We start from the raw sequence: 72,089 nt of genomic DNA, 5'->3' as shown, positions 1-72,089 counted from the left end.
TGGTTTCATAACACAGACATTATCACTCAACCCAGATCAACATGAGGACATCATTGACAGGCAATAGAGATACAACAGCACTGATCTGTTTGATCAATCATTTGTGAGAAAAAAACCCCTCTTTTATATACGTGACTTTGAAGAAGCGAAACTGTGCGTACACGTGACTTCACCGAGACCAACTTGCGTATAGATCTGCAAATTTTGACCTAAAATTGCCCATGTAGTCCCCATATTGTTATTATTGTGCCCTTACATTATTATTGTTATGTCAACTCTGATTATATTATGACCCCTTAGACTGCTATATATAGAAAGGAGGTCTTGTCATTTGTATCATCCAAGAATTGTTCATTTGTGTAATGTAAAGGAGGTAGCCCCCTCGAAGAGGCTGATTTATAAGGCATTCATCTATCTTTTCTATCTTTTTGTGAGCTGGTTTCATAACACAGACATTATCACTCAACCTAGATCAACATGAGGACATCATTGACAGACAATAGAGATACAACAGCACTGATTTGTTTGATCAGTCATTTATGGAGAAAAAGCCCATCCTTTATATACGTGACTTTGAAGAAGTGAACTTGTGCGTACACATGAATTCATTGAGACCAACATGCGTATAGATCTGAAAATTATGACCTAAAATTGCGTAGATCTTCATAACTTTAGAAAGACCCATATCATAATATTCAGATATAAAAACGCGCATCAATATTTAGATCTAGTCAATCCGTGAGCATATCATACAATGGAAAGTCATTTCAGGTCTCATGATCCTGATCCATCATTGTATTGATCAATGCATAATTATTTCATATCTATGTGTCAACTATGGCCCTTACAATGCAAATATACTCGAGATTGAAGTATTCATCAAAAACCCTTTTACATGCACACTTAGCACTTTGATCTTCACCTCCTTATATAGTTTAGCCTTTTTCAATACCACAGGTCAAAACCATACTCTAGCTGATGGTTTTCTTAGACGGGATCAAAATAATTGTTGTTGGGCTCAATACCATAGGGAAATACCATGGTAAGTACCCTTGGTATTCAGAATACCATGGTGTGAAAACTATATGCGCATTTGCTTGTTTAAACTCGTGTGTATACACGACTTGGCCTTGACGAATTCGCGTTTAGTTCTTGAAATTCAAACTTTATCATTCCTTTGCCTCTGAATTGCCATGCATTTTTCAAAACACTCTCTCACATATGTAAATACATCCTGTTTATTCCTTTAACAAGTATATTTTCATCAAGAGACAACTTATCAAGAAGGTTTCCATTCATTAAGTAGGTTTCCATCAAGCACAACACCTAATTCATAATGCCAACTATATCCTGCTTTGGACTTGATGATAACCACTTTGGTGTTTGGTCACCACAACCTGTAAATACATCAAGCCAAGCTACTCTCCAAATACCAACCCAAACACCAAGCTACTCTCCCCCTTTGACATCAAGGGAAAAGGGCTGACCAATGATGAATGAAGACTTCCATATCTGAACTTCTGAATATGAATACTAACCATGCTCCCCCTAAGCACGTGTTGAGTTCTCTGATCATGCTCCCCCTGAGCACATGCCGAAATCTCTGATGGATGTACAATGAAGTACATGACTTTATGACTCATAGAACTAGTCCTATCACCAAAAACTTACACCAATTACCCAATCACAGTGGGTTTGCATATTTGACTCAACCACCCAACCAAGTGGGATTACATTTTTGACACTACCACTCAAACATGTGGGATTACAAATTTGACATGACCTTAAAAGTGCGTACATGATTGAATATGATAAGTATTACAACATAGGTCTCTACATGACCTTTACATCAATTGGCAGATATTACATTAATAATTGAGACCAAAAGATCTTAATAGTAGCATAATTCAACAACCATAATGCCAACAATGCATTATATTTTGCAAGGCTAATGCCCCCCTTGAACCTGTGCTACATATTCATTGTCAACAACTCATTCATCAAAGCATCTTCATCATTCATATAAATATCAATGAGAAAAACATAACTCAATACCGTATCAGCAAGTTGTACCCATCAACACCAAACCAAGAAAAATCAAATCATAGCTGTTAGTAGCATGTTAGAGGTTGATCTTGAGTATGTCCCATTGTTTTTCTATTAGAGAAAAACATACGCGACTGTCTGCAAAGAAACTCACGTATATACGTGACTATACTTCATGAAACCCACGTATAGAAAGAAACCTTCTGAATTTTCACATGTAGACTGAGTAGACTGGATTAACAACAAAATGAGGCAGAGACAACTCCCAATTTCTGTTTGAGATATTCAAATGCTTCTCTGGGAAGAGGTTTAGTAAATATATCAACAACTTGTTCTTTGGAGGGAACATACTCCAATTTAACCTTTTTCTCAAGCACTTGTTCTCATAGAAAGTGATACTTAATAGGAATATGCTTGGTCTTGGAGTGCATAACAAGATTTTTCGAAATACTAATAGCACTTGTATTATCACATAGGATGGAGATGGGTGGAGAACATTTGATTTGTATATCTTGTAATGTTTGCATCATCCAGAAAAGTTGTGTGCAATAAGATGCAATAGCCACATATTCTACTTCCATTGTAGATAAGGATATGGAAATTTGTTTCTTGCTGAATCAAGATACCAATTGGGGCCCCATGTAAATTTCACTTCCATTAGTGCTTTTCTGATCATCAACATTTCCAGCCCAATCCACATCTGTGTATGCATGAAGGGTAAGATATGCATATTTAGGATACCATAGACTAAAGTCTTGGGTTCCTTGTAGATATTTGAATATTATCTTTACCACCTGAAGATGTGATTCCTTTGGATTGGCTTGGAAATGTCCAACTATCCCAATTTCATGCATGATATCTAGTCCGGTACCTGTTAGATAAAGCAAACTTCCAATCATAGACTTGTACTTTGGTTGGTTTACTACGGGAGAATCATCATTAGAACTGAGGCTACATCTTGTCATCATGGGAGTACATACATGTTTGCAATCTTGCATCCCATACTTCTTCAAAATCTGCTTGAGATATTTTTTTTGTGAGAGAAAGATGCCATCTTTTGCTTGGTGCACTTGTAGACCAAGAAAATAGGTTAGTTCCCTAAGTAAAGACATTTCAAATTCTTGCTGCATAACAGAAGCAAAGTTTTGACTCATAGATCTTCATTACTGCCAAAGATGATGTCATCAACATTAAAAACAATAATTAGCAATTTATCACCCTCAATTTTTGTTTACAAGTTGTTGTCTGCGGATCCTTTTGTGAAACCATGTCGTTGAAGATATTTTTCAAGATGAGAATACCATGCCCGCGGAGCTTTTTTTAGCCCATATAAAGCCTTTTTGAGTTTTCATACAAGGTTTTCATCATTCCCCAAAATGAATCCTTCTGGTTGTTCAATATATACTTCTTCTTCTAGCTCTCCATTAAGGAAAGCAGATTTTACATCCATTTGATAAACTTAGAAATTTTGAAAACTTGAAAATGCAAGAAACATTCTTATGGCTTCAAGTCTGCCTACTGGTGCAAATGTTTCTTCAAAGTCTATACCTTCTTGTCGAGCAAAACCTTTACAAACAAGTCTATCTTTTTTCCTAATGACCTCTCCATTTCATTCAACTTATTTTTGAATATCCATTTTGTGCCGATAACATTTTTATCATGAGGCCTTGGAACCAATTCGCAAGTATCATTCTTTTCAATTTGATCAAGTTCTTCATTCATGGCCTTAACCCAACATTCATCTTTACTAGCTTGATTTACATTTTGTGGTTCAATGGTGGATAATAAAGCTAGATAACTAGAAGATCCTACAAGGGTTCTTCTTGTTTGTACCCCAGATTCCTTTTCTCCTAGAATTTGAGTTTCTGGATGATTCTTTTGAACATACCTGGATGGAGCCTTTTCTTTGTCTGATGTGTCTTCTTCTGCTGCTTCATTAGTTTCTTCTTCTATATCATTGCGATTTGATGTGGGAAAGCATTCATCATCATCATCCTCTTTTGTTGATGTTACCTTTTTGGGACTTGTGCATGCTTCATCAATCACAACATCAATGCATTCAACAATTTTCCGAAGTCTCTTATTGTAACATTTGTATCCTTTGCTTCTAGATGAGTAACCAAGAAGTATTCCTTCATCTGCTCTAGCTTCAAACTTACCAAGTTTTTCATCATTATTTTTTATGAAACATTTTCTTCCAAAAACTCTAAAATGCTTTACAATGGGAGGCTTACCATACCAAAGTTCATACGAAGTTTTATCACTATTCACACGAACATGAGCCTTGTTGAGAATATTTATTGCAGTATGTGTAGCTTCACCCCAGAAGGTGTCAAGAGTTCCAGACTCATCAAGCATAGCACGAGCCATTTGTTGAACAATTTTATTCATTCTTTTTGCCATGCCATTTTGTTGAGGAGTTTTAGCTACAAAAAATTGTATTTTTATGCCATGTTGTTCACAGAAATCAAAGAATTCATCTGATATGTATTATGCTCCTCGGTCGGATCTTAGACATTTGATTTTTAGATCTAATTCATTTTAAAGTAGTTCTTTGAGGACTTTAAATTTATCAAATGCTTCATCTTTTTGTTTCAATAAAACATTCCAACACATTCTAGAAAAGTCATCAATGAATAAGATATAGTATTGTTCTCCACGAGGTGACTTTTTCCTTACTAGTCCACACAAATCAGTATGTATAAGTTCAAGAGGCTTACTTGTTGATCCTTCTTTGGCATTGAATTGAACTTTGGTTTTCTTTCGAATTGACATGACTTACATATGGTACTTTCTGGTACAGTGATGTTGGGTAGATCACGAACAACTTTGAGCCTGCTTGATTTGCTTATTTGAGAGAAGCTTAGATGTCCCAACCTTTTGTGCCATAACCAGTTTTCCTCTACCTTGCCTAGGTAACATTTTTCTTGGCCACCTTTCAATATATACAGATTGCTCGGGGTTCTTGTTCCTTTTATTATGGTCTTTCCTATGTCAAGTTCACGAACCACACATTCTTTTGATCGGAATACCACCTCATTTCCTTGGTCACACATTTGGCTAACACTCAACAAGTTATGCTTTAATCCATCAACATACATAACATTACCAACTTTAACCTTTTCTTTTATAAAAACAGAACCTTTACCCTTAATGACAACAAGTGAGTCATTTCCAAAAGTGACATTCTTTTCTTTCTCTAAAGCATTGTATGAAATAAGTTTATCTTTATCACCTATCATGTGTTTTGAGCATCCGCTATCAATGTACCATTGATTTTCTTGTCCTTTTGCAAACAATGTTATGCCACAACTTTCAGATTGTAACTCCTTCCTTTTCCATACCTTAGAATTTGTTGATATTTTCTCCTTTTGAGATGTTGGCTGTAATTTTCTCCTACATTTAGATTCTTCATGTCCAAAGTTATTGCAAAATGAGCATTCAATTTCATCTATAAGAGGTGATAAGTTATTATAAGTGTTCTTCTTGACTCTTGTCTCATTCCTTTGTTTTCTTGCTTCTCTAGTCATGATGGTTTTGTATGCAACACATTGAGCAGCCTTATGACCAAAATTATGACATGAGAAACATTGTCCATTAAAGAAGAAATTTATGTGATCATAGAATCTTCTGGTGTTGTTTACCTTTTGATTGGTGCTTTTGTTGTTGTTCATCCTTGGATTGGAGTGAACATGATTTACCTGTGGAATGCCTTTATTCTTTTGCTAAGGACTGAAGCTTTGCTGATTGGTTTTTGCTGCATTACTGAAGCTTTGCTAATTGGTTTTTGTTGCATTACTGAAGCTTTGTTGATTGGTTTTTGCTGCATTTAGATAGCTTTTGGTGGTGGCTGAAGACTTTTCTGTTTGAGATGTTTCTCTAGTGTATCCAAGACCTGTCTTCATAAGAGGAGAGTGTTGTACCTTGATAATTTCATCTAAGGTTTCAGATCCTTTAGCAAATCTAAGATTCATAGTTTTTATTTTCTCAAGTTCCTTTCTTAGACTTACTACTTCACATTCTAACTTCTCATTATGCTTTTCCTTTTCTATGAGTTGATGCTTTAATGTATCTATGACTACTTTGTTTTCTTCCAAGTAAATTTTGAGTTGCGTAATTTCTTCAAAGAAATCTTTTTCCTCTAAAGCATCCACAAATTTATCATTAGACTCATTAGTATTTTTCTCAAAATCCATGAGTAATTTAAGATCTTGATTAGATTCGTCTTCTTCATTATTTGACAAGCCATCACTATCTTCATGAGTATAGTAACTTATTTTATTGTCAAACTGTCTCCTATTACCTTTAGCAGTATCCTTCCCTTTGTCATGATTGTCTCTATGATGACATTTGGTAGCATAATGACCAACTCTACCACAAGAAAAACATTTGAAGGTAAAATTACCTTTGAACCTTTTGGTGCCCAGTTGAAGTTTCTTTACGAAGTTCACCTCACCTTCTTCTGATATATATCTTATTCCTTTTGTTCTTCATTTTCTTTTCCTTTTGCAGATGCTTTAAATGCAACTTCTCTAACTTCTGAGGAAACTCATTTTCTCATTTCAAAAGCAGTCAGGATCCCTTGAAATTGAACAACAGTAAGAGTCTACAGATCCTGCTTCTCTTCAATGGCAGACACTTTTGACTCAAATTTAGGAGTTAGAGATCTTAAGATTTTCTCTACTAAAGTGGTGTCCTTTATTTCTTCACCCTAATTTTCATGTGATTTACAATCTCATCTATACGAAGAAAGGAACTAGTAATACTTTCAACATTATGCATTCTGAGAGTTTCATATTGAATTCTGAGATTCTGGAGTTTAGCACTTTTTACCTTGGTATCACCTTCATAGCTTTGAATGATTCCATCCCATATTTCTTATGTTGTGTTAAACTGCATAACTTTGACAAACTATGATTCTGTCAGAATTCCCAATAATGCATTGACAGCTTTGGCATTGGTTTCATACGTCTTCTTTTCTGTTGCATCTGTGGGAACTATGGCTGGATATTGGTAACCTCCTTCCACAATTGCCCAAACATTTTCTCCAAGGGACTGAAGATAGGACCTGGTTCTTGTCTTCCAATAAATTAAATTATTTTCGTTGAAGAGTGGTGGTCTGAAAGATGCCATTCCATCTTGATTTCTCATCTTGGGAGATCTTCAAGCGATCAAGCTTCTTTTGAAGGACCTGCTCTGATACCAATTGTTGGGAAAAATACTGAGAGGGGCGGGATGTGAATCAGTGTTTTAAAAACTCACAATAAAATTTTTATTTTCTGAAATGTATATGCGACTTTACTGAACCCAACTCACGTACATACGTGATTGTTGTAAAATAAACTAGTGTATGCCTAGTAAACTTGTAAAACATCTAATTCTTTATCTGTTAAACTTAAACCAGAATGTAAGAGATTTATTAGGCATTTGATAAGCAGTAAGCAAGTGTAGTACGAACAGAATAAAGTATCAGACATAAGCAACGCACATGAACACCAATATTTAAGGTGGAAACCCAATGTGGGAGAAAACCACCGTTGTTGTCGTCCCAATGTTCAAACTTATTAATATCAAAAACTTCTTACATTCTTGTACTGGGGTAGACTCATACTAGTACACAGACACCCGCCTATTGAAGGCTACAACCTTCACTCGTTCTCTAGCTCCTATTGGAAGGGAGCTCCAACCCCCTAGTCTGATTACCAACTACTACTGGCAAGAATATCTGTGGACCCTCAGTAACATCTGTGGACCACAGTGGATCCACCTGCTTTAATACATCACAACTTGTAGACCAATTGAAGCAAACATCAACTTAACTCAAACAGAACAGTGAGATCATTGTAACAAGAACACAGTATTGAACCCAAAATATTGCAACAACACACATAGTCAACTGCAACCCTGATCATTCATATGAAAAAATGTATACACTACTTCACTTAAGGCAACCCACGTGTATACACGCTTTTCTGTAGAGCAACCTGCGTACAAATCTTAATATACTGAAAATTGAAAACTTGTAATTCTGAATTAGACACATAGTTGACCAGAGATATTCTGAAATACTCTGTTAGCTTATAAAACCCTCATACAGTTAGCAACATCATTAATCTTTTCAACTAATCAACATGTAACCAAATTGAACTTCATCATTCAATCAGTTCTACTTCAGACATTATCACTCAACCCAGATCAACATGAGGACATCATGGACATACAACAGAGATACAATAGCATTGATCTGGTTGATCAATCATTTATGAGCAGAAACCCCTCCTTTATATATGTGACTTTGAAGAAGTCAACCCGCATGTATACACGACTTTACTAAGACCAACCTGCGTATAGATCTGCAAATTTTGACCTAAAATTGTGCAACCCTTCAGAACTTCAAAAAGACCTAGATCATAATATTTAGAGATAAAAACATGCATCAATACTTAAATCTATTCAATCCATGAGAATATCATACAATGGAAAGTCATTTCAGGTCTCATGATCCTGATCCATCATTGTATTCATTGGTGCATAATTATTTTAGATCTATGTGTCAACTATGGCCCTTACAATGCAAATATACTTCAGATTGAGTATTCATCAAAAACCCTTTTACATGCACACTTAGCACTTTGATCTTCACCTCCTTATTATGTTTATCCTTTAACAATACCATAGGTCAAAACCATACTCTAGCCAATGGTTTTATTAGATGGGATCAAAACAACCATTGTTGGGCTCAATACCACAGGGCAATACCATGGTAAGTACCCTTGGCATTTAGAATACAATGATGTGAAAACTATATGCGCCTTTGCTTGTTTAAACTCGACTTGTATACACGACTTGGCCTTGACGAACTCGCGTATAGTTCTTGAATTACCAACTTTATCATTCCTCTACCTTTGAACTGCCATGCAATTTTCAAAACACTTTGTCACATCTGTAAATACATCCTATTTATTCCTTTAACAAGTAGATTTTCATCAAGAGACAAATTATCAAGAAGGTTTCCATTCATCAAGTAGGTTTCCATCAAGGACAACACCTAACTCATAATGCCAACAAAAACATCCAATATAACCAATCAAAAAGTTGATCCAATACCTGGGATCCTTGACTGTGTTTATGAAGAATCAAAACTAGAGCCGATAAGGGCACTGGAAACTAATTGTAAGCTTGATCTTCACCACATAAACATAATTGGAACTTTGTAGTGAACAATTCCTCCATATAGACAACTATGGGATCATGAAAGACATGAATTGTTGTTTGATTTTCTTAGTATTCTACAAATTTATCGTCATGCTTGGGTAGTTTATATATGATTTCTTTATCATCATACACTTTCAGTTGTGAGTCATCAAACCTATTCTAAAAACAATCCTTAACCTCAATATCAAAATGCAACACTACCATTTCTTGTTTTGGCTGACAAAGGTTCTCAAAGAAATGATTTTGACATTGTAAATTGTGGCCCTGAATTTGAACTTCTAAGGCTTGAAGATCCTTCTCAATTTGTTCAGCAAACTCTGCTAAAAATATAGTCTTGGATTGAGAGCTACGTTTTCATTTCTTTAGATAAATATGCAAAAAATACGAGAAAGCATCATCAATTTGATCATCATCAAAATTATCCCAATATTCCTCGAAACCTTCAATAGAGACAGGGTTTGCCACATACCCTGTCATCTTGTTTAGCAAGCAACATGATTAGCATGTAGTGGAGTCGACATGAGTGTTCTGCAATCTAGATTCTTTGACAATGGAGTCTTTGGATCAAGTTAAAACTTGATTGGAGTCACCAAGTGAATGGTTCAACCTTCTTGTGTCTAATCATTGTCCACCATCAGCAATCATATCTGAAACTTGATACTCTTTCCTGAGGATCATGAAACCTGGTTGTTAGGTCCCTATAATACTAGTGATTACCCCATTACTATTGTAGTTGTATCCCTTATTAATATTGTTGTGCCCATATTGTTATTATTGTGCCCCATAGAATCCCTATAGTGTTATTTTTGTGGCTTTATATTATTATTGTTAGGTCAGCTGGGTTATATTGTGACTCCTTTGACTCCTATATATAGAAAGGAGGTTTTGTCATTTGAATCATCCAAGAATTGTTCATTTATTTAATGTAAAGGAGGTTGCCCCTTCGAAGAGGTTGAATTCTAAGGCATTGATCTATCTTTTCTATCTTTTTGTGAGCTGGTTTCATAACATTCGGTATCAGAGCTTTGGATTATAGGGTTTCGTTGCTCCAAATAGGTCATCGTGGCATTTTCGCTATAACTTTTTTTTTTTGCGACGTTTCAAAAGCTAAAAAAAAGACCCATTTGAGACGAAATCGCACTGAACCTCGGGTACAAATTTCAGAGCTTTTTCGCACTATATTTGCAGAGATATGATCTGAGGAAGTTGGTTTTTTTGTAGACTCCTAAATTACATTCCAAACAGGTGACTTGGGGAAAATCGTCATAACTTTCTCTTTGAGCATCGGATTGAAATTTCGTAAGAAGCTACAGAAAGAGGACAGACTGTAGTTTCTTGTATATATTTTTCAGAGCCAAAGGTCTAAATAGTGACTCGTGGCACGTCGTACAAGTTCGCTCTACTGAACTAGTCTATATTCAGGTCACTATGGGAGATTTGGCATAACTCTTCCCTAGAGAATCCAATTTGGATAAGACTGGTGGCATTGGAAAGAGGACACAGAGGGCTACTATAGGTCACAATTTCAGAACTGGGTGATTTGAAATTATAGAGATACATCAGATTCAATATCAAGCTCCTACAAAGTGGAAAATGGTGTGTAGTTTTTTTAAATTTTTGCATAAGCTTGGTTTGAAAAGTTAGTTTGAAGGAATTCAAAGGGAATAGTAAAGAATTATTATCGGTAATTGATGCCCTGAGGAAAGAAAATGCAAACACTTATTAAGCAACCTGAAAGCTCTTGCATGACTCATGAAGAAGAGGAAGAAATGCGATATGATATATCAAAATTACGAGACCAAGTGCAATAAGTGTCACTTGCACAAAAATTAACAGAATCTAAGATGGATGGTTTAAAGAAAGATGTAGAAGCTAAGATGGATGGTTTAAAGAAAGGAGTAGAAGCTAAGATGGATTTTTTAAAGAAAGGCATAGAAGCTAAGATGAATGACGTACAAGCTAATTTGAAGACAGGTATGGAAGATTTGAAGACAGATTTGACAAAGTTTCTACAAGAAATGCTTACTAATGGTGAAAGGGTAGTAAAGGAAACTCATGATGAGAACAAAAGAAATGTTAATCATGATTTCATAGACTCTAATGTTGGATCGAAGACCCACCATATTCCAAAAATTGATATGAGGAAGTTTGATGTCAAGGATCCTACAACATGGATATTACAAATGGAGCAATTTTTCGATCTCAATAATGTGCAAAACACACAAAAGGTACGTATTGCAACTTTATATTTGGAACCAAATCATTTTGTATGGTATCAATGGCTTTGCTCTCGTAAACAAATTATCACTTGGGCAATTTTTACGGAAGAATTGACAGCACATTATGAAGATACAAAAAGCAACACTTTTTTTAGCCAATTGATAAGTCTCAAACAAAAGGGTTCAATAATGGAACACATTAAGGAGTTCCAAAAATTGAAAATAAGGGTAAAAAATATTCTAGAGGAGCATAGGATTGATGTGTTCATAGGGACTTTAAAGAATAATATCCAACATGATGTTCACCTTTGGGAACTTGATTCATTAGAGAAGGCATTCAGGTTAGCAAGAAAAATGGAAAGCAAAATTATGGCAACCAGGAAGCATACCACTCACAACTATAAAGATGGAAGTGTTGTTGCCCCTAGTCTTCCACAACCTATAAGGTTGACACCATAACAATTGGAATAAAAAAGAGAAAAAAGGGCTTTGTTACAGTTGTGATAACAAATACACTAAAGGTCATAAGTGTGCTGAGAAGAAATTATTCTAAATAGATTGTGAAGAGGAAGAAGAAAAGGAGCAAGAAAGGTCAAAAGAAGAGAATATGCTCCAGGAACAAAGCCTAGATAAAGAAGAAATGAATCCAACCATATGTTGTAATGCATTGGCTAGAATTACCACTCCTCAAACCATCAAGATAGAAGGACAAATCAAGAAGAAAAAGGTAAGAGTTTTGATTGATTCAGGAAGTACCCACAATTTTATTCATTGTAAGATATTAAAAGAATTGAATTTCTTCCTATATCCAGCACCAGAGTGTCAAGTGATGGTTGCAAATGGAGGAACAATAAATTGCTTTGGAAAGTGCCATAATATCAAGCTAGGAGAATATGTATTGACTAGCCCAATGCTTTCCATTCCAATGGGAGATGCTGATGTTGTACTAGGAGTCCAATGGCTACAATCCTTGGGTACAATAACTTTTAATTTTCAAGAACTTTTCGTGAAATTTTCTGTGGAAGGAAAGGAAGCTGAATTAAGGGATATTGTAGGGAAACTCGGAAAGATAATCAACTCTAACGGTATGGCAAAGCTTCTAAAAAAGGAACAAAGAGGTGTAATTGCACAATTATGTTCGCTAGATGTTTCCACATCGGAATCATCTATTTCTCCAGATCTCCAAAAAGTCTTGGAAAATCATTCCAAGGTATTTGAAACTCCCAAAGGTCTCCCACCTATTCATGATCATGATCATGCTATTCATCTAATTCCAGGAAGTGTTCCTCCAAACATCAGGCCGTACAGATATCCCTATGCCCAAAAGAGTGAAATTGAACGTATGGTTGCAAAAATGCTAGAGATTGGTATAATTCAACCTAGTCAAAGTTATTTCTCTGCTCCAGTAGTATTGGTGCACAAGAAGGATGGATCATGGCGCATGTGTCCGGATTATAGGGAGCTCAACAAGCTCACTATTAAAGATAAGTTTCCCATTCCGGTCATTATGAATTGCATGGATCAATTTACTTCACCAAGTTGGATCTTCGTTCAGGATATCATCAAATCAGAATGAAGATTGAAGACATTTCGAAAACAACATTTAGAACTCATGAGGGCCATTATGAATTTTTGGTCATGCCTTCTGGCCTTACCAATGCACCTTCTACATTTCAAGGTTTGATGAATTCCATTTTCAAACCCTTCCTTAGAAAATTTGTGTTAGTATTTTTTGATGATATACTAATCTACAACAAGTCTTGGAAGGATCATGTTGAACATGTTGACAGGGTGCTACAACTATTGGAGGAGAAACAATTATATGCAAAAAGATCCAAATGTTTCTTTGGAGTACAAGAGGTTGAATATCTGGGTCATATTGTATCTCATGAAGGAGTTAAGGTAGACCCTAGCAAAATTAAAGCCATTAAGGAATGGAAAATCCCCACATCCATAAAGCATCTGTGAGGATTTCTTAGGTTGACAAGGTATCATCGCAAGTTTGTTAAGAATTATGGGAGAATAGCAGCACCTCTAACAACATTATTGAAGAAAGATGCATGTTCATAGACTCCAGAAGCAACAAAGGCCTTCGAACATCTTAAAGAGGCAATATGCCAAGCACCGGTCTTAGCTACACCGGACTTCACAAAAACCTTTATTGTGGAATGTGATGCTTCAGGAAATGGAATTGGTGTTGTTTTAATGCAAGATGAAAGACCCATTGCTTTTGAAAGTCGTCCAATCAAGGGAAATGTTTTACACAAAGCTATTTATGAGAAGGAAATGTTGGTAATACTACACGCACTTAAGAAATGGCGACCCTACATAATGGGAAGACACTTCAAGGTAAAAACGGATCATGATAGCCTTAAATACTTTTTAGAACAAAGATTATCCTCCGAAGAGCAACAAAAGTGGGTCACACAGATGTTGGGTTATGACTTTGAAATCATCTACAAAAAAGGGAAACAAATGTGGTGGCAGATGCACTCTCAAGAAAGGATGAGGATGTGGAAGCATTGTTGTGTTCCATTTCTATTATCCAACTAGATTGGATAAACGAAGCAAGGAAGGAATGGAAGAATGATGAAGAAGTGGGGCACTTATTCGAAAGTTACAATAAGATTCCAGTACATCTGATACATTTAGCTGGCAAAATGATTCGTTATGGTGCAAAGATCGCTTATACCTCTGTAAGAATTCCCAACTCAAACAAAAGATTCTTATGGAATTGCACACTTCTCCCTTAGGAGGGCACTCAGGATTTTTAAAAACTTACCACAGGGTTAAGAAGGAATTTTTTTGGGATGGCCTTAAATCGGATATTCAAAAGTTTGTGGCAGAATGTTTGGTTTGCCAACAAAATAAAGTTGAAACAATTAAGACCTCGGGTCTATTACAACCTTTATCCATTCCAAGCCAACATTGGGAGGAGGTTTCAATGGATTTTATCATAGGTTTAAGTCTGAGGGAAAGAGTGTCATCATGGTGGTAGTTGACAGACTTACCAAGTATGTGGGTTGCTTTGTATCTGATAAACAGACACAATGGGTCAAATGGTTGCCTTTGGCTAAATGGTGGTCAAGCTAAGAAGGGCCAAAGTATTATGGTCTGTACAAGTTGTTGCAAAATATTGGTACTATGGCATACAAATTGGAGCTTCCTGCAGCTTCTCGAGTGCACCAATTTTCCATGTTTCTATAGACAAGCTCCCAATTCAAACAATATTATAGATTGTGACTCCTTAGACTCCTATATATAGAAAGGAGGTTTTTTCATTTGAATTATCCAAGGATTGTTCATTTATGTAATGTAAAGGAGGTTTCCCCCTCGAAGAGGCTGAATTCTAAGGTGTTGATCTATCTTTTCTATCTTTTTGTGAGCTGGTTTCATAACAAGGGTTCTCCCCAGTATGGTCGCCAAGATGTTATCACTCCATATTTTCCTAGACTGTAAAGGAATTGCAAAGGTAACCACAAAACCACTTTTAAGTTTAGAAGCTAACCCTTCTAAACTCAGAGAGGGATCTCTCTGTCAGATTTAGCTTTGTTGCTTTAGGATTTTAGGCTAGATGTAAGGTTCAAAGTTTGGTTTTTGAATTGTTTGGTTGAAATTGTACAGAAATGCCATTGGGCAAGTGGAGTCAAAGGCCTTAGGGCGATCAATTGCATAAATATCAGAACATATGTAACATGCAAGGTAGGCAGGCTATTGGATCTTTGTAGCTTGATGGAGTGATAAAGAGGAAAAGCTTAAGGTTCGATTAAACATAGAGAAGTTAAGAATTCTATATTTAATTTCAGTTCGAAAACATAGATATTGCTTATAAGCCAAGAAAAACATAGATATTGCTTTTAATTCAGTCTTTCATTTTCTTTAAACAATATAGATTAGAATAACATATCGAAAACAGAGATACAACAAGTTTACAAAAAGAAAAACATCACTAGTTCGTCTAACACAAGAATCCTGGAACACATTTCTGTATTAAAGAAATGATCACTTTCATCTCAGTGAACAATTTTACATCAATAAAATGCTTTCTTCATCCAAGTTCCAACATTTGTACTTCGATTTATAAAGTACTTGTACACAATTGTCAAAATATATCTTGAGTGAAAACCTAAAGATCTTTTACAAAATATCCTAAATTGTTTGTAAAACTAGAACAAAAATATAGATAACTGAAGCTGTTGTAATGCTTTGGCACTATTTTCAAGGTTTGTTGTTGATGACTCGACCTGAAGAAGTGTTGCCCTACTATTGGGGCAAAAACTGTCTTACTCAAGTAATTCACACAATTCATCACATCTTTTTTCACTTGGAGTGGGGGATTTTACTAACTTTCTGAAAGTTTCATCCACATCAGTATACTTTTGAAAAGTAGGCTTGATGACATATAAGTCTTTGATCTCATATTTTATAGACAAATCAAAATCCAAAGCTTCCATGAAAGATCTTCCTATGATGATTCCTTTGATGCCAAAAAACTTTGATTTATCCCTTGCTATGCAGTACAATTGTTGGTGATACTCTTCTAAAATAATCATCTTGTCTCCAATTCCTATTAATCCAGGAAATCCCTTTTGATTAAGAACATTAAATTTCTTATGAAATTTCTGAATGCTGGACTCCATATTGTGACATTTATTCTCCAATTGTAGCATAAGATTCTTTTTTGTAAGGACCTTCCTCACTTCCAAAATTGTCTCTGTCCTATCTACAATTTCTAGTTCTTCTAATTCTTCCCTTGTTTTAAAATTCAGAATTCTAATGAGAGTAGTAGCTTCACCAGGCTTCTGGCCTAGATTTTCTTTTACTTCTTCAACAACCTCTTTTGACCTTTGTATTAATTCTTCCCGCTCAAAGATAATTTGAATTGAGGGCCATATTTCAGTGATGGCCTCATTTATTTCTATCCATATACTCTCTTTAGCATGTGCCAATGTCTGTGCCATTGCTGATTAACTTCACAATTTCTCAATCTTCTATGTTAACTTATGTGTTTTCTACATTTCTGCCAAGTACACATTATCAATCTTCAGCTTATGCTCCTAAAGGTTATTTAGCTGTGTCTTCAGCTTCTCAATTTCCCGTCCTTTGATTGACAGGTCATCCATTACTCTAATGAGTTCCTTTGAAGAATCTATCGACTCTTCCTCAACGTTATAGTTGATAAAGTAGATGCCCCTGCTGCTGATGTACATGAAACATGGACTGTTGTCAATGGAGCTGGTGCTAATTATGTTGTTTGTTCTCTCTCTTTTAGCAACTTCTCCATTTCAACCTCCATTGCCTTGATCTGTCCACTTTGTTCAATTAGGATCCTGAACATATCTTCCTTTTCCTTCTCAAGCTCCCCAACTTCCTTAGTCTGCGGGTCTTTTGTGGATGGAAGCTTGAACTTCTTCTTGAGTGTTGCAATATCAACATTCTTCCTTTTGACAATATCTTTTGCTGCTTTCACATGTTGGAGAAGATGTAACTAGGTTCAGTCTTCATATATGTAATTTTGATATTTTTACTTATTCAAGAAGAGAATTTATTTTGATATTATTTGTCAATGAGTTTCTTACTCATTGAAAATAGGTCAAGCAAATTTTGAAGTGCTTCTAGGGAGTCAAAGTCAAAATTTAATTATGTTGAGACCCTTTGAGGGCATGTTACATCATGTATGATGTCATACAAGGTCATGGGAATACCTCCAAGGCAAGTCAAATCCTCTCCTAGCAGCAACGAAGTCTACAAGCAGCAAAAATGATGAATAAATGTTGAAATATAATGCAACTACAAGTCAGCCTAAGAGACTGTGAAGTCGGATTAAAGGAGGAGGGACAGACCTCTATAAATAAAGGTTGTCCACTCCTCATTTGGACACATTTCACAAGCTATGAAATCTGCATGTAATAGAAGCCTCTAAGGACTAAAAGAAGACGAGGAGAAGGGCTACAAGGGCAGCGTAGCAAGAAGACAAAAACCTGAAGCAAAGGAGGACTGTTTTGAAGTTGCTACAGCCACACGTGCGAAGAAAGAAGGGACAGTCTGCGGCCAGATTAACAGTGAAATTGCAGGGATTTATTATTTGTGGTTTGGGCTAGTAACTAGGCTTATAAAGGCCTCCTACTATAGCGAGGAAGAAAGTCTCTCGAGCGAAGTGAAGGAAGACATTTTAAAGTTAACTCAGCCACACATGCAAAGTAAGAAGGCCATTCTGCAACCCTAATTGCAGTAATACTTCAGGTCAAGAATAATCATTGGTCGGGGTGGAATTTAAGGTTTATAAGATCTCCATCTAGAGCGAAGGAGAAACCCTCACAAACGAAGGAAGTCAAGAAAGAAACAGACTATTTCTAGGGCTAGAAATAGTCACATGTGTGAGGTACAGCTGCATATTGACAATAATCTAAAGACATCACTTTTAAGGATATCATTTGGATGTAGAGAAAGGACTACAACGTATCCAAGATAAGCAAAGAAGTACCTCCTCATAGTGAAGAAGAGGAGGCCTAATATTCTAGGGTTTCTTAAACTAGAAGACAAAAGTACTGGAAGACAAAGTGCTGGAGGAAGTTTTGGAAGTGACTGTGTAGAAAGCAGAAGAAATTGACTTATGCATGGAGGATATCCTATTCAAGGGTCTAGGGTTTGGAAGTTGTTCAAATAAGAAGCTTCAATAAGAGAAAACTTACAAAGGGTTTCCCTCTCAAGAGTGGAGAGGGTTTGTCCCTAGTAGAGAGCCAAATTTTGTGTTCTTGTTATTTTGTTTTGGTAGTAGTTTGATGAAGCACACACATATGCACTAATAAGAACAAGAAGAAGTATAAGCTAACTAAGAAAAAGTAAAAATACTTCACAAATTATTATCAAGTCTCGAAGAATCACCACAAAACTACTTTGCCCTAGATTCTCTAGCATCACATCGCTGGGATCATATCCCAGTTTGATTACAAGGTCTTCTAATGATTTTATCTTTGTATCTTTGGCCAGAGAGGAGATTTTTTCTAACTTAAGCTGGGATTGGATATTATTCAATTGGCCTTCAAATTAGAAACTACCATTGCAGATGTAGTCAAAGTGGAGTAAAACATTTCTCCAGTCAGCTTATGCATATCTATCTGGTCAATTGGATGAATTTGATCCACATCAAAGGAAAATTTATATTTCTTGTAATCTCCTAGAGCTTTAGGGAAAGGAATTTGAGCCTGTAGAAAGGCTATCTGCATTTTCCCCTTTTCTGTATCAAAGGCAGATAACATCCTATGCTGTGAGGAGGTTGTCTGCTTCCAAAACTGTTTATAAGTTGAGGCTTTTAACATTTCATTTTTCTGTTTAATTTCCTTATACTTTGCAAAAATGTTTGGTTCAACTTGGTCATGAACCATTTCTCCCGATTGAGAGGTTTTCATTGGATCTTGGGAGGCTGAAGAAGATGGACATCCCACAAAGATATCTTCATCTATCCTTGAAGCGTGAGGGCCTATCAAAACAATAGTGGATTGTGTATCTTCTTCTTGAAAAACATATGTTGCGAAACTGGTCTTTTGCGTCTTCTTGTAGATTTGAAATTATGTTTTTCGAGAATTTCCATAACTGTGGGGGAAGCCTCTTCCCTTGGTTTCTTGTCATGTTTCTCCTGTGGTGTAGGAGTTTGTGTTGTTGCAGTTGAAATTACCTGTTCTTCTACCTCCTGTAGAGTGTTTTCTTTCCATTGGTCCTGCTTCATATACTTCTCGATCTCTGGCCCATGAGTGTGAATGTATGGAGTAGTCTTATGTTCTACTCTTAGCTTTGAAATTACTCCCAAGGGGTCATATGACCAGATGAAGATGAGTTGGAAATTCATTTGCTTTAGGAGGATTTTTTCTTCTTTAGTTGTTGCTCTGCTATTGCAAATGAATGAGCCCACATGTGTTTTTATTTTAAATTAAGATTTCTTTTGTGCTACTACAAAATGCAACTCGTCCATGTTAATCATTTTTCTTATGTATTCTAATGAGAAAATTCTCATTGGAACAAACTTTGGCAACATGTACAGTGGCAACTCACATCCATAGATCCTAATTTTTGCGTAGTTCTGGTAAAGGTATCGGTCACTTGTTTTAATATGCTCACTTAGATGAAGAAATATTTTAACTTTTAGACCTATTCTTGGCTCAATATTACTATTTAATGAACATGAGACTTATTACTATTTAACAAACATGAGACTATGTATAAAAATTGATCAACATACTCTGTGAAAGTAAATTCATTGGAATGCTTCCTTACCAAGGAATTCCAATGAATTACTGATTGGGGATTGCCCTGCTCATCCAATTTCTGCAAAGGAAACTGAAACCTATCTTCCTGATGGTAAAGAAACAAATAAACAAGTACTGAAGCATATTTGAAAGTTCCCTCTGTGGAGAATTTGAGGAACTGATCATGGATTGCATCTGATATAAACTAATTGTAATTGAAGATGGAGGGTTTTTCACCTGTTGTGAAGACTGATAAAAAACCAATAATGGCCTCATCAACCCACTGATCGGATTGGTAGCCTAGTAAACATGAAACAATAGAAATAATTTGCTTGGTCATCTCCGGGAACATAGAGGATGAATAGGGGGGTTTTTCTTGGGTAATTGGGCATCCTCGGGAGAAAAGTATAAAAAATATTAGCTCTCTGTGGGAAGGTTAGGCTTTTGTAGAATTCCATGAGGGAATCTACTGAAAATGGTTTCAGAGAGTCAGAATTTTGCAATTGGAGCATTTGGGAGATGGATTCAACTGTAATGGTGAAAAGGATATCGTTATTCTGGGCCACAATTGCCCTCTAACTAGAGATATAGCGAAATTGACACCATGACACAAACTCAGGGAAATGGTAGGTCTGAGGGAAAATGAATTGGGGTAGGGAGGATTCCCACAGACCCAATTCATCACTGAGGTCAATAAATTTCTGTTTCAACTAGTTGTGGAGTTCATACAGGTTGAACTCACAACTGGTTTCAACAATCTTGTATTCCTGGTCTACTAGAGGTTGGTGGTCTAAATCTAGAACACGGGGTAGCAGGGGGTTGTCAACTGAGGCCTTATATTTTCCTTTGGGAGCCATGTTGGAAGGAAAATATACAGGAAAGTTTGAATTACCCGAGAAAAATTGGATGAAGACTGGTGGTTGTATGCAGACTGATGACTGGATGCATGGTTGCAGTGACAAGTTTTTTTTATTAGGTGCTGCAATAGGCTCTGATTTGCAGACAGAGCACTATAACAGTTATGATCTAATAGTCTCGAAACAACACAGGGAAAGGAAAATAAACGGGCTCGAGGTCTATTTAAGGACAAACATGGATAACTGTTGTAATTACCCATTTAACGGATCGAGTATGTTATGCTAGGAATGTGTGGTTATTAAATGCTTTAACAGTTTGATGATGGGGTGACAAAGATGCCAGGTGGCAGTGACGCACTGGGGTGAAGTGGGAACGTGAAGTGATAAGGATAGGAGATGGGTGAATAGAGGAACGCTGTGTGGAGGCGTCGTGTAGGATTGAGGTGGGGACGAGAAGGTAAGAGTGATTTGGCAGAAGGGGAGTGGGGTTCAGAGATATGAGGTGTGGAAGAAGAGTGGAGCGGGAGAAAAAAGGTCAACATTCATAATTGACGGGAGTAGGAGCAGAAAGTTCAATGGTCGTAATTGGCGGGAGCAGGAGCGAAAAGGTGGTTTTCAGATGGGGGGAGATGGTATATTGTTTTGGACTAGGGGGGGTACGAAATGAACCAGTGGCAGACACGTTGCATGGGCTGCGTAGGGGGAAACCACTTTTCGGACCCCCCCCAGTTAACTATCAGAGGGATGGGGGGGGGTGTTCGAAACTCATCGCCCGTCGTTGATCCAGATAGATGCGATCTTCACCATTGAATATTGCGAGTTGTTTATTACAAAATGAAAAAAGGTCACGTGGTTACAATTTATTCCATTTACCTAAGATATGCGCTTATACCATGTGATAACACTTATTTGTATTAATTTTATTTTAATGTTAATTAAACCACATTCAAATAGTGTGATTTAATTAATCAAACTTTAAATAATTTAATCCTCTCAAAGTTAAACCACGATTAAACAGTGTGGTTAACCAATTTTATTCTAACTATTGTAATTTAACCACGATTACATTGTGTGGTTAAACCATTCACTTATATAAACTAATTATATTTAATCAATCCTAATCACTCTTAAACGGTGAGATTAAACTAACTAACCCTATTTATCAAACTTCAATGTGGCATTTTAACTAGCAGCACATTATTCAAACTTTCTGAAGTATTACTGATGCATTTTTTATTTTTATTTTTATGTTTGAGTGGCATTTAGACTTGCTCACTTATTTTTGGGGTATTTTGATTCTTTTTTCAATTTTCTCATATATATTTATATATATATATATATATATATTTCATTTCTTCACATATATAACATTTTCTTTTTGTATCCCCTTTCTTTTCTTTTCTTTTATTCTATTTTTTTTTTCTTTTCTTTTGGAAATAATTTGCAGAAAGGAAGATTATTTACAATAACCATATACATGAAAATTCACAGATAATTAACTTATCATCCTGTTATCCTCTACAATGTCCCCAGGTTGAGGAGGAGATCGAAAGAGGTAACCTTGAACCACTTTCAATTCAATAGCTAGCCCTACTGAACCAGAGAGGGATCTCTCTAAGGATTTGTCAATGAATAACTAGAAAAGAAATGGATTTTAGGCTAGATGTATAAGTCTTGTTTGAGTATTTGAAAATTTAGGGTTTTTAGGTTTGTTGGACTAGGGATGAGAACAGGAAATTAGGTCAAGTTATCAAGTGTGCAGTGACAGGCATAAAAAGGAGCTAGATATCAGTGTGTTATGATGAACTTAGGATTTATTCAATGTAGTATAGGTCTGAGAGTTTGAGAAAACATAATGAGCATGTATAAACATGAATTCATTAATTTTAGAAGAAGAGAGACACAATCATGATTTTCCACATAAACAGAGCTTAAATCTAAGTATTCTGCCTATATGACTGCAAGGAAAACCATAAGAAGAAGAAAAATCATGTAAAGAGAGATGATTTCATCAATTAAGAACTGATATGAAAGAAAAATAACACCATAGACTCATTGAACAAGTATTCGTGAAATATAGCTGCAACTGCTCCTTGATTAGCTGTAAGAAAACATAAGGTACAAGCCTCTCCACAAAAGTCCAACCCCTCTCTCTGAATGATAAATGATACATATAGACTCAATCAAACAACTTCCCCACCTTCAGGAGTCAAATTCCTAGGTGGTGGAACTGTTTCCAAGATTCTCTCAAACAACAAGTGAGAGTGAGAAGGTCAAATACAAACTCTTCTCTTAGACTTCGTTTCGAGTTTTGCTTCTTTTATGAGGCCTAATTAACCATAAAAACAACCTATCATGTCTATTTATTCATGATTACATAATCTAAACCTCGAACTACTGAAGTTACATCCTGATTTTGACTTTGACCAAGTCAAACTAAAAACCTAGGAAATTACATAGTGAAATTTTAAATAAAAACTTAGAAATTTGCAGAAGCGTAGCGCCAACTTTGAGGCCATTTTTAGGTGGCTTCCTGAAGTCCAAATTGAGATTTGAGAGAACGATCAACTAGACTTTCCTATCTAGTTTCTATAACACCTTGAACTTGTGAAAATTATCCATGGGAAGGCCTTCAAAAACGCATTCTCCCAAGGTGTCTTCAGAAGCGCAACACATGTCAAAAGTGTGGCAGAATGATGATTTTTGACCCCTTTTTCTCTTTTTTGTCAAAATCTGAGCCCTGTCTAAGAAATATTATGAAGTGGGTTTTGAGAGGAGGTCATATGATTTCTAAAAATGTAATCCACTTTTCATTTGGATCCCTAAGGAAAAAGAGCAATGCCAAGGCGCTGCGCTTATGTGACTAGCCTAATTTTTGAATTTGGCACCAAAATTCTCAAAAAATCAAAATTGCTCAGAAAACCTTCAAAATTGGTCATGAAGTGAAAAATGAGGTATGTTATGCTCTCATGGATGCTTCAGCAAGCATCTCCAAGTTATCTCTCTCATTTTTTTCCTTTAGGGTTTCCTTTAGCTTGTTTTTCAACTGCTTGAGCTTGATGTTGCAAATCATATTTCTGGTCTAATAATGATGGGCCATGTGCCTCAATAGTTGATTATCCATGTTGGATTTTTCAAGAAGCTTTTATAAGTGGTCATTGACCTTACTTAGCCAATACTCTCTATCTTCATTGATCTCCAAGGCAATTCTGCCTTCCATGTCTAAGTCTTCATCTAGCAAGTTATGCTCTTTCTCTTCCTTCAATGCTCTTTTGAGTCCCTTGGTTCTTGGTTTCTTTTTCCCAACTTGCTTTTCACGTTCCTCATGTTCTCCAGGCTCCAACATTATTTTACCTTTGTCTCCTTGCTGTAGTACCTTAGATTTTTCTTTCTCCATAATAAGTTGTTTAGATTTAAGCTGATTGTTCTCTTGTTCAAGGAAGGAAATGACGAACCTTGCTCTTGCCATATTGTCCATGAGCTCTTTGATTTGAGAATCCTTCTCTTAGATAATCTGTTGCATGTTTGAAGGTTAATTTACTGCTTCCAATTCCACCACTTCAAAATCATGTTCAATTAGGTCTTCATCATGTACATGTGATCCTTGTTTTGCTGATGTAGAAGGCTTGGCCCTTTCTCAAATTGAGAAGTAAACACAAGCCTTTTTTCTCTTTGATCCATTCTGGTCACCTCAGGTTTAAGTGCCTTGGGAATCTCCACTGACTTGCTTGATGATCCTAGCTCCACCTACTGTGTTGATGTGTCTTGATGATGAACTGAAAAAGTAGTTTCATGCCACTGCAAAGTTGTTTCTATGAATGAATCCCATGTCATGTTCCTTTCTACTAGCTGATGGAGAACTACAATCTTTATTAAGCTGTGATGAAAAAGACTAGGGTGATGTTCTTTGCCTTTCATTTGTACCTTCTCAGACATTTTGATAAGGCTTCTACATAAATAATTACACATGTTGAGAGGTTTTAGAGTTGTGAAATGCATTAGAAGCCTAATGTGGTATGCATACAATCTGGAAAATATTCCCTCACAGGTGAAAAACTTCATTACAACCTTCATCAATGGCGCATACTTTTCCAACAGGTACCTAAATGGGATGATGTGTGTATGGGCCTCTTTGTATGGTGATTTCAAGAAAGATCTGTAATGTTCAAGGTCCAAGCTCATGCCTTTGAACCAATACTCTCCATGATCAGGTATCCCTGTGGCAAGAGAAATGGCAGCTACTGAAAATGTAAATTCAACCCCTGCTATGATGGCCCTTTCCCCTTTCAGATTGGTGGCAATCCAATCAGTTAGTTGTTCATGGAAACCCACTTCACCTACCCTTTGACAAAACCCTAGACAGTTGACATCTTCAAAGCACTGCTTGATGAATGGTGATGAGTTGATTTCATTGCAATTGGTAGGCTCATATCTCAGGATTTTACCTCCTTTATGATGTTTTCTCCTTTTTGATGGTGAAGAATCTCCCTCCATTATGATAGAAACCTTGTGAATAAGCTTAGAAGAACAAAAAGTAGGAATGCAAGCTCAAATTTGAAGTTTGGGTGAGTTTGGGCAGTTTTCGGGCTACTTTGTCACATGCACAACGCAGTTAGTCGAAGCGCAACGCAGTTCATAGAAGCACAGTGCCACCTCCAAAAGCGCTGTGTCAGGAGATTTTTACCAAATTTAGCTAGAAAACTCATGTTTTTTCACCAAAGGAGAGGAGATCTCGATGAACAAAGGAGGTTAGGATGTAAATGGAACAAGTTTGGGAATTTTTGAGCTTTTATAGGCATAATACAATCTTCTTTTGAATAAAAATGGGCCCCACATACCTTTTTAAAACATGACTTTCACCTTTTAAACTTGGCCACTTGGAGACTTGAAACCTGAACTTCTCTTTATCTTTTTGAACAGTGAGACTTCTTCTTTTAGAACCTTGAGATTGTAACCACGAAGAACTTATGAAAATCATAAAAACTTATTGCAAAGAGCTGCTTATCACAACTCATCTAATGCGGGATTTATGCATGCAATGAAGATGGACCATGAAACCCTAATGACCTAATGAAGACATCAGACTGAGTGAAATGGTAATGATGATGACTGATATGATGAAAAAATTATCTTTATTATGATTCCCTCATCCGAGTGATGTAAGCGATTGGCATGTGAGATTTTTTAAAAGAATAGAGACATTCCTAGACAAACTAGCTAGTGACCAAATTTTACTCTAAAAACCTAGTGACATGATAAAATTTGACCTTGAGACCCCTAATAGACTTGGTAAAAGCATATTTGATCACTGGTGACTGGCAAACAAGAATGACACTAACAGATCCTATAGATTATAGGACCCTAACAGAATGACAATCGAAATTTCCCAATTCCCTTGTTCTCTAGCATGTGGTTGCAGTTGGGTGACTTGTTCATTTCTCTGCACATTATGATCTACCAATTAGAATGACAATCGAAATTTCCCAATTCCCTTGTTCTCTAGCATGTGGTTGCAGTTGGGTGACTTGTTCATTTCTCTGCACATTATGATCTACCAATTGGTAGACCAATTGTCGAATAAAAGTAAGTGGATCATCAATCTGGGCCAGGATGAAGTTTTTTTTCTACCAAGCTCATACAATTCAACCATATCTCTTCTTCTTGTTGCTTCCTTTGTCTTAACTTATCACCATCAAATGAATTATTTTTCCATCTTCCGCTAACTTCTTTTGTTGTGTATTGTAAATAAGAAAAAATAAGTAATTCATATGCATATGTCAAATCATATCGTAGGGAAATCAACTTATCTTGAAATTTGGTATTTTATGCTTTTCTGCATCCTTTTGTTTGAGAATTCTATTCGACAGACCTAGCCCTATTGTCTGGAATATGTATTAACTGAGGTTGATTATGTAGTTTCTTGTTGATTTTGTGGTGTTCCATGTATATCCCTTAACTCTGGTTTGAATTTTATTGGAGTGAGCTTACCTAGGTCGATTGGTTCAACATGTTTTGATGAAATTTCTTGCGTCTTGACTTGTTTTCCATTCTATGTTTGTTGCCCACCATTCTCCCCTACAAGATGTATTGGAGTGATTGGTGGTGAGTCTAATGTAAGGTCGATGTCAGGGATTTGTTCTTTATGTTTCTCACCCCCATTAGATTGACCCTAAGTCATTTTTGTGGTTGTGTTCCCCTTGGTACACTCCACTGTGATGCCATTGTCTATTGTTGCGCTTCCTAATCTTGTTCCACCAACATTTTTCTGTTTTATAATATTAATGAAATCTCTTTTGCATGGACCAATGATTGTGATTATTCGGGCCGACTAATGATCCCAAGAATTCATATGTCTTCCTCGACTTCTTTGTAGATCTTCCTTTGGTTGATGTTTCTTTTAACACCTATTTATTATTGCATCCAAGCATTATTACAGTTTCAGCTCGTGGAGGGTGATGTCTATCAAGACTTCCTTCCAATTTATCCCGACTATTTGTTCCTTGATCTCGACTATTTTGTCGGTCTCCTTGCTTTTCGGTTTCTTGGAGGACTCCGATAAGGGGCTCGACAAGTCTACCTTGAAATGTATTGTGTATTTCTCAACTTCTATTAATTCTTCTTATTCCCCATCTATAAGTGGTTGGAAAACTTCATTCTTGGTTTCCCAAGCCGCTATTAGAATGGCGAAGACTGTGTTTATCTATCAACTTAATTCATTAAAAATTTGTTGAGTTGAAGGTTGGGATGGAATTTCATTAGGTTGAACATCATCGAAGTTGACATATTATACCTTCCTTATGTCAAGGCCTAGTTGAATATGCAAAGTATTGGGTAACATATGTCAAATTTGTTGGAATACTTTCCATCTATTCGACACACATTTCAAATTGATTAAGCAATTTCTACAAATTTCCTTCTACGAGACCAACTTAGGCGTGCCTGACCACCCATGTGCAAAGACCTTGTAATTTTTCATCAATGGGACACATTGTAACAACCCTGGTGAAAACTTCATGTAATAAAAGTTAAAAATAATAGCAACAGATGAATGGGACACTTATTCCAAGCTGAATATTGGGTAGGACATCCGAGGGGGTGTTAATTTGGTTGTTTATGTCCAAGGAAATTAGAAAAGGCAATGGCTAAGGCTTTGGAAAGGAAAAATGGAATTTTTGGCACAATTATTTATGAAAATAATGCAAATTTGGAGAAAAAGGAGGTGAAAGGTCACAAGTTGCATGTGAGGAGGAAAATGAAGGAAAATAGAGGCCTCATTCATAAAAAGGCTTATGAGGTTCAATTGGTAACCTTTTGTTAGTTTAGCTTTGGAGATATTTCATTATTCTCTTTCTCTCATACTCTTGGACACTGAGTTTTCTTGGAGCACTTTGGCATTGGAGCAAGAAAGGCAAAGAAGGCAAGAGGAAGCAATGATCAAGGAGGGAAAAGAGGGATCAAGCAACTACAGTAGGCTTCATTGCAGGTATCAACTTGCATGCATATTTTCCTTGCTATATTTGGCATGCATGGGATTGTATGTGCTTATTTTCTACCATGGCATGGGTTTTTCCAGGTGTGACAGTATTTTCAGCCTAGCCTTGCCATTCCTTGATAGCTTTGATGAGATGGGTTCTCTCATTCGGTTTATATGGGATGGACGGATTGGATTCAAAGCTGAGTGGGGTGGATCTCCAAATTGACAAACACATGGTGTAGTGGTCCCTGGACTAGACTGAGGATGCACAAAGCCACTGGCCTAGTAACCCTTGAACCAGAATGTGGGTTGCGGTAAAGCCAAATTGTGCACCTGGGTGAGCCTAGGAATCCTTGCCAGTGAATTACGGGATATACGCTAAAGCCAAGACATGGATTTTCTCTCCGTTGGGCCTATTGATTCCGGGATAGAATCATGGTAAAGCCTAGAGAGTATGTCTCAATGTAGGGCCTAGTGATCCCTGGATCAGACTGCGAACACATGTAAAGCTTGAGAGGCTAGGAGGCACACAAATTCCTCATTGTGTAGGTCGAGAACTCCAGTGGCATCCACATTGATTAGTGCTTTTTGTGTGTTATATGAGTCCCACATTCATGCTTGGAATATAACACGAGCGTGATTAGCTGAAGAGAGACTTGGCTCAACCAATCTATGGTCGGGTGGAACATGGTAGTCCCATCGCTAGTTGGTTCATTGCATTGATTAATGAGAAATTCATTTCGTTGATTTTCATGTGTAAATATACTAGTGTATATATGGATTGTGATGGCTAATATGTTTATTGTATTTTTGTTCCTATTATGCTGGTTATATATACATTTTATGGAAACAACGATGTTTGGCTGATCTAGGTGGATATTGGTGGCCACTCACCTATTCCACCTAGATCCCCCAGTCAGTTTCATCTGTTTCCTTGTTTGTTTAAGCATTTACTATTTTTAGCAGTTTTTTTGGGTCCTGAACTTCCAGAGTAGTTTTAACCCCATAAACGATGTTTTTTTTTGTTCGTGATAGATCAATAGCCATAGTCAAGGGCCTATGATGAAATCTGTAGTACTCAGAGAGACCTTTTGAACAAGGTATTGTACGCGCCAAACGGAGATAATATGACCAAGTTACGACCTCGAGAAGTTGGATGCCCAACTAACCCCAACGAGGCCCACTAAATCTTGGTGTTACATCTCCTAGGGTTAAGGTTTTGTTTGTTTAGGGTTTTCTCATGTTTTCCAATAATAAATAGGCCCTTGAGCCTCATTGTAACACAGTTCAGAGGCATGTAGCCGCCACATCTCTTCTCAAAGATAAGCTACCATCGCACGAGCTATCTTATTTCCATTTTATTTGTAAGCATAGTTCAATTTTTTTCTATTAATGAAATGAAGTGTTTTTGTTTTGCATCTCTGTGTTTATGATTATATCTGTATGTTGTTGCGTTTCCGTTTAAGTTCAGATCAATGGTATCAGAGCGGTCTTCTCTTTCTCTACTTTTCTTTGCATGTCCCCAATAAGGTCAGGGTATAAGGAGTTAGGGCTCGATCTAGTTGAACCATTACAAGATCAACCTCGCAAAACCTGACGACCTCCAATGGCAGAAGAAAAGAAAGATAAGGGGGCAGGAGATCCTTTCAAAATGTTGCTCGAGGAAGCCCTCAAGTGATAGAGGGATGCGATGATGGATAACTTTGCCTAGATCCTTCGACGACTACCCACATATGATGCATCTTCATATAGTAGCCACTCTGGAGGTGCCACTCCTTTTAAGGTACAAGTTAAATTCGATATTCCCATATTTGAAGGCCTGATAGATGCAGATGTCGTAGATAAATGGTTAAATATGTTGGAAGGATATTTTTCAGTTCATGACTTTTCCAATCGGGAAAAGATTACTTTTGCACTTCTCAAAGTTGCCCCACACATCAAGGACTGGTGAGAAACCTACTTTGAACAAAAGGATGAGAGTGAACCCTCGTTGTTTTCAGCCACACCCACTTGGAATTCTTTCAGAGATGCCATCAAGGAATAGTATTACCCTGTCGGGAGCTATGAAGATAAATAAATAAAGTGGACCACGCTACAACAGGGAAGGGACCAAGATGTGTTAGAATTCACAAATACTTTCCATACCCTTCACACAAAGCCGGGTATCAAGGATACTGAGTGACATTTGGTGCTCAAATATCGCGGTTGTCTACACAAGTACTTTCCAGGATGAGACGGAGTTCCTGGACATTTCCTCTCTCGACACGGTGTATCAGTATGCTATAAAGATTGAGTAAAAGTTTAAATAGAAGAAGCAATACTTTGGATTTGTGAATCCAAAGCAAGGAAAATGTGCCCCCAAACCACATAAAAAAGGACCAAGCCAAGGTGGGGCTACCCAGGACAGCCCATCGAAGTCGCAAGCAAAGAACAATAGAACAAAGACAAAGAAGGACATGGGAAAATGGTGTGAGTTCCATAAGAGCTCCACTCACAATACAATTGAGTGTTGGGCCAAGCAATCAATGGTAGTTGAGTTGAAGGCTTCTGAATATGACGCAGGTTCTGACTCTAAATCAAAACCCAATAAGGGAACTGACAAAGGGAATAAGATCATAATGTGGAGCCCATTGCCACCGTGGCCACCACAAAGGTCAAGAAAATTGAGGCTAAAGATCCAGAGGAGGGGGAATGCCTCTTCCACTCACAGATGTGGGTGAAGGGTTCTCTGCTACAGTTCATTGTCGACAACGGGAGCCAAAAGCACCTCATTTCAGTAGGGGTCATGAAGTGGTTGGGCCTAAAGACTACATCACATCCACAACTGTACATCATCGAGTGGCTTCACCAAGGATGAGATATTCACGTCAGCCAGTAGTGTCGCCTTCCCTACAACATCAAGCCCTTCACAGATGAGGTACTGTGTGACGTTGCTCCTTTCGAAGTTTCTAATGTATTGTTAGGACATCCATACTTGTGGAAGCAACATGTTGTATATGAGTCTAGACCCCACTCCATGATTATTACTTTGGCTAATAAGTTGTATATGATACCAGATGTAGCCCCTCCTACCGCCATCTCTTTGGTCATTGCAGAGCAATGAAGTAAGATCATTTCCCAGACCAGGAAATTTGTTTTCCTTGTGATTCGCCCCCAAGGCAAGAAGAAGGTTGTGGCCACGACTTCCAGGCATGGCTCTTCTACACAACAACGCCAGATCAACAAGGTCGTGGAGCAGTGCAGGGATATTTTTGCCTCACCCATAGGGATACCTCTGCACTGTCAGGTCAAGAACAACATTGATCTAACCCTGGGCGTGTCACTACCCAATGGACCAATCTATCGACGCTCTGTTATGGAGAACGATGAGATCAAGAGGCAGATTCAGGAACTACTATAGAAATGGAACATCAAGCCAATCTCATCACCCTATAGGAGCTCGATTGTATTGGTACAGAAGAAGGATGGGACTTGGAGGCTCTGTATTGACTATCAGATGCTGAACAAGATCACTGTTTGGAATAGGTACCCAATCCTACGGATTGATGACCTTCTTGACAAACTCAACGGGACCAAATATTTCAGCAAGATTGACTTGAAGTCAGGTTATCACTAAGTGCCTATCAAACCCTCTGATGTGTGGAAGATTGCCTTCAAATCCAAGGAGGGCCTTTTTGAATGGTTGTTCATGTCGTTCGGATTGATGAACGCCCCTGCAACCTTCATGAGACTGATGGACGACATATTGTAACCATACACCAATGCATTCGTGGTGGTGTATTTATATGACATCTTCATCTTTAGCCAGAGTTGGGAAGAGCACCTCCACCATATTCGACAGGTCCTTCAAACCCTTCGACAACACAAGTTGTGTGCTAACTTGGAGAAATGCACCTTTGGCCTGACCCATGTTCAATATCTGGGGTACATCATTGATGAGCAGGGTTTACATGTGGACCCATCCAAGATACAAGTCATTCAGGATTGGCCATCCCCAACCACTCTAACAGAGCTCCGTAACTTTTTGGGTCTTGCCAATTTCTACTGTAGGTTCATGTTGGGGTTCTCTCATATCACCTGGTCTTTAAGTCAAGTCACCAAGGGAGGAGTGAAGTCAAATTTCTTTTGGTTGGAAACCTAACAATGAGCGTTCTCTGAGTTGAAGAATCGCCTCTGTTCTGCACCAGTTCTCACATTACTAGACTTGCAACAACCATTTGAGATTGAGACAGATGCCTCTGACTATGCTATTGGTGCGGTTCTTACTTAGCATGGGCATCCAGTGGCTTACCACAGTGAGACAATTTCAGACAAATTCCGAAAGTACCCCACTTATGACAAAGAAATGTATTCCATTGTGTAGACCTACCATCAATGGAAGCAATACATTCTGGGGAAGGAAACAGGCATCCACACAGACCATCAACCTCTACAGTTCATACAGACACAAGGGAAGTTGCAGAACGATCTCCATCAGAAATGGTCCACCTATCTGCAACAATTCCATTTGAAAATTAAGTATAAGAAGGGAAGCCTCAATAAAGTCATTGATTGCCTCAACCGACCATCGGTCATGGCACTAATCACTGTGCTCAACTCCTGTGGGCACGAGGCATCGGGATGGCCACATCTTTACAAGAGAGATCCAAAATTAGACAACATGTACCAGACACTTCTGGAAGGGAAGCAAGTTCCAAATTTTCACCTTTAGGATGCACTGTTATGCCACTTGGGACACATCTTTGTTCCTTCAAGTGAGCGTGCCAAGATGATTTGGTAGGCACACTATAGTTAGGTTGCTGGACATTTCGCAGTAGAGAAAATAGTGGTGGTATTGCAAAAGTATTTTTATTGGCCAACACTTTGTCAGGATGTTGGGAAGTACATTACATCTTGCACTGCCTGCACCATTGCCAAACCAACCATCAAGAAGCAAGGCCTATATACTCCTCTACCTACTCTAGTTGGCCTTGGGAATCTATCTCCATGGATTATATTCGGGCCTTCCTTCTACTAAGCATGACAATGATTGTGTTTTCGTGGTCGTCGATAGATTCTCTAAGATGACCATCATGGTGGTCTGCAAGAAGAGTATCACAGTAGAGGCCATTGCTAAGATCTTATTTGAGCAAGTGTGGGTACACTTTGGGATCCCACAATCCATTATCTTAGATCAGGATAGCAGATACCTGAGTGCATTTTGGTCAAGTCTCTATTCGATGTTGGATACAAAACTTACTAAGTCCACGACTTTCCATCCCCAAATTGATGGCCAAATAGAGGTTGTCAATAGGATGATCGTACACATTCTACGCATGTACAACTCGAAGCATCCACGCACATGGGATGAAAGTCTCCCTTATTTCCAACGCAACTACAATAGAGCTCTGCACAACTCAATAGGCCACAACCCCTTTTAGATAGGGCTAGGATTTAATCCATTATGCCCCATTGATGTGGCCATACCATTTACAGCCACTTAGGTAGATTCAAAGCAAGTGCAGTCTGAAGCTGAAAGGACTAAAAACTTCATTGAGCACATTCAACACATCCACCAACAGGTCCATGATATATTGGACAGATCCAATGCTAAGTATAAGCAGCGCCATGATCAGCATCGAGTGCCGCTCAAGTTCCAGTGATCTGAAATGATCATATGTTAAAACTGAAGTAGAATTGATTATGCCAGCAGTGAAATGAATGTTAACTTAAAGTACTGAAACCGTGAGAACTGCTTGAGAAGAAAGACTTTACGATAGATGATAAACATAAGCAAGATGTAAAATAGAAGTCAAAACAACAAATACACAGTGATACTAGACAACAAGATTGATTATGGAGTTCGTCCCTGATGGACTACGTATCTGGGTCTGCTTTCAAGATGGGTGACGCTTTATTAGGATTTATTCTGAAGAGGTCGATTACACAACAAATTGACCAACTGAATGTCCACACAAGAACTTTTGGTCACTGTCATAAGAAATCTCTCTGAACTAGCTTTCCAACGCCTATCACGGTTCCCAATTTTGACTCTGGATGCTCTTGTTACACTGAAAACAAAACGACCTATATCCTCCAGAACCTGCATACAAAACTCAAAACCACTCTTATTTACCTCCAAAGCACCAACCTGTCTTTATACCCCACCATATGCATGTGAACTCCCTCACACCGAGTTTAGGAATGAATTTGTTCTAATTTTGGGTTCCACTGCCACCTAGTGATAAGTTTGCATGGTCAACGAATTACTTTTTATGTCAAATAATTAGAAAAAAACCATTTTAGCACTTTGGATAAGAGAAAAATATAGACGGTTTGCTGACTGGGCCGAGGAGGGAGGTCATTAACATGTGACCAATCGCGGTCTAACAGTAGGCTTCCACCCAGCGCTAGCTCCCAATGGTTTTGACTAACATTCAGCGGCCATGTCAACATGTGACCTGGCTTCCTGGCGGTCTCAGCTAATGGTGCGGCTTACCACCAGCGGTTGTGGTCAACTCCGACTATAGCATTAACCCTGTTCACATGCCGATTGCGACCTGGCTGTTACAGTTAGGTTATTTCTCTGTGCGGTTAAATTCTAACATCTCTGTTGCAGTCTATCAATAGCCCTGTTCACATGCCTTCTCCGCTGCGGTCTCCATACCCGTGCGGTTTAGGGACTAATATGTATTTTTTGTAATGTTTACAAAGGTTCGAGGGTTGTTTAATACATAGCTTTGTATGGTTTTTATATGGTTTGTTAATGCATTTCAAATAAGTTTTAATACATGGGTTAGGTTTTTAGGGAATAGTATTTTAATATATGGTTTGAGTTTTTGAGATGTAGATTTAGGGTTTTAGGTCTTAGGTTAGGGTTTTTTCATTTAAATACATGGATTTTGTTGACAAGTACCCATGTACACCTCTTCGTCACAAAATGACATTTTCAACAACATCACATGACGAAAAACCTTGTCGACAACCAACCCACTTCGACGACCAAATCTTGGCAGAACTGATGACAATCACATGTCGACAACCAGGTATCTAACCATAGCACCATGAAAACAATATACATTACCAGACAACCTGAACCATAAACGTCACTGTTGACGCTGACGACACCGGACCTGAATGCTGACGATGAAACTGAACCTGTGTAACTAATCTGACGAGATCCTCCTGGATCAATCCTCTCCACTTGAAAGCTTTTGGACCACAAAAGTTTGACTTAAACCAATAGTAAATGAAGGTAGAGCTCCCTCACTCTCCACCTTGCCTTGATGATGTACCAATACATTCGATCAACCACCTAAAAGTGATGACCCTGATGATGCTGACCATGGCACATTTTGAATCGGTGACCCGTTCCATCCATCTACAGTATAAACAACTTGTGAAGATGGTGAAACAACCTGTTATGAACATGGCAATTGATTTCTTTCCACGAAATACCATGAGTTAGTGATTCACACTCATCTTTGAAAACAATCTCTACAGAATATTGTTCAATACTATTGATATGTATTAACGATCTATATTACGGAATGACAGAGACTATCAAAGACTTTTTTGACATCATGCCAGCTACTTGACTTGCGATACTTTCCTGATTCCTGATTACTAAGTGGACTTGTTGCAGTAAACCCATCAAACTATAATATGGAAATTGCTGCAACTTAGTTTGATTTTGAAAGTATTGAAGTGGTTGTTGATTTGTTTGAATCACTATTTCCTTATTCATTAAATGATGTTTCCATTGATTAGCACTTTCCCTTGATGCATAAGTTTCCCTTAGATGTATTGGATACTTTGACACTGCTTTAGAAAAGGCTTTGATATGAAAATAAATGGGCTTCCTCTCCACTTGAAAAGAGGCTTCCAAACTGTTTGAAACATGAAATGGTAACAAAATACAAGAGAAATGTAACATTTACTTTCCCCAATACTAACCTGCATCCCTGTAACTGTTAACTTCCAAACTTGGACTGAATTGATTCATTCTGACATTAGGAAGAGGAGTTTTAGGCATCAATTGTAATTCATGTTGTATTCCCTGCTTATGAGTAAGATGTTTGGTTTCTTTAAATAGAACTGGAAAAGTTTCTACCTCTTTGGTCAAACTATCTTTAAGTTGGGACTCATAACTTGAACAAACATCATGTTGATTCTTATGTTCTTCCTTTACACACATGATTACAAATCTCTTATTTCAACTTATTAATCACTTCATCTGATTAGAAACAACTAAATTCAAGTGATTTTTACTTTGATGTGCCCTGACAATAAATTCAATCCCATCTTTCTTAAGGTGATATTTATGCTCTCTTCTATAAAATACTGCATCACGATCATAAAGATAAGGACTTCCTAAGACAACTCCACATATGTCTACTAGAACCACATCTAATTCCACTTCATCAATGTAATTAGCTGTAATGGAAAATCTTAATCGACACTGTTTTGTGACTTTTATCTGAGTTGATTTATTTAGCCATCCTAATGGGTAAGGTCTTGGATGATTCCGTGTCTCCAAACCCAAATTCTTAACTAAATATTCAGATATTAAATTTGCCTATGATCCACTGTTAAACATTGTATCTATCTTTGTGTGCTTAGAAGTTATCCTTATGTTAAATAATTCAACTCTTTTATCCTCATTTGAAGGATTTATGTTTGATGAAGATGCAATAGTATTTGAACTTGAACCAGTGTCAGAAGTTTTACCTGTCGAAACTATGGCAGTTATCCTCCTTTCATCACCTGAATCGGAACCTAGATCTTGCTGGACTACTGCAATTGCTTTCTTTTCATCCTTCTCTTTAAGGAACTTTTTGGGCTTAAGTTCTAGATGAAGTTTCCAACATTTAGATTCATCATGATCGATTCTCTGGCAATGAGAACAAGTAGGTCTTTCCTTCTAAGCTATCGCTGATTTCTTTCTCTTCAAATTATTCTTTCGCTTACTGTCATTGGAATTTTTGATTTCCAACTCTTTGGATTATTGCGGGGAAAACTTGAATGGTTTGCCACCTGATTCAATATGTATGGCTTGAACACACACTTCATCAATATCATCAGGATTAAACATTAATAATGTATACTGCAAATATGAATGTAAACAACCGATTCATTTTAATAAAGTTTCACGTGTATCCAATGAAATACCAAGCGCCAATGCTTTCTTTCTGAACTCTTGAGTAAACTCTTGAACACTCTACCTTTTACCTTGCCTCAAATGCTTCCAATCAATAACAACTTGATCCATGTATCCTAAAGGATAGAATTGTTTCCTAAGAGTTTTTAAAAACTTAGACCATGACGAGATGACTTTACCTTTTTGCTTTACATCTATCTGAGTTTTACTTTCCGACTAGATTAAAGTTGTTCCCCCCATTCTAAGTTTAGCTAACTGAATTTTCATTTTGTTGTCATAAATGTTATGAATATGACAATACACTTCTATCTACTTAATCCAGTTATCTAGCTTTTCAGGATTCATTTCTCCATCATAAATAGGTAGCTCAAATTTTACATTAAGTTTTAAAAGAGATGTTTTCTTAGGTTTCTTTTCTGTTTCAAATTCTGCACTGGAAGAAGAAGAAGAAGATGATGATGATGGAGATGATGGAGGTGAAGGTGGTTTACCAGCCTTGCCTTTACCTTTGTCCTTCTTTGATTTCTTTGAAGAAGAAGCTGCATCTTTCACCTTCTTATCTTCGTAGAGTTCTCCCAACATCTACTGCATAGTCAAGAATGATTGCTGAAACTGTTCATTGCTCATCTTAGTTTTTGGCGTTTCACCTGCATCAGATCCTATCATGGTCGACTTATGAGAGACTCTTCGCTTTCCAATTTTTGGATCAATCTGCTCGAGGATTCCTTCTCCACGTTGCGAATTTGACCTCGTTAACATTCAATGACAAATTCTACAAATGCAACCTTCTTTGATATCAAATTATATGATTTGAAATGATCATATGTTAAAAATGAAGTAGAATTGATTATGCCAACAATGAAATGAATGTTAACTTAAAGTGTTGAAACCGTGAGAACTTCTTGAGAAGAAAGACGTTACGACAGATGATAAACATAAGCAATATGAAAAAGAAAAAATACACAGTGATACCAGACAAAAAGATTGATTACGGATTTTGTCCCTTATGGACTACGTCTTCGGGTTTGCTTTCAAGATGGGCGACCACTTTATTAGGATTGATTTCGAAGAGGTCGATTACACAAAAAATTGACCAAGCTGAATGTGCACACAGGCAATTTTGGTCACTATCATAATAAAGCTCTCTGAACCAGCTTTCCAGCGCCTATCACGGTTCCCAATTCTGACTCCGGATGCTCCTGTTACATTGAAAACAAAACAACCTATATCCTCCAGAACCTGCATACAAAACTCAAAACCACTCTCCTTTACCTCCAAAGCACCAATTTGTCTTTATACCCCACCAGATGCATTTGAACTCCCTCACACCAGTTTAGGAATGAATTTGTTCTAATTTTGGGTTCCACTGCCACCTAGTGATAAGTTTGCGTGGTCATCGGATTAGTTTTTATGTCAAATAATCACAAAAAACCCATTTTAGCACTTTGGATAAGAGAAAACCATAGACGGTTTGCTGACCAGGCGGAGGAGGGAGGCCGTCAACATGTGACCAGTCGTGGTCTAACTGCAGGTTGCCACCCGGTACTAGCTCCCAACGGTTCTGGCTAACGGTCAACAGCCATGTCAACATGTGACTTGACTTCTCGACGGTCTCGACTGACGATGCAGCTTACCCCCAATGGTTGTGGTCAGCTCCGATTGTTGTGTTAACCTTGCTCACATGCCGATTACGACCTGGCGATTACAGTTAGGTGATTTCTCTGCGTGGTTAAGTTCTAACATCTCTGTTGCAGTTTATCCATAGCCCTGTTCACATGCCTTCTTCGCCACGGTCTCCATACCCACGTGGTTTAGGGACTAATATGTATTTTTTGTAATGATTACAAAGGTCCGAGGGCTGTTTAATACATAGCTTTGTATGGTTTTTATATGGTTTTTTAATGTATTTCAAATATGTTTTAATATATGGGTTAGGTTTTTAGGGAATAGTATTTTAATATATGGTTTGAGGTTTTTAGATGTAGATTTAGGGTTTTAGGTCTTAGGTTAGGGTTTTGTCATTTCAATACATGGATTTTGTTGACAAGTACCAATGTACACCTCTTTGTCACAAAATGACATTTTCGACAACATCACATGATGAAAAACCTTGTCGACAACCAACCCGATTCGACGACCAAATCCTAGCAGAACTGACGACAATCACATGTCAACAACTTGGTAACAAACCATATCACCATGAAAACCATATACATTACCGGACAACTTGAACCATAAACATCACTGTCAAAATTGACAACACCGGACCTGAATGCTGACGACGAAACTGAACCTGTGTAACTGTTCTGACGAGATCATCCTGGATCATCCAGTTGGGCGACAAAGTTTGGCTACATTTATAGAAGGAGCGCTTTGTTGGACCCCACCGCAAGATTCACCCACTCCGATATGGGCCATACACCATCACCAAGGTCATCGGTGATAATTCCTTTGAGCTCAGCATCCCACTGTTCCTTGGTCTGCACCCAGTGTTCAATGTAGATTGCCTTCGGCCATACTTTCCACCATTGTTGGACACATCTGACATTGCAGAACAACTCACACCAACAGAGCTCAACCCGGACTGCATGGAACAGGCCACAACTGATCAGATCATGGACCAACATATTAAGAACACTCAGCAATAGAGGATATATCTATATCATGTTGTCAAAGCATGCCAACTCCTTCACCAAAGCAAGTTGTTCACTAGGGACCAGGTTCAACAGAAATTTCCTCACCTCATGAAGGCTTTCCACTCAATGGGGACCATTGCTTCCTAAGGGGGGAGGAATGATCCAGGTGGATATTGGTGGCCACCTGCCTATTCCACCTAGACCCCCCAGTCAGTTTCATCTGTTTCCTTGTTCATTTTAGCATTTACTATTTTTAGCAGTTTTTCGGGTCCTGGACTTCTGGAGCAGTTTTGACTCCATAAACAATGTCTTTTTGGAGTTTGCAGCAGGTCCATAGCCATAGGTAAGGGCCCATGGAAAAACCTGTAGTATTTAGTGATACCTTTCGAACAAGGTATCATATGCACCAAACAGAGATAATATGACCAAGTTACGACTTCGAGAAGTTGGATGCCTAACTAACCCCAATGGCGCCCAAAAACTCTTGGTGTTACATCTCTTGGGGTTAGGGTTTTGTTTGTTTAGGGTTTTCTCATGTTTTCTAATAATAAATAGGCCCTTGAGCCTCATTATAACACAGGTCAAAGGCATGTAGCCGCTACATCACTTCTTAGAGATAAGCTACCATCACCCAAGCTATCTTGTTTGCATTCTGTTTGTAACCATAGTTCAATAGTTTTCTATTAATGAAATGAAGTGTTTTTCTGCTGCATCTCTGTGTTTATGATTATATTTGTAAGTTGTTGAATTCATGTTTAAGCTCAAATCATTGGCTCTCAACCTATTTTTACTTGTATTTGAATGGATATTGTATCTATGACCTAATAAGTGATAAGGCAGCAAAATACATGAGGAAACAATGGTTCATGGAAATTCTCAGATAAGTATGAGATCCCTACACTTAAATCTATTATTTACTCCTGTAGGTTACATGTTGACAATATGTTTGATGAAATTTCTGTCATGGCTAGTAGGGGTCTGGTTAAGGTCTTGATCAACTATTTACTTTTGCAACACTGTTTCCTTGTAATTTACTTGATTTTGAGCTTTCAATCCATTATGGGTAGTGGCCTGGGCTCTGGGCCTGAAAAAGTGGCTTAAATCCTAGGGTCGCTGGCACAAAACTAGAAAATTTGGTCCACAATCGCTGACATGTAGGCCTATGAGAGCGACAATGGCCTCAGAGGTCCAAAACAACAGTGGGACCCGGGGACAAGCTGTCTGAGTGGCTGACTTGTCTCCTGAGCATTCTATTGATGATGTTGGATGACTGTGTGTGATCATAGTAGCCTCTTGTCTCATGTTTACCCTGGTTGGCATGGTTACTTGGGTGGATGTGGGATGAGGGTGTTACACATATTTTCTTTTAAATGTTACTACGTTGATTCGTGAGACCTACATCATAACTAACCATATCAAAAGGGATGGGAAACAAACAATCTAACTATATTTTTTGACATTCTTGGCAGTTGGTGATCTAGTTGGATATTGGTGGCCACCCGCCTATTCCACTTGGACCCCCACCATTGTTTCTCTTTAGTTTCCTTAATTGTAGCACAACTTACTATTTTTGGCAGTTTTTTGGGTCCTAAACTTCCAGAGCCATTTTAAGGGACTAAAAGACCTTTTTAGGTAAAATGGAGAGATAAAAAAAATGCCAAAGCAATTCTATTATTTAATTAGCCTCCTCTTCGAAATCTTCAAAACGAGGTATTATGATAGCCAAATGGAGATCGTATGACAAAGTTACGACCTTGGGAAGTTGATGTTCCAACTTACCTCAACGGGGCCCATAAGCTTTTGGCACTTCATCTCCTAGGGTTAGGGTTTTGGATGTTTCAAGATTTCTCATTGTTTCTTAATGATAAAAAGGCCATTGAGCCTCATTGTAACACAGTTCAAAGGAATGTAGCTATCACATCTCTTCTCAAGGATACGTTACCATCACCCGAGCTAGTTTATTTCCATTCTGTATGTAAGCATATTTCAATTATTTGATATTAATGAAATGAACTTTTATTTATATTGCATCTCTGTGTTTATGTTTGTATTTGTATTCTGTTGTGTTCCTATATAATTCCAGATCAGTTGGTTTTCAACATGTCGGTGACATGGTATGCCCAATTATATTGTTTTCCTGACCTTGTTATTTGACCAATGGCTTCCAACATATTAAATTTTACATCAAAAGCTCAACTAGTTGGAATAAGGCACAAAAAGACAATAATGCAAGCCCATTTCACCCAAGGTTCCTAGAATTGACTAATAATTAGACCTTTTCAATTATTTGTTGTTGTTCCATCGTTGAACTCTTTAATCCAAGTGGCCGGATTGATAGCTTTTGGGATTTTTTCCCCAATGCAAGGCAAGTCAATGATAATATAGATGGTGGTAGCTATAATGTTCAATGGCTTCTCCAACCACAAGGTACCATCATGATATCAACTAATAATGAAATTTGAGACTTCTTCCTCCCAACCCTAGAAGTATGCGACCACGGGTGCGCCCAGGTAATCTTAGATACCGACTTGATGGAGCATCTAGAAATTTGTGGTCCACTTCTTATTGACTACACCCCATTCCTTGAAGGCTATGAAATGTTTTTCCGAAGAGGGCTCACCCATTTTAGCATGCCTTATATTATGGAGCTAAACATCTAATTCCGTCATATTGCTCTTATCAAATCTCACTTTGGTTCTCGATTTTGTGGAGGTCTCTTCGACTTAGAAGTGGACTCATTTCCTTGTCATATTGAAGTCTTCTTAGAATTCCTGTCCTTGTAGGCACTCATGAAGATTTGGATTTGAAACTTTCAGACATAAAATGTCTCATAATTCAATGGGCTCAAATACCGCAATCGGTGGAAATTCAAAAGTAATAATGGGTGAGTTTAGTTGCTCGCTTGGTTTTATAGTCGAGGAATTAAGTGTGCCATTAATTTCATCCATGGTCTACCATCGAATGTGTCTCATCACATTAATACCATCTTTTTCTATTTCTATAAATTTGTGCAATGCACATAGCCAAGTTATCCTTCTAATTTTTACAGATAGTTCATTTTTTGAACATGCCAAATCATCAGGATTTTATAAATGTGATGTGAAGTCTCCATTGGTTATGGTGTCTCGATCGAGTGCAACCATTTGGTCAGTTTATATTTTGAATTTCTGGCTTTCTTCTCTCCTTTTGGTTGAGTTGACTTCTTTTTTAAAGTATTGTTTGAATCTAAGTTGTCGTTCTTTCCTCCTTTCATGATGTTGTGGTTATCGATGTCAACTTAAATTTTCATATGATTGCGATTTAATAATTTTATCAAGTCTTGTCCTCACTCCATTACTTGTTGATATGGTTATAAGTTTTTCTCTTCGCCAGTACTTATTTACTAACATGGTTGTTACTGTATCGACTTTTTTAACTATTGATGATAATCATACTTATTTTCATCTTAGATACCAACTTGATGGAGCATCTAGACATTTGTGGTCCACTTCTTGTCGACTACACCCCATTCCTTGAAGGCTATGAAATGTTTTTCCCAAGAGGGCTCATCCATTTTAACTTGCCTTATATTATGGATCTAAACTTCCAATTTCGTCATAGTGCTCTTACCAATATCACCCCTACAGAAATATACAAATGATAATCATACTTATTAAGTTATCCTTCATGACTAAAATTAACTTAAAAAAAGAGATATTATACAATTACTCAGTTAGATAGACTACAACAATGTGGTTTTCAAACTACCCCATGTTCCTAGTGCCTCAAAGAGGTTTTCACCAATATCATCCAACATTATTAAGTGATATACTTTTTCAGTTAGGTACCATTTACAAGTGAATAAAATAAGTGCTTTTGAAGTGTTCTTAGTTGTACTGCTCCTGAAGAACAAAAGGGTCTAAGCCACACAATTTACAATTTCCTTGGTTTCCCCTTTATTTAACTGCCATATAGTAGTGCTAAGTCTCCTACTTTTAGATTTTTTGTTTGTAAATTTCTATCATCCATGCTTTTTGTTGATTTTTACTCACTTGTTGTTGGTGTAGTGCATGTAGTTAATCTTCTTCTAGTCGTTGTAGTTGGTGAAGATGTTCCTTTTCAACTTTATTGTCATGATACTTCAACGATATACTTGCAACATTTGTTGTATAATGTAATGGAACTATTGCTTCTTGTACATAAACTAATTAAATGGTGTATATCTTATCGATTGTTTAAATGTCATTATGTGTGCGCATAAGACCGCTAGGATTTTGTCATCCCAGTTGTCCAGGCTATTGATATTGCATATTTTTGTAAGTCCTTTATGCAATGTCTTATTAAATTATTTGATTATGTTGTTAGCCTCTGGGTGATATCTTGTTGTTTTCCCATGCTCAAACATAAATTTATATAACAATGTTTTGATTGTAGCATTAACAAACTATGTACCTCTGTTACTAATTAGAGTCACGAGGTAACCAAATCTTGTTACTATGTTTTCGTAAATAAATTTAGCAGTTATTTCCTTCGTATAAGATTTGGCTGGATCTGCTTCCACCCACTTTGTCAAATACTCCATTGTTGTAATTGTTGATTTTTCAAGTGCAATAGATACAAGCACAAATCTTCTGAAATAATGATAATTACTTTTAATGATGTAGATCTTCTTGTAACAGTTATAGTTTATCATTAATCAATTATACTTCGAAAATTTAAACATAAAATCATAAGGATAATACAAATCACAATGCACAAAGAGAACACAAGATTTACCCTAGGAAAACCCACTTAGGGGAAAAACCCAACAACCTTTTTCTTAGAGAAATTCTCCAGTTCAACAAGAGATACATATAATTTATCTAGTTAACTATGAGGTCAAAATGACGAACAAGCTATGATCAAACCTGGTCAAGCATTTGTCTAGTCAAGTCAAACCAAGTCAAACTTCTTACCTTCAAATTTTGGCCCTCTTTGATCTTCCTAGGTGTTATAGACATTTTTGGGCACTACAACCCCAATCATAAATGTCCATAAACCAAGGGCTCCTAAGTCCCTAAAAGTGTTGTTCCAACCCCTAAAAGAACAAGGTCAACTGATTACAGCCTCTCCCAGAGGTTCTCCATGAAAAACTACTCAGAACTGGTCAAAACTGGACCATCTCACCTGCTCCATGGTCAAAGTGCGTTGCATCCCACCTAAATGCACACGGGAGGTGTGATGCATACTGAAAATCCCTTCTATGGGGTGCGATGGGCGAGAGTGGACAAATGGCAGGGTCAATCTGCGAGGTGGAGGATCATGGAATCTTCTAGAAACTTCTCCTGTGACACTTGCCTCTCTGCATTCGCCCAGGGATGAGTAAGAGATCATCAATCTCCAAGTGGAATCAAGAACTATCAGAGAGAGGACACTAATCAAATCTCAAAAGCTGACTCACCCCCCTTGCAAAGATCTATATATGGATCCCTCATCCCAGAGATCCAGAGGTTGGAATTTTGTATCTTGTAAGGAAGTGCTGCTGGTTTCTTGGTGTAACATCATAGTGTTGGGTGATCTAAGATTTTCATGAGGTGAAGAAGGGCTTTCTTGCTGAGAGGATGACGCTGGGTCAGAACAATTGGTTGTAATCCTCTTTGCTATTCTTGATTATTAATAAAGCTATTCAAGTTTTCCTCCACATTCTTGTATGATTGATGATATATGCATTTGTGTGGTCAATATATATCTGGTCCTATATTGTTTATGATAGTAGATCTCTGTTCTTGGATAGTGTTATGCTGCTTTGATTCTACAGGTACTCTTTGAAGCTGGGTAAACGAGGAAACAAGTGGAAAAGGTCTATCAGAAGGGAGAGGAATCAAGCAAGGAACCAAGCGCAAGACAGAGGTTGGTCTCCTTCTTTCCCCTCTTATTTACTTCTCATAAAGGAAAATAAAAGTGGTTTTAGTTTGTTTGTTTCTAAGGTAGCTACCAGCCTTAGTGGGACTAGCAGCTCTGCATAGACACTAGATTTCCCGATAAAAATGGTGACTCCGATGGGGAGCGAATAGATTGTTTGTTTGTCTATATTTGTTTGCTTTATAAACTTACAGACGGAGCCTGAAGTCAAGCCAGCTAGCCTTCGAACTGCATTTTCTATGCAAGTGCAAAGTAGATCAATGCTGCTTCAGTCTATCTCTGGGTTTTGTTTATGAATTGAACAATCGATTTATAAGCTCTCTAATTGCCCTTGTGGTGGCTCTAGTAACCTCCTTAGATCTACCCCTATGATTTATTTACTGATTACCACTTGCTCGGCCTAAATCCCTGAACTGAGCTGCAAATTGTGACCCGGAACCCAGTTGAAGTCTCATCCCTGGACCATCGCACTGTCTCTTCTTTGGAATCTGGATGCATCGCACTTCCCGTGTGTAGTAGGTGCGCTGCATCTCACTTTCCCTGTGTTACAGGTTTGCTGATCAGACAAGACCTCTTCTGCTCTTAGATTTTGGTTTTTGTGTTCCCTCTTTTAAGCTCTATTCAGAAGTTTTGCTGTCTGTAGTCATTATACCTCTGTTGGAACCCCCTTCCTTACCATTATTGCACCTCCATTGTGCAAAGAACTGTAAATGTTTTTATGTATTGTGAGCCATTTTCAGTTCTCTTTTACAAAGAAGTAGCGTAATTGAACTATCGTTTCTTGATTTGGAAGTGTCGCAAGTGTCGTTTTCAATCATAGAAGAGAATCCAATTGTTCTTGATAGACGATTACACTGTTACTCTTGTATTTGATTTGAATTAGTAGTTTTTCAAGTGTCAAAAGCAAGTTTTCAATTCCAAATTGCAAAGTGTTGTCATTGTCTTCATTTTGTCTTGAAAATAAACTTGTTAGTAAAGTCGCTTTGAAAATAATTTAGATTTGCGCTTAGCTTTCTTTTTATCATTCACACATTAAGAAGGCTGAAAACAAATACATGCATGTGCATTTGCATTTAGACTGTTTGTTGGTTTGATTTAGGACAATGCATATAGTGTGTGCTCTCTGCTCTATGTTGAAAGAATATCATCTCTATTTCCATAGTAGCTAGGATTTTCATTGCAAAAAGAAGATTAAATGATTGTTTATCATCTTAGATTGCATTTTAGGAATTGTATATCTACATCACGCGGTGAACCTGAAAGGCAAATTTCTTAAACAAGATCAAAATTGTAAAATAAATTTAATGAATCTAAAAACGCTTTGGAACCTAACGCACAACATTTAGAAGTCTAGGCTAGAGACGTATTCCGGCGTCGTAAAGCCTGGTAACTGTTGTTTTCATTGCTGGTTGGGTGATTCCTCCACTTTGAGACGATAAGTGCCAGTACGGACTTGTGCTCCCACATACCATCGAGTATATATTGGGAGACCACAATAGGCTTTATCCTTTATCCATAGGAAGTCGTGTCTGCCGCCCTATTGATCGAAATGCATTGAACACAGCATTCAGGAAGATTGACTGCCGTACTGTAAAAAGTATTCTGCAGTTTTGCGATTGGTTTGGTAATCCCTCTGTCTAGATTTCCAGAGCAGTCTCTTTCGTTCCTTTTCAGACTCCTTAAAAGAAAAGGTCCATCTGAGCACTTGTCACTTCAAGCTCATTAAAAATCGAAGGCGACTAGAGTCATCTTTTGTTTTTTCTCGTCTCTTAAAAATTGAAAAAGCAAGTTGTGTCAAAGCGTCTAAAATTCATTTAATTTGGAAACATATTTCCCCTTGATTTTTAGTTGATCGAGTAATCCGCAATCATGGAAGAAAGTCAATTGAAACCCCGTCGTTCGCGGAGACTTGCGAGTCAACCGTCTTTGTCTCCAGAATCAAAACTGTTACGGACAAAGCGAACTCGTTTAACCAGTTCCAAATCCCCTGGTAAAGTTAGAACAAGTGTTCCAACACCATCAAAAACTCCGGTTACTCCAACCATTTCTTGTATCCCTACCTTTACAAAAGAAGTTCCGCATCCACCAAAGGACAATAGAGCTGATCCTAGTGTGAAGGTAAACACTTGTATTACTGAACTAGCTCCATCTACAGCTGATTCAGAAGGTGTTATTCCCCAAACATCTGTCGCTACAGATTCTATACCTTCTTCGGCACTAGAAATATTTTACGGACTTGACGATCTTCCTCTTCCACCTAGTCTGATTGCTATAGAAGAGATTGTGGAGGATCCTCCTTCTAGTACTCCATCGCAATTTGGAGTCAGGATCACTCTATATCCTTCTTCATCATAAATTAGTCTACCGTTATCGGAAGCTCCTGTAGAATCGTTAGGAAATCTTTTGGATAGACTAGAAATGTTTGAACAATCGTCGACATCTAGGACTATGTCATCCGACATAGCAATGGCAGAACTTCCTGTTGTCACTCCAACAATGTTCGCCGGCATACCATCTGTCCCAACTAGCTCTCAATCGCTAGATGGGGCCCACTCAGGGGCTATTTCGACAGTATGGTCCGTTCCCGTTTGTTCATCCGGAATAATATTCGGGAACTCTTATGTTGAGTCTCAGCAAATTGATTCTTCACGGTGTCAATTTGGGCAGTCCGGGCCTCAAGGACAAATAATTCCTTTGAGTACTGGATTACCGCCGTATGGGGGGCAATATACCCTTTCATTGTCTCCTCCGGGAGGACAACCATACGAGAGTTCACAACAAAATTCAGGTTATGCTGGAATTACATCTAGCGGTTGGGTGCCAATACTGCCTCAACAACCAAGATTTGTATACTCAATGCAACAATGTTTACCTATGTCAAATATACCAACTACACTGGCTATTGTGATGGTGTCGCAGGTACAAGCGTTGCCTGTTGTATGCCAACCTCATGTTTCTCAGGTTGTAATGCAATAGCCCCTTCTCCCTGCGACTCAACCACAATCGCCAACTAGTGGAATGACACAGGCCCAAACGGGTACAATTACCCCTCATCTTGGTTAAACGGCCAGTATTGGACAACAACACATGGCTTCACAACCATGGCTGGTGCAATATCAACAACTGCAATTCCAACAAGTATACCAAGGATCTGAGCAACAAATCTTTGCAAATAATGGGTATCCGTGTATTCAAAACGGTCAAAATCAACCATTCTACAATGGTTATGCCCATCAACCTTACCAAAGTTACCAGCATCAAATGCATTATGCTGGTATGCAAAGACCAACTGCTCAGGAAATTCCATCTTATCCTGGGTATGCTTCGCCATTCTGAATCAACCGTTACCCTTCGTGGCGACTTTAGAGTTACCAGATCTAAATTGGCTAATGAATGATCCAATTGCTTATGCCCCTTGGTGGCCAGCGATTCCGCATAAAATTCTGTCAGATTCCTAAATTTAATGGGAATCCGGGTGAAGACCCGCGAATCATGTGATGATATTTCATCTGTGGTGTTCATCAAACACCCTAAATGATGATTCGATTAGGCTTCGCCTTTTTCAGAGGACACTAACTGGTCCAGCAGTGAAATGGTATATCGAATTACCTAGAGCTTCGTTTGATAACTTCAGTGCCCTAGCCACAACCTTTTTAACCCATTTTTAGTTACCCATAAGGTACGAAACAGGAACAAAACTTCTTACCAATTTCAAGCAAACAACGGCCACGCACATACCCGATCATATTCATGAGTGGCAACGTCATCGTAGAATGGTAAAAATGTATGTTCCTGATCAGATTTTAGCTGAATGGTTTATTAAGTCATTATTACCTTCCATTACAGAAGATGTGGCAAAGGGAGGAGTCATCACTGAAGAGAAAGTTATTTCTCGTGCACAATATTTAGACTTGATTTATACTCAGTCTGACACGCTCTACGATAAAATCCTTGACGCTCCCAGGCCAGAATTTTTCGTTCCTCCCCCTCCTAAATCGAACAATGACTCTCATGCCAGCGATGGCGTGATTGGTACGACAGACACGAAATCGACAAAGGCTACATCGAAAAAGTCCTGTAAGATTTCTAGTCAAAATGCAAAAGAAGAACTTCTCGCCTCGGAAGTAAATGCCGTCTCAATTGACAAAGGCAAAGAAACCAAGCAACCAGGAGGCAAGAAGAAAAACAAAGGGAAGAAGAAGAAACAGGAGGAATCATCACCTGAAAAATCTTCTGCAAACCCTTCTGGAGACAAGAAACCAAATCGTCCATGTCTTATATGTGATGAGGATCATTGGACAAGAGATTATCCATATAAAGCTGAGCTTAGAAAATTCTTCAAGATTTGAAAACCTCGGCGGTATTAACTGATCTGTTTCCAAATCCAGGAACAAATCTGGTTGCCAGTGACAATGCTTCCCCTTCCCAAGTGCTGATGTTATCGGTTTCGAAACAGCAGAATGATGCTTTGATAACGACAAGGAATAAAGATTACGGGAATCCACAGCTGTCGAACAACAAGGATAAAGATCAACCTAGTAGTTCGACAACAACTTCGACAGAAGTTGCACCGCCCATCATTCCAGAGCTAACAATAAAACCGCCAAAGGGAGTAGTACATAAGTTGACATTTAATCCTCGTGCCAGAGCAGCACAACATTATAATATAGTGGAAGATCTGGCCCAATCGCCATCCGCTATGTCAACACTTGAGGTACTGCAAAATTGCCCCTCCCAAAAGCAGGCTTTATTATCAGCAATAGGTGGGATTGACCCAAAGGATTCTAATCTTGTGTCCTTTAATCACAAAGGATATGATCCTCAGTTACCAGCTCAACTAGCTTTCCTCATTCAAGTGAAAGCCCTCAACAAAACTGTTCATCGAACAATTATTGATGAGGGGGCATCTACATGTATTATGTCAATGAGTTGCTGGAAAAATTTAGGATCTCCAACCTTGTCGCGATCTTCGATGACATTAAAAGCATTTGATGGACGAACATATACCCCATATGGGATTCTAAGTAACTTGCAAGTTGAACTAGGGGGGAAAACAATAGAAATAGATGTTGAAGTAATCGACGGAAACCTCGATTACAACATCCTACTGGGAAGGCCCTGGATATATGCTATGGCTGCGGTTGTGTCAACCTACTTTAGGAAGATTGCATTTCCTTTTCAAGGAGGAATTACAATCGTCGACCAACAAACATTTCTCCCCAATAGTTCCCAAGTTACGGGAAGCATTCCGATGATCCATGGAAGCCCCCATTCGCTTCAAAATATCGGAGTAGGCCTACTAAAAGACCCTATATTAATGGGAACTTTTGCTCTCCCGCCTCCAATCAATCTGGCGGAAGTGGCGACGGTAGGAACCTGCAATATGATATCTTCCATTCAAAATATCTCAGAAAACGATATTAACATGGATCATCTGCAGGTATTGCCTCCAAGTTCAATAGAAATATTGTAGCAATCAATGTTTTTGGCATGGGAGGCAAACCCAAATCAACGCTCATCAAGCGTTTGGATAGATAGGTCTAAGGAATATGGCACCCCTTCAGATCCTTGGTCGCAAGTGCATTACACCGACGAAGGAATTGTTCAGTCAATGACAATTGACGGGGCGCCATGGGAAAATTACCACCATCATTCCCATCTTCCGGATTGTCAAGAAGATAATCCTGATGACCTTCATCATCCTTCAGTTTTTGATTTCCTATCAAATACTGTAAACACGGTGGATTCCGAGCGAAACTTGTCCAATATTGAAGAGACTATCGCCATAAATATCTCGACCAAAACAGATGTTGTAGAGAATATTTATGTCAGCAAATGTTGTTCTCCTTCAGAACTGGAAATATATAACGCTCTTTTTCGCGAATTCAGAGATGTCTTTGCTTGGTCATATGATGAAATGCTAGGCATTGACTCGAATATCGTTGAACATGAAATCAAGATGTATCCAGATGTCAAACCGGTACGACAACGGCTATGGCAAGTGCACCCCAAAAAAGCCGCCACCATCAAGGCAGAAGTTGAAAAACTTCTCCATGCTGGTTTTATTTACCCGGTTCCTCTAACCGATTGGGTATCAAACATTGTTCTTGTGATGAAAAAACAAGGAATGATTAGAGTGTGCGTCGATTATAGGGATGTAAATCAAGCTTGTCCAAAAGACAACTACCCTACACCCTTTATTGACCAGATAATTGATGAATGCGCTAGATGTGAAATCTTTTCATTTATGGATGGATTCTCCAGGTATAATCAAATAAATATTCGCCCACAGGACCAGTCAAAGACTACATTTATTTGTCTGTGGGGCACATTTACATATCACAAATTACCCTTTGGTTTAAAGATCGTAGGGGAAACATTTCAGAGGGCAATGAATTATGCCTTCCATGACATAAAAAACATCGTTAAACCATATCTTAACGACCTTCCGGCTCATTCGCGAAAGCGGACCGATCATCCGCAGCATTTGAGAGAGATATTTCTACGTTGCCGACACTACAAGATATGAATCAATCCACACAAATGTGTGTTCTGTGTTAGTTCTGGTCGTTTGCTTGGCTTTGTAGTCTCAAAGGACAGGATCCTTCTCGACCCATGTAAGGTTCAGGCAATCATAAATTTGCCTCCACCTTCAAATTTGCTTCAGATTCAGAAACTCCAAGGGAAAGCAAACTTTCTGAGGAGGTTCATTCCAAATTACACCAAACTAGCTAAAGGTTATACACGTCTATTGAAAAAAGAAGTACCCTTTGTCTGGGATTAGGTCGCGCAAGCTTCCTTTGATGCTTTAAAGGAATCGCTAATGAAAGCATCATTAATGTACGCTCCTGATTATCAAAAAGACTTTAACCTGTATCTGGCTGCAGCGGATACAACCATCGCAATGGTTTTAGTTCAAGAAGACAATGGAATTGAAAATCCCATATATTATTTGAGTAGAAACTTAAATGATACAGAAAGCAAGTATTCCTATGTTGAAAATCTGGCTCTCGCAGCCGTTCAAGCGATACAGAGATTTCGACACTATGTCCTCTTTCAAAAAACTACCATTTTGTCAGATTGCAACCCCATGACTTATATATTGTCGCGACAGTTGTTTGGGGGAAAATATTCAAAATGGATAGCAATTATTCAAGAGTTTGATCTGGAATTCGTAAAATCCAAATCAAAGAAATCCCTGGTTTTCGCGGAAATACTATGCGATCTCCCATCGTCGTCCAACGATGAAACATCCGAAGAAACCATCGTGGATGAATCTTTGTTTTTGATATCTTCAAATCTATCTCCAAACCCAAAAATATAGGTCTAATACCTCTCGCTCGGAACAAAAACATATTCGATACCAATCAAAAGACTACATGATCGTCAGTGATACACTTTACCGTCGTGGTGTCGATACAGTTCTAAGGAGGTGCCTCACCCATGAGGAGGCTGAAAAATTCCTAAATGATTGCCATTCAGGCGCGTGTGGGGGGCATCAATCTGGTTACGCTACGGCGCAAAATGATTTACGAGCAGGATAGTTCTGGCCAACAATGTTCAAAGATTGCATAACCGCAATCAGAAGTTGCCATGCATGTCAAATTTTCGATAGCAAAACCAGAAAACCACCCGCACCCCTGCAACTAATAGTTGTTGTTGGGCCATTCGCCAAATGGGGCATTGATTTCATGAAATGTAACCCCACCTCGACCGGGGGGCATGGGTATATCATAGTCGCAGTAGACTATTTTACCAAATGGGCCGAGGCGATGCCTACATTAGATAACACCGGTGAAACAACTGCCCTTTTCTTTTTCAATCATGTAGTCGCCAGATTCGGCGTTCCACAGGCTATAGTCATAGATCATGGATCAAATTTTCGCAATCACATGATGGTCGAATTGGCTGCCAAATTGGGGCTATCCCACGAGAGCTCTACTCCATATTACCCATAGGCCAATGGACAAGTTGAAGCAATCAACAAAGTCCTGAAGCGGATGCTGCAAAGGATGATTGGAGTCCACAAAAGGAGTTGGCACCTAATTCTGTACTCAGCCTTGTGGGCATACCAAACATCGGTGAGGAATGCAACCGGGTTTACACCCTTTCAACTGGTGTATGGCCTAGAAGCAATCTTACCAATTCAGTGTGAAATCTCGTCCCTCAAACTCGCAGTCGACCTTCTCCCCGGAACTTCAGAAGAGGAGGCTTGTTTCTTGGAACTAATCCAATTGGATGAAACCCGTCGTGATGCCGCATTGGCTAACGAAGCCCATAAGAAATGAGTCAAGGCATAGTTCGACAAAAATGTCAAACCCCGTGTCTTCTCAGAAGGTGACTTGGTCTTACTTTACAACCAGGAATCCGATAAATTGGGAGCAGGTAAATTAAAGTCTTTGTGGATGGGCCCCTATATTGTTAAGCGTGTATTAGCAAAAGGAACCTACGAGTTAATGGATTATGACAGGATTCCACTGGCACAACCCAGTAACGGGTTGTACCTTAAGCATTACTATGCATGATTCAGTTTAGTAACCCATATGGTTTTGTTACATTTTTGTTTTCACTAAGGGTAATTGTTTTGGTCAAGTAATCCACCTTTTACATTTGTCACAGATGTCGAACCTATTGGAATCTTTTGTTGGATATGCCGATGGAGTGAGTCGTAGTTCGCAGAACCTATCTTCGGCGGCCTGGGCCATTTTTGATCCAAGTGGCGAGTTAGTAAGTTTCAGAGGGGTATGTATTGGTCGGTCAACAAATAACATCGCTGAATATAGCGCATTGATAGAACTTCTCTCTGATGCCATCACACATGGCATAAGCCGACTTGTCGTCAGGCTAGACTCACAGCTCGTCATCCTACAACTCACCGGTATCTACTCCGTCCGAAATCCAGCTATCTATCGCATGTTCCTAAGGGTCAAGATTTTGGAAAGGCAATTTGATTTTATTCAATATCAAGCATATTTCCAGAAACTTAAACACATTAACAGACTCATTGGCAAATGATGTGTTAGATAGACATTTGCAACATTTATAAAAAGAAGAATTTCATCAATATTTGCATCAGGATCATGTAACTTAACCAAAATAAAACTCCGAAAATAAAAAATATATATATAACTGTTTATGGTTTACATATAATGTTCCGTAACCAAGACAAAATTGGTCAGATGACCCAAAACTCAAAACACTAGGGGGCACCCTAGTCTAATGATGCTGGTGATAACAAGTCACCGCCTATGCAATCATGCATAAAAGCCTAGTCCATCGACTCGGCACGCCGGTAGTATGTCGCTGCAACCTCAGAGGCAGCTCATCAGTCCTCACATCCGGAATACCAAGAGTGAGGCCTTCGACCTGATCCTACAACGCTGAAAGAGTCTCGGCCACATCAAGGTCGCGAAGGATAGCCCTTCCCACAGCCTCTCCTGCTGGAGCGGCAACGGGCACTCTCAGGTGTACTACTGGCCGAACTAGTCCAACATCTGCATGAGCACATGACTTTTGATTAGCCCTGATAGAAGAAAGCACAAGAACGTTATAAAGAGAAACGATAAACAGAGATTTGGTCAAAGAATTTACCGATGACACCCCACTGCTCGCCAGCCGGCAGTACCAAATCCGGGTCACCCCGGAAATCCATACCAGCATATGGATACTCAGAAAAAACCATCTCCTGACGGTTGAACCACTCAAATAAAGTATCAGAAAAGGAAACCTGGGACTGACCAGCATGTCTGGCCATAAGGTCGACCCATCTCTGCATTTGTGGCTCAGTCGGTGGAAGTAAACCAAGTGAAACATACTGCGGCTGCATCAGCGGGATCTTTTCCAAGGCGAAAGCTGTCAAGATAGAACCATATCCAAAGTTCTTCAATCTTCCATTTTTCACCTTGGTCAGATGTTCTTTCATCACAGCGAGTACTGCATCACACCAGTTGAACACCTTTGGTTCAAGGCATTCCAAGGCATACTGCATATAAGACCTGTTGGCCACATGAAGAGCCGCACTACCAGCCAGTCTAGCAAAAGTGAACAGAATGGTCCTCAAGGACCTGTCAGTGACATCTCGGATATTGATCTTTCTGTCCTTACTCGGCTGAGATCCCTCTCTACAATACCTGCGAATGTAATCTCTCACGGATTCACCCCCACGGGCTGAACCTGATAATGAGATAGGGGCACCCCGCCTCGATAAGTCGGTCAAAAAATAGATGTCCACGACAGTCAAGGGGATGGACTTGCCCCTAATCTGGAATACCTAGGTGGTAGGATCCCATGCATCGAGAAAATACTGCAACAAGTTGATTTGTTGCCTCATGCTAGAGATGCGGAAAAACTTGAACATGCCACAGTTCCGTAGTGCATTTACCGTAACCGGATCATGTAAAGCAAGCATGTCCTCTTCTTCATGATCACGTTCTCGCCATGTAACAGGCATTTTTCTCCAATGAATCTCTGAAACAAACAAGAGAAGAGTCAGGACCCTGATTTGGTGAAAAACAGGCAAAAATTTCCATGAAAAACTGTGCATAAATTTCCCTCTTTGCGCCCATCGCACCCCCAACAGTGTTCTGGGTGGGATGCATGCTGACTCGCCAATGGCCAAGCCAGCATGCATCGCACCTTTCGATATAGAGGAGGTGCGATGGAGCTAGGGCAAGTTTTTCAAACCCCAGAGGCTCAGAAAAACTAGAGAACATGCTTAGAATTCAAAAAGGAAAGGATGAAACTGAAGAGCTCAGGTTTATCTCCTACCTGGTCCAAACGGCGTCAAGAATCGTCCACAGAATCTCCCGGAATCAGCTAGTGAAAATCAAGGGGGAAAGCACCTCCAGAGCTCCAACAAACCAAAGTGCAAATGAAATGGTAAAATGAGAGGTAAAAAACCACTTTTAAATTACTTTTCACGCAATTCAAGTAAAATATTAGTGTTTTGACTCATTTTTCAAGCATATGTTATTCGTTTCTAACTAGTTTGATGAAGAAATTGAAGAAGCAGTACAACCGTTGAAGGAACTAAAGTTGTCAATGGTAAAATCAAGATAATCAATGACCATTATATCAAGCAATTTTAACACGGAATTCAAGCTCGTTAAAAGATAAACATAAGCAATGAGTAAATGTTCCCCCAGAGTTTAAGCTCATTAAAAATGAACCAATTTCCGGTAAATAACCATCGTGAATGCATTATCATCAGCCTTTTAAGCCTTGGTCGTGTTCTCATCATCACCTCCACTCTATATTGGCCGGTCATTCACCTCCATTTGATTGTTTACCCTTTTTGAGGAACAACTGCGAAGAGTGATCCTGTTAGCCATCCTTGTGACACTGCCGTGATTGGAAAATTCCAAACCGTACCTGGAATTAGCTGCTACCCAAATTTATCACTCGTTCCTCAAAAAACGAGTCTCCTTTAAGCTCTTTTCAACTGACTCGTAAAATATGAAAAGATTGCCGAGTAATTGGCCTCTCCAGCTCGTTAAAGTGACCGGAAGTGCTATCCCTCCTTTAGATTTTAATCTTTTTGGACTTGAGGGATTATTACACAAAAAGATCGAGCGCTTGTTTTGTTCGGCTCGTTAAAAGTACCGAAAATTCATCCCTTTTGTATTGTTTTATACTTTTTCGGACTCAAGGGATTATATGACGAAAAAGGATTATTGGAGTTTTCTTTACGTCCCTTTTCAGACTCTCTAAAATTGAAAAGGACCGAGTTATCTTTGTCGTTAAACTCGTTAAAACCGAATAGCGACAAACTTGTCCATACAGACAAGAACGAGTTTCACTATCGCTAGGCTCGTTAAAACATAGCGATGGGTTTGCCCGAAGGGAAAATTATAGAACAAGCATATGTTATCCTCCTCAAGCTTGACAAAAATAAAGAGGTACTGGTCAGCAATGACTGGGGAAAAATTGGGAAGAAAACTTGAAGAAACTTTATTGGTAGCAAGTCGCTCTTGAACATGACACTTTCACTCCGCATCCGAGTCGGGTTGGGCTGTTCCATTCACTGGTCATATCACCATTGGTCCATCACACCATCCATATTTGGGGTTAATGCTACCAATCCATCATGTCAGTGTCGCCGATATGTTCAAGAGAAGTCGCTCAAAGAATTCACCTGTGTCTCATCCACTGTAATACATTTACGCTCCATTCTTTCATGACTGCCACCCTGAACCTTATATCACCAGATCATTTTCACCTCCATTAAAATCATTTGCTCCGTTCCGTGTCATTGATGTGGGATTCACTAAGGCCCTCCTATGACAGATCGCTTCTTGTCGATATCAACTCATTATCCAAGAATTCGATCTAGGAACAACCCTTTCAGTACTTTGAAGCTTGCATGCCTCTATGGCAAATTTCTCACTTCCGGTGACAGGTTTACATCAATGGCCTTCGACCGAAAGATTTTGCATGGTGTTTGATGCCAAGTCCCTTATTCACACCACGTGAATTGTACTGTAGTACCTTGAGGGTCATCATCATTATCGTTAATTCCTCTCGCACCTGTTAACAACTTACATCATTGGCTGGTAATCAGGCGATGTCTTTCCATGTTCGACTCCATAACATCTCTCACATGGATCGACTTGTACTTTGAGTGAATATCGAACGAGATTGAAGACCCCGGATCTAGTTTCATCCATTTGGGATGCGATATATATTCAGAAGAATAAAGGCATCAAATGTACATCATTACTTCACAGATAATCATCCAATCCAAGGGATGATGGCTCTACCAGAATCATCAGTCTGCACTCAGACGATTGTCTGTCTTATGTACATGAAAATGAATTTATAAAGTTGAGCATGGGAATGCCCGCCTCAGCTAGATCATGAAAATATTATGAAGATAATGTATTGTATTGTATCTTATTACAGGTCGCCTTCCAGCTTGAAAAAACTTCGGATCCTCATGATAAAGCATTTCCCCGACATCAAAAGATTAACGACCTCATGCTTTAGGGGGCAACTGTTATAGACATTTTTGGGCACAGCAACCCCAATCATAAATTTCCATAAACCAAGGGCTCCTAAGTCCCTAAAAGTGTTGTTCCAACCCCTAAAAGAACAAGGTCAACTGATTACAGCCTCTCCCAGAAGTTCTCCATGAAAAACTACTCAGAACTGGTCAAAACTGGACCATCTCACCTGCTCCATGGTCAAAGTACGCTGCATCCCACCTAAATGCACATGGGAGGTGCGATGCATACTGAAAAGCCCTTCTATGGGGTGCGATGGGCGAGAGTGGACAAATGGCAGGGTCAATCTGCGAGGTGGAGGATCATGGAATCTTCTAGAAACTTCTCCTGTGACACTTGCCTCTCTGCATTCGCTCAGGGATGAGTAAGAGATCATCAATCTCCAAGTGGAATCAAGAACTATCAGAGAGAGGACACTAATCAAATCTCAAAAGCTGACTCACCCCCCTTACAAAGATCTATATATGGATCTCTCATCCTAGAGATCCAGAGGCTAGAATTTTGTATCTTGTAAGGAAGTGCTGCTGGTTTCTTGGTGTAACATCATAGTGTTGGGTGATCTAAGCTTTTCATGAGGTGAAGAAGGGCTTTCTTGCTGAGAGGATGACGCTGGGTCAGAACAATTGGTTGTAATCCTCTTTGCTATTCTTGATTATTAATAAAGCTATTCAAGTTTTCCTCCACATTCTTGTATGATTGATGATATATGCATTTGTGTGGTCAATATATATCTGGTCCTATATTGTTTATGATGGTAGATCTCTATTCTTGGATAGTGTTATGCTGCTTTGATTCTACAGGTACTCTTTGAAGCTGGGTAAATGAGGAAGCAAGTGGCAAAGGTCTATCAGAAGGGAGAGGAATCAAGCAAGGAACCAAGCGCAAGACAGAGGTTGGTCTCCTTCTTTCCCCTCTTATTTACTTCTCATAAAGGAAAACGAAAGTGGTTTTAGTTTGTTTGTTTCTAAGGTAGCTACCAACCTTAGTGGGACTAGCAGCTCTGCATAGACACTAGATTTCCCGATAACACTAGGTGAAATTTCAGTCTCCCAGAATATGCCCAGTAACACAACTTGCCCTGAAACTTGGTTTGCCCAAAATTTCAATCTGCCTAGAATATGTTGCCCAAAAACTGTTTATAAATTCACATGTAGGAGGTCAAGAGAGACAGAGAGAGATAAATTCTAGAGATGAATTTGTCCTTCTTATCCTTCTTTCTCCTCCTTTTGCTTCAATTGCATGACTATAATATTGCTTGTCTTGTGAGAAGTTGAATGGCGCCTTGTGGAGGAGGTTGAATGCTCAATATATAGTGGTATTCTTGTCTGAATGGGTGTGTCTCTTCATTAAGGCCAACTTAACTTGAGGGAGGGCCGAATTGATTAGTTTGGAGCCAAAAATTTCTCTTTTGAATATGACATGAAGAACAAGTCTTATATTAATTCTTTCAAGGGCTAATCAATGGAAATATCATGAAGAAAATGTCTTACAACTACATTAGACACTTCAAGGGCTAAAAATATGTAACAACCCTGGTAAAAATTCCATGTAATAAAAGTTAAAAACAATAACCACGGTTGATGAGACACTTATTCCAAGCTGAATGTTGGGTAAGACATCCTAGGGGGTGTTCATTTGGTTGTTTATGGCTAAGGAAATTGGCAAAGGAAATGACTAAGGCTTTGGAAAGGAAAAATGGCATTTGTGGCATAATTATTTATGAAAATAATGGAAATTTGGAGAAAAGGGAGATGAAAGGTCACAAGTTGCATGTGAGGAGGAAAATGAAGGAAAATGATGGAAAATGAAGAAAATAGAGGCCTCATCCATAAAAAGGCTTATGAGGATTAGTGGGTAATCTTTTTTCTGTTGAGTTTTGGAGCTCTCTCATTATTCTCCCTCGCTCTCACGCTCTTGGACACTTAGAGTTTCTTGGAGAACTTTGGCATTGGAGCAAGAAAGGCAGAGAAGGCAATAGGAAGAAAAGATAAAGCAGGGAAAGGCAGGATCAAGCAGCTACAATAGACTTCATTGCAGTTATCAACTTGCATGTGTATTTTCCTTGCTATATTTGGAATGCATGGAATTGCATGTGGTTATTTTCTACCATGGCATGGGTTTTGTCGGGTTTGACAGTATTTTCAGCCTAGCCTTGTCATTTCCTTATAACTTTGATGAGATGGGTTATCTCATCCGGTTTATGTGGGATGGCCGGATTGGATTCAAATTTGAGTGGGGTGGATCTTTGAATTGACAAACACATGGTCTGAGGATCACAAAGCCATTGGCCTAGTAACCCCTGAACTAGACTATGGGTTGTGGTAAATCCATATTATGTGCCTTGGTGGGCCTAGGAATCATTGTTGTTGAATGGCGGGATATACGGTAAATCCAAGAAGTGGATTTTATCTCCGTTGGGCCTAGTGGTCCTAGGATGGGATGCACGGTGAAGCCTAGAGAGTATGTCTCGGTGTAGGACCTAGTGATCCTTGGATTGAACTGTGGATGCATAGTAGAGCTTGAGAGACTAGGAGGAACTCAAATTCCTCACGTTGGTAGGCGGAGAAATCCAGTTGCATCCATGTTGATTGGCATTTTTGGTTTGTTCTATGAGTCCCACATTCATGGTTGGAATATGGCACGGGGGTTAATGGCTAAAGAGAGACTTGGCTCATCCAATCTATGGTTAGGTGGACCATGTTAGTCCCATCTCTGGTTGGTTCATTACATTCATTAATGAGAAATTCATTCCCTTTATTTTCATGTGTAAATGTATTGATGTATATGTGGATTTTGATGGTTGATATGTTTATGGTATTTTTGTTCCTATTATGTTGGTTATATGTATATTTTATGACAACAACTATGTATGGATCTCAACATGTTTTTACTTGTACATGAATAGATAATGTGTCTATGACCTAATAGATGATAGTGCAACAAATGACATGAGGGAACAATGGTTCATAGAGATTCTCAGATAAGTATGAGATCCCTACACTTAATTATGTTGTTTACACTTGTAGGTTACATGTTGATGATATGTTTGACGAAATGCCTGTCATGGATAGTAGGGGTTTGGTTATGGTCTTGTTTAGCTTATTGCTTTTGCATCATTGTTTCCATGTACTTTTACTGATTTCAGGTTGTCACTTCATTCTCAACAGTGACCTAGGATCTGGGCCTGAAAAAGTGGCTTAAATCCCGGGGTCGTTGGCACATAACTAGAAACGTTTGTCTCTGGTCACTAGCAGGCAAGTCTGTGAGAGCGACGGTGGTCTAAGAGATCCAAAGTAGTAGTGGGACCCAGGGACAGGTTGTCTGAGTGGCTGACATGTCTTCTGAGGATTCTGAAGTTGATGTTGGATGACTGTGTGTGATGTTTATGTCAATTTCACTTCCTTAAGGTTACATAGGAGGTCGAATATGATCATAGTAGCCTCTTGTCTCAATTTTACCCTGACTGGCATGGTTGCTTCGGTAGATGTGGGAGGACGGTGTTACAAAATATAAATTACAAAGATTGACCATTGCTACAAAATTAAACACTCCCTCGTAGCTAGGGATGTATTCATAATGACTAAACAAATGTTCTCATGTTGACACATTTCTCAAAGAAAAGGTTATAACATATCATCAATAATATGAGCATCATTTAACTACCATAATTTTGGCCAAACAATTTTGACACATGGTAGATCAACAACATCAACATACTATCATAATTCTGGTTGGTACCTCTGACCTATGGTGTATCCTCACCATAATCCTGACCAATACTCTTGATACATTGTACATCATTAGCATCAACTAGTCACAATAATTCCATTCCATCTGACACATGGTATACATACCGGTCTTGGTGAATCTAGTCCATTCCAATCAATATCTTTTACACATGGTGAATCCCTAAATGCCACACTCTACTAGAGTAATTTCAGGCATGATGCTAAATGAGCTTGATGTTGAAATGCCATAGTCTATTTGAGTAATTGCTCACCTTTAGGACCATTCTTCATCATTTTGGTCAATATACTTGACACAGGAAGAATGGTTATCCTTTTTTGGACAATTCTCCCTAATTTTGGTCATATATGACACAAGGAGAATGTTTTTCCCTAATGTTATCTCACCAACACTCCCTCTCAATGAGAGAGGCATTCTAAACATGTCCAAGTTTGGAATTGAAGTATTCAAACTTCGCTTTGGACAAAGGCTTTGTGAGAATATCACTAATATGTTCATTAGTGGAAACATACTGGAGTTTCACTTCTCCCTTTTGCACCATGCCACGAATGAAGTGGTACTTGATATTAATGTGCTTCAACCTATCATGGAAAATTGGATTCTTTGTCAGCTTCACACAAATTTGATTATCACAATATATCACGGTCGGTTCTAGCACATGATCAAATAGTCTTGCGAGTAACATCTAAAGCCACTTTGCTTCACAAATCACTAAAATAGCTACAATATATCATGCTCGACATTACTGAGTGAAACATATGTTTGCTTCCTACTCATCCATGAAATCATATCAGAGCCAAAATTGAAGAAACATTTGAAGTTTGAATGTACTCTTTCTATCTTCAGCACTTCCTACCCAATCGACATCTGTATAACCCAACAATTGTATATCATTGTTTGAGAAATATATTAAACCATAATTAATTGTACCACACAAATACTTCAATACATGTTTTATTGTAATACAATGTTCATGTCCTGGTTCCACCTAGAACTGGCTTAGAGTATTCATTACAAATCAAATGTTCAACTTGGTATTAACCAAATACATCAGCGAGCTAATCAGCTTCCAGCACATGGATGGATCTACCAAATCTGAATCATTCTCTCAACTTTCTTAGATTTGTCACCATGGGATTTGCCATAGATTTTAGTCCACCATCCCAAACTTCTGCAGGATCTTGATAACAAACTTTCCTTTACCAAGGAAGATTTCACCAGGCTTCCACTATACTTCTAATCCCAAATAATAGTGTATCAACCCAAGATCCTTCATATCGAATTTAGAAGCTAGATTCCTCTTACTTTGAATAATGAGATGCTCCATATCTGTTAGAAATAAATCATCAACATGCAATAATAGGATCACATGTTCATTCTTCTCAACTGTGATGTATAGGTTTGGATCAACATCACTTTTGGAGAAACCAAGTCTTGTCACTTAATTGTTAGTTCAGGAATACTAGGCTCTAGGTGTTTGCTTGAGTCCATAGAAGGCTTTCTTCAATATGCAAACATGAGATTCTCTTCCATGAACCCCAAAACCTTGAGGTTTCTCTATGTGCACTTCTTCCTCAATCACACAATTGAGGAACGTAGTCTTTACATCCATATGATGCAAATTCCAATGCATAAAAGAAGTAATAGAAATAATATATCTAATGGTAGTGTACCTGGAAACAATAGAAAAACTCTCATCATAGCCTTCTCCCTCTTTCTCGGAGAATCCTCTAGCCACAAATCTTTCCTTGTATTTGTCAATATTGCCATTCACTACATGCTTGATCTTGTATACCCATTTGGAGGTGACCATGGATTTCCCTTCTAGTCTTGGTACAATCGCCCATACATCATTCTTTATGATTGATTAGTATTATTATAACATCACATCCTTCCAAACTTTTTGGCTAGTTGCTTTTTCATAAGTGGAAGGTTCATGATCAATAATATTTTTCATTAATGTTTCGTAACCAGAATACCTCTTTGGTCTCTTACTTCCCCTGAAGGAGTCACGTGTTTCTACTTGTCCTCCTGCTTCCTACAAGGTAAATCTAAGCCAAGCTGGCCTCTTCCTGATCTTAGGTTCTTCTTTATGATATGTGAAATGTTCTAAATAATTGGATGGACCAAAGCCTTCTTCCTTGGGAGCTTCATGTTCTTTGTCCTCATGAAAATCCATTGGAACTTATTTAGATTTCCAATAGGAGAATTTCTCATCAAAGGTCATGCCCCTGCTAACTTAAACCTGTCTTTGTCTTGGAAAATAGATTCTATAAGCCTTTGAAGACTCACTGTATTTGATGAGTATTCATTTCTTTCTTAAAGGATCTAGCTTCTTCCTCTTATATTTCGGTATATGAACATAAATTCGAGAACTAACTATTCTTCAATTACCAACCCAAGTTTTATGCTTCTCCAGGAGTCTTGATCTTCGAAAATTTGATGAGGACTTCTATTTTGAATGTAAATTTATGTTATCGATGCTTCACTCCATATAAACATAGGTAAGTCTTAATCATGCATCATCACCTTAATGGATTCTTTAATGGTTCTATTATTTCTTTCAACAACTCCATTTTGTTGTGGATTATAAGGGACTATCAAATTCCTCTTAATCCCAACTTGTTTACAAAAGGAAATTAGCTCCTTGGAAGTATATTTGACTCCATTAGCGAATCTAAAGATCTTGATTTTCTTTCCCTTCAAGTTTTCCACTTCATCCTTAAATTCCCAAAACTTTTCAAAGACTTCATCCTTTGTCTTCATGAAGTAAATCCATGTCTTGCGAGAGTAGTCATCAATAAAGGTTACATAGTATAAAGAATCTCTGCGAGATTTAATTGGCATTGGACCACATACATTAGAAGAATAGATCCAAAATTTCCTTGGATCTATTTTCACTACTTGAAAAGGGATTCTTGACATTCTTCCTAGGCACACATCCTTTACAAACTTCTTCATGTTCTACCTACAAATCTGGAACACCTAGAACCATTTGTTTTAAAGAAGGCAAAGCTCTATAGTAAAGTTGTGTGTATCTTCTATGATAAAGTTCACATGGATTATGTACTAATGCTTGAGTAGGTTCTTTCAAGAGTCTAAACAACCTTCCGTCACAAACTCCAATTACTCTAGTAGAACCTATACTAGGTCCCTTAGGCCATGCAAGAACTTTTCCATCAACAAATGATACTCTATCTCCCTTATCTTACAAGCATGAAATGGAAACAAAATTCTTTTTAAAACTTGGTACATATAATATGTTTCGAAGATAAACATTTTCACCTGATTCTAGCTCAATGGATCTCTTCCTAATGCCTTTGACAACATAACTGTTATTGTCTCCACACTTTACCTTTTGAGATAATCTATTTTCCATTAGACTCACGAGATTATCATGATCTCCCATCATGTGCCTTGAGGTGCCACTATCTACTAGCTGTGAGTCTTCACTCTCTACAAAAAAACTAGAAAGAGAAGAAAAATGAAAGAAATATTTGGTACCTGAATCTTCATTATGGGGTCTCTTTGGAAGTTCATTTGTGTTTGTTGTAATAACATGTTGTTTTCCCTTTCACTTTTTATCATTCTATCTTTTAGGACAATCACTCCTATCATGACCAAATTTGTGACAATGATAACAATGAACCTTTGGCATATTATTCTTCCCTTGAGGAGCAAGTATTCTACCTTAATTTCTTCTTTGGAATCCAAACTTCTTTATTCCACTAGCCTTATTGAAATGTGTGGCATATGCTTGAGATTCACCTTCTTCGGATCTTTGAATCGTTCCTTTTGACATGAGCCTAGATTCTTCTTAAGTATAAGTAGTTCATAGTTCTTCAAACTTTGGAACTTCATTTCTGGCACATATACCTGATGCAAATGAGTCCCATGAATATGGTAGACCATTAAGTGTTATAGTCACTAGTTCCTTTTTAGAAATGACTTCATCAATTGCTTGAAGTTGATCTCTTAATTGAGAAATCCTCATGAAATATGAGGCTATGGTGTCATTTCTTGTCATTCTAACATCATGAAGCTCATTTTTTAAACTCATTGCTTGACCAATATTGTTGATAATATATAATCCAATTAGGGCATCATACATCTGCTTTGAAGATTCAAGACTTGCAACATAAGAAATCAAATGATATTTGATAGATTCTATAATGATGCTCATAAGTGTGATGTCATCCTTCTCATATTTCCTTTTTCCTTCAGTATCTGAAATTTCAATGACCTTGCCTTTCATAATGCCCAAGAGATAATTCTTTGCAAGAATAAGGTCAAACCTAGTTTTCCAATCCCTAAAATTTGAATATTCTTCAATATTGTTTTTTTGAATTCATAGAAGAACCCATGGACGTAGAAAAATAATCAAAAGTGATGTTACCAACCTTTATTCCAAAGCTCTTCAAGTATGGTCTCAATGTACCTTTCCTTCACCAAAGCTTTGATACCATCTTGACTTTTCAAGCGCAATGGATACAAGCACAAAATTTCTAAAATATTGATAATTACTTCTAATGATGCAGATCTTCTTTTAACAATTCTAGTTTATCATTAAGAAATTACACTTAATAAATTAAACCATAAAATCATAAGGTCAATAGAGATCACAATGCACAAAGAGAACACAAGATTTACCCTGAAAAACCCACTTGGGGGAAAAACCCAATAACCTTTTTCTTAGAGAAATTATTTAGTTCAACAAGAGATACATCTAATGCAACCAATAAAATATGAGGTCAAGATAACCAATAAGCTATGATAAAACCTGGTCAAGCAACCCTCTAGTCAATTCAAACGAAGTCAAACTTCTTCCCTTCAAACTTCAACCCTCTCTGACCTGACTAGGCCAAATTTTGGCGTCCCCAAATATGCCCTGTAACTTAGCCTACCTAGAATATGCTACCTAAAAATTGTCTAGAAATTCACAGGTGCAAGGTCTAGAGAGAGAGAGAGAGAGAGAGAGAGAGACGCTAAAGATGAATTTGTCCTTCTTTGTCCTCCTTCTCCTTTGCTTGGATGCCCAAAATATTACTTGTCTTGTGAGAAGTCGAATGGTGCCTTGTGGAGGAGATCCAATGCTCAATATATAGCGATTTGCCTATCCAAATGGGTATATATCTTCATTGGGGCCAACTTGACTTGAGGGAGAGCCAACTTGACTAGTTTGGAGCCAAAAATTCAAAATTCAAAATTCAAAATTTTATCTTTTAAATTCGACATGAAAAACATGTCTTATAATAATTCTTTCAAGGAATAATCAATGAAAATAACATGAATAGCATGTCTTACAATTACATTATACATTTCAAGTGCTAAAAATATAAATTATGAAGAGCAACCACAACTACAAAATTCAACAGGAATGATATAGTTTACACCCATCCTCTTTGCTCTTTTGGGAAACGGGTTGACAAAGTAGATTTCCCAAATCTTGGATAGTAAATTTGGGTTTATGGAGTGGAGTGGAATTTGGTTTCTCGACAATCATTGGCCTAATATTTGACAAATTGATATGACTCATCGCATTCCTTAGTCTGAATGTATGGAACATTCTTCTTTAATAAGTCAACAACGGGGAAAGTTATATGGGAGTAATATTAGGTGATCTTATTGTAATATCTTGTATGGCCCATAAATATTTTGATCTATTTTTGGTTGGCAGGGGGTTTTAAGTCAAGGATCACTTTATTTGTTGCCATATCAAATTTGATCCCATCTTTAGATACTACATGCCCCAATAATATTCCTATTGGAGTAGAAAATATACATTTCTTAATGTTGAGAGACAATTGGATTTGTGCACATGTTTCTAGCATGAGCCTTAACCATTGGACATTATCCTTTAACAATGTATTTTTCAGACCGAATGTCATTACTTTATATGAAAAACAGCCACATTTTGTAACAAATGTAGTTTTTTCCTAGTCTTCTTTTGCAATGGGTACTTGGTTGTACCCTAAGAAACCATCTGTGAACGAATAACATTCATGCCCTTCCACCTTGTTTATAATCTCATATGTGGACAAAGTTGGAAATGGATAAGTTATTGTCATTCTATTCAGACTGCAAAAATCAACACAAATTTTTAATCTAGTTGGGTCATGTTTTTTAGGTTGCATGACCATGGGACTTGCCCATTTTGATTTTCCAATATAATAGATGATGCCAACAACCAACATCCCTTTTATTTACTTTTTAACAATCAACTTATATTTGTGAGCTAGTTTGTACAATCTCTTCTTTATAGGCTTAGCTCCTAGAATGAGGTTGATTTTCATCTCCCCCATTACTTTTACAAGTCCCTTCAAATATTTATAATCATTGGAAAATATGTCTTGATATTCTTTGAGTAAGTTGATATATATGTCACTTTCCTTTCTGACTAATAGACACGAAGTCAACCTATTTTCATTCAGTCGTCATTAGAAATATCGACTTCTTTAATTTGGATTTTTGCATCCATCCAGTCGGGAGCTTTCGACTCGTTGAGCTTCTGGTCCTTGATTTTTATTCCCTAGTAGACGGGTGGAAAGTCTATTTTGTCAAGTCTCTTAGTTTCCTCCTTAGTGACTTTGAGTATTGTTTTAATTTTTTTAAGATTCTGTTGATGGGCTGGAATCTTCCACCAACAACAAGGGGGACCTCCCCAGTGTAGGTTCCCAACTAGAGCCTGCACCGTTTGTGATAGGGGTCCCTTCTAGTATGTAGGCCCGGCTGCCAATCAATTTTGTTGAGCCTGCTTCGAATGAAGGCGAAATATGAACTCAATTGAAAGCATGTACCTCAATAAATATAAGGAAATAATTGACAGAAATCTTATGCCACATAAACCATGACTAGCCAGACTATAAATAACATAAATCTTATGTAAAGTTATTGATAACAGGCTTCAAATAAGACTCATGTTCGCCAAGATAAAATGTTTAATAATTGTAAATCAGTTCACAACAATCAAGAATTTATAATCATAAACAAAGGTGCAGTCAAAACAAATTATACCAATACCAAAGAAATAGTTCACCAGCATGACCATAGAGTTAGTGAATCAAATATCATTCATACAAAGCAACACAAAGTTTGGAGTATGAGACAACATATGAAGAAACTGCACGTCAAAGAGCTTTTAGGAACATCCGATCCATCAAGTGAAGAAAATACTCATGGCATTAGAACATAAGAGATCCGAAGAATCCAATAGTGGAAATGTACAATCACTCCTTGCATAAATTATAAGAACATACATTCTCTTAAGCAATGTATATATATCCCAAAGAGTCCTCAGCAAAAGGTTCTTACAGATGAGGCATGAGGGTATATTTATAGGGTAAGAGTGACTCTTGGCCTACCCTCGACTCTTGGACTTCCTCATGACCTTTCATCTACCAGATGACTTTTGGTATTCCACATGATCTTTCATATTCACAAAAATGACTTGTGGTATTCTACATGACCTTTCATATTCACAAGGTGTTCTATGCTACTGTAGTAAAAACGTCACAAAAATAGCTATCAATCTAATTCACTAATTTAATAATGGAAAGTTTTGGAATGTCAAGCCCGAGCTGTTCTGTCAAATATGTGTGCAACAGGTTGTATTCTGCTACAATGGGAGTGATCTGTGGGTTGATATCCATCATGTTGATGCAGGCACTCGAGTGCATCTGGGATGAGGGTGTTTCGCTTGGCATGCACCTGATTATTCAAGGTTACCAGTTTGGTGTAGAGCCTCACTGGTTCTACCACATAGAGCGTGGTATTTTCTCTGGTGATCAACATGTCTTTCATACGGGCTACTTGTTTATATGTATCTACGAATGCACGTACTTCCTTGGTGATCTCATCCTGCTTCCTTACCTATCCGACTACCCCTATCGAGGGAACCCCATGTAGTTGGATCACTGGTTCCAAGCTGCTGAATAAATGCCTGTAGGATGCCAGTACCCTTTCCACATCTTTGGACTGAATTTTGATGCGGAGTTGGACCTTAGTATTTTGCATGGTGATTCAATCCTTCTTAGGGACCACCACCGGCGCTCCTGGGTACTTGACAGACCATTCCTGTATCTTATCCAAAGTAGTCATAGCCTCCTTAAGCATGGTGACTCTTTCTTTTGTGTGGATTTGGATGGCCACGATGGGGGCTACGGTGTGGTGTACTTTAGACATCTCCTCGTAGACTACTTCCATGGCCTCCCCTAGAGTCTCCCTTTCTACTTCAACTGATGCGTGGAATTCTGCTACGCTTGTGTGTACTAAGCAGAGTACCACTTTCTCCTCCTCCATCTTCCTCTTCTCCTTTTCTGCCATGGTGGCCCTTTGTTCGGATGCATAAATCTTGTTCTGAAATCTGCAATTTGTTTGCCCATCCGGGCCACATTGTGTTATGTGGCAGCAAAGAAAGCTATCCCGAATGAGGTGATCATTTGAGAGTTTGCTGTAATGTTAGGCACAATATACTTGGCCATGGTTATTGACAAAGGCTTAGCTGGGTTCCTGCTACAATATTTATTCCTTTCTTGTAAAATCTTGAGGTTTATTTCATCGAAAGTGAGTTTAGTAAGATCTACGACCTCCTCGTCCTGATCCTCCAAGATACCCAGCTCTTGGAGGGGAAGGTGTCCGCCAGTGAGGGGAGTAGTAGGAGGTACATCTAATGGAGGAAGCTCACTTTGTCCCGTGCCTAGGTCAGTTGTTTTGTTGGTCTCCCCTTGTTCACTTTCCCCAGATTCCTTTTCCTTGTTCCTCCTAAGCTCTTCTTCCCGTTGCCTTTTTTCTTCCTCTGCTAGTGCTCATTGCCTCTCTAGCTCATCTTCCATATTTTTTAGCTCTTGTTCTAACCTCTTGTTCTCCTCCTGCCTTCTCTCTTCCTCTTCCTATTTTTTCTTCTCTTCCTCTTCCTTCTTTCTTCTTTCTTCTTCCTTCTTTCTCTTCTCTGCCTCTTCTTGCGCTCTCCTTTCTTCTTCCTATTTCTTTTCCCACAACTGTTTCTCCTTTTCTTTCTCTTCCTGCCTTCTCTTTTTCTCGCTCTGGCTCTGGTTGCTGGAATCTTGAGGTTATTTTCTCTCTAGATCCCTTTGCCTCTTGAGCTCTCGCTTCTTCCTTGCCAAGTTGGCATTTCTTTGTTCCAGCGTAGCATCTTCCTCCTCGTTGTCGCTCACGGGGTCTTCAACCTCTTTTCCTTTGCGCTTCTCAGATTCCTTGGTGCCTTTTGGTGCCTCGTGTTGCTTTTTCTTTATGGTGGAAGCTCTTTCTTTGAGGCTCATGTCTTCCTGGGAATCATCCTGGAGCTCATCTTCTGTGGCCCGCTTCTCACTTGGGCTGAGTTCCCTTGTAGTGTTATACCAGTTTTTAATCCCATCTTCAAGATCCTTTTTGGTATGAGAATAAGACCAACTAAATTTTTCCTTTTTTCAATGGGCAGCCATGACTTTCTCCGAATCATATGTTCAGTAGTTGAGGGTCACAAAGTGGCTTCCCTTCAATGCCTCGGCCTCTGCCTCTACCTGTTTGAAATTTTCTACCACGTATGCTTTGATGGTGAGAGGGAAGGCAGGCCAGGGTTTCTTTTTTCCTTTGTTCAATATCTTTGAAAAGCCCTGCGTCATTTGGTAGTAGAC

The sequence above is a fragment of the Pinus tabuliformis genome, chromosome X (genome assembly GCF_031772625.1).
Source record: "Pinus tabuliformis cultivar Carrire ecotype Pingquan chromosome X, CPIR1, whole genome shotgun sequence".
In the NCBI taxonomy this organism is placed as follows: Eukaryota; Viridiplantae; Streptophyta; class Pinopsida; order Pinales; family Pinaceae; genus Pinus; species Pinus tabuliformis.
This window is presented reverse-complemented; position numbering follows the sequence as displayed.